Source organism: Camelus dromedarius, unplaced genomic scaffold, assembly GCF_036321535.1.
Source record: "Camelus dromedarius isolate mCamDro1 unplaced genomic scaffold, mCamDro1.pat HAP1_SCAFFOLD_200, whole genome shotgun sequence".
Classification (NCBI taxonomy): Eukaryota; Metazoa; Chordata; class Mammalia; order Artiodactyla; family Camelidae; genus Camelus; species Camelus dromedarius.
The window spans coordinates 881,570-945,547 of NW_026989858.1; the positions used below are offsets into that span (position 1 = coordinate 881,570).

Below are 63,978 nucleotides of genomic sequence, written 5' to 3' on the forward strand. Positions count from 1 at the left end.
CACTGGTCATTAAAAATCATGCCAGGGGAGATAGAATATTGTAGAAAAACATGTAATAAGCCGAATGGAAAATGGAGATCTCCGCACAGTAAACAGGGACAGAGTGCTCACTGGTTTTTATGACAGAGCTGATACACACTGACGAAAAGAATAGAAAATAAATGTTAAATTGTTAATTATTATCTCTGAGTAGCGGGACCAGGATAGACTATTTTGCCCCTTTTTTCAGACTTATTATATTAAATGCAAATTATTTTTCATCTGAAAAAAGCATTTTTAGACGTGTAGTACCACGCAGTGGGGAATAATACATGAATACTTACAGAAACAAGTAACTAGGAGACACCGCCGCAGCGCTACACAATGTAGAACGGGCGATCCTGATTAACATCGTGCAGTTACATAAGGACCCACAAAGTGAGAGCACCTGCTGTAACAGGGCGTGGCCCCCTTCTATTTGTCAGTTGTGTCTTCAGGGCTGAGGCAGTTCTGAGCACGGCCAGTGTCAGTGCTGGTGTCTGGATGGATGCTACTGGAGGTGAGGGCACCTGCAAGCGGAGAGGAAGAACAGAAACCATCCTTTGCATTTTCTGTCTTGTTTCTTTGTTACTTTAAAAGAGAGGAATAAATAAGATAAACTGTGTATCTTCCCTACAGAAATTTCAGTAATGAAACCGTTTTTAAACTCTTCACAGCTTATATTCTGCCTATAACTGTCTTTTCAACAAAGCATCATATTTATTAAATGTGAATTGACTCAGTTAATTAACTCCCTGTTGAAATATTCTAGTAAAGAACATGAAATGCCGTATGTAAAAGAACCACACCTGCAGTGACTAGCACAGCTGTCTTGACGGCAGTGCATTCAGCCCGCACCACCCTGTGGTCCTGAGCTCCTGATTCTGGTAAGAGAGCACGCTGCCGCCTCAGATGGAGAGATACTGTGAAAGAGTTTGAACTCTACAGTACTGACAAAACATAACTGACAAATCCCAGGCTCCTTTGAGGCTGTCATTTTCTGTTTCTGGCCAACCCCCGTCAATGAGCAGAACCACCCCATTCCCGAGCCATGGGACTCATGTGGGAAGCAGTTTTGGAGAAATTTCCAGGTATAAATTGTAACAAACTATACATAGATCTCTGAAAAAAGAAAAGATGCAATATTCTGATTTTGGAAGAAACTCAAAATATTCTCCTAAGCCTTAGTAGCTGGAAAGGCTGGGCATCTCCTAAGCCACTTATTTATTTCGCAGCCAGTGAGCATCTCCCACAAACCCTGTTTACCTGTGTCTGCTGGGAGCCTCAGGCACACTGTTGCTGTCGATCTTATAAGTCACAGGGCAGATGCGTGTCTCTCATGCCTGCAACCCTCACACAGGCTTGCCTCCTAGCCTCACTGTCTGAACTTGGCCCCATTTTCTCACCTGTTTATTTGGTATCTGTTCTTCTGTAAGCTGCCTGAAATGCTTTCTGGAACATGTCAGAAGATTCAGTGGGTAGATAAATGGACAGATGGACAGGTGAGAGATGGGCAGACAGACAGAGAGACTCCAAGAAAAGGGGAACAAAGAAAATTTCCTATGCAGAACCCTCTTCTAGTCAGGGAAGAAAACCACCACGGAGAAGTGTGAAGAGGCAGGTGGCTTAGGACTTTTTCCTGGATTCCATGAAAAGTCACACCAAGAGAGAGGGTAGAACTATAAATAATAAAAGAAAAAAGCATGCATGCTTGAAAAATATATCTACAATATGTACTTTCTAAAGAATAGATTCAAATCAGCATGGCCCAATAACACAATCCTTGGGTATTTACAGAAGTGAGAATCCCATCTCCAAACCACAAGGCATCCCTTCGGAGCACTAAGAGTCTACACGGGACGGTCTTAAAGCCGTAATCACAAAAGCTATGCTATCCTGCCCTTACGAGGAATGAGCAGCTGTGCTTGGGCTGCCCACGCGCCATTTACACCCCACAGCACCTCTAAGGGGGATGGACGCCTAGCAAGCCCGTCTTTGCAGGACAGCAAACAAGTCCGGGAGAAGCTAAGCTGACCTAACATTTCTCCATCTCTCAGGACTGGTCACTCCAGAGCAGGACTCGAACTCGGACCCACGTGTGTAATCACGTTACTACCGTGCTTTGCGTGCTTTTTGTGTGTATAATACATTTGTTTCTGGCATGAAAGGATATTTAATAAATGATCGGTTGTCCTGTCTATCTCATTAGCTCACAATCAATGTTTATAGTGTTGAATTGTACTCTTTTTCCCTGGAGAAAGGAATGGAACGAGCGGGTGTTAGAATGAGGTGGGGCTCCATTCTTTATCTGGTACCTCATCTCATCCAAGTCCCCAACCAGGGAGAAGGAGCAAATGTTCTCTTCATCTTTTAAAGAGAGGGCTCCACTGATGGTGACTTAACTCCAAAACCAAGTCTGGGGAAAGGGCACATTCAGCAACCAGAGCAATATCACCTGTTGGAAGGCGAAAACAGCTCACGGGAGGGCTCAGGGGGTCAGCCTGATTTAATTTCAATCGATAAAACAGTAACACACTCTAAAAATACTAGCATGCAATCGATTGGCTCTTTCTTGACATCTAGCAATTTTCCACAGCCCACATGTAAAATGATCGTGAACCAGTGAAAGGTAGTGTCTACAGACAAGAAAAATCAATGCCACAGGTAGACTGAAACCCAGGCTGGAGGAAAGGAAGAGAAAGGGCATAGTAAAGAAGTGGGGAAAGGCTGGGGAAATAAAATCATCACAAGGACTCTCAAGCATCATCCAACAATCATACAATCATTCGAGAGAGAGAGAGTTACTGAGGTCCTATTCTGTGCAAGATTGTAGAGCGGGTGAAGCAAGAGCGCAGCGACCATGGTGGCAGCAAGTGGCGGGGCTCAAATACACTTCTGATTCTGGTACCTTGCACACTTGTCCTCAGTATAAAGGCAAAAAACAAAAAGTAAAATAAAACTCTGTAAACTCAAAGCATTGTTGAAAAAAAAATTAAAGAAGACCTAAATAACTGGACAGACACACCACGCATATTCCTGGATCAGAAGCCAGAGCTCTTGGAAAGGCAGTGCTCCTCAAAGCGATCCGTATATTCAACGTGGTCTCGATCACAATCCCAGCGGGCTCCTCTGCAGAAACTGAGTAGCTGCTGCTACAATTCATATGGGAATTCAAGGGTCTCAGTAACCAAATCGTACTTGAAAAAGAAGAACAATTTAAGAGGACTTGTAATTCTCAATTTCAATCCTTACAACTGTATCTCCAGGTGAGATTAGAGGCCATTGTGAAGTTATTACTGTGTTTATCCTTATTTTCTAAATTCTCTACAATGAATATAACTGTTACAATAAAAAGAATAAAAAGTAAAGTTTCTTTTAAAATATACACACCGATTCACTCATTGGGAAAAAAATATTTTAACTATAAAGAGGTAAACAAATATCTAGTGAAAAAGGACTACTTAAAAACAAGAGTGTATTTACATTTTTCATTAATTGAAAACTGAAAAGCACAAACACATCAAGTTTCTAGGGAGATCGATGCAACAAATTAAGTTATTTTCAAAAATTCTAATTGAACAATGAAAACTCAAGAAAGGGAAAATTGTGATTGACACCCAAGTGCAAACACATGGAAAGCAAAGGCCTAGAAATCACAGTTCCTTTAACTCTGATACTAACACAATAGAAGAGGAAATTCCTCACTAAGGGGACAGTGGAATCCCATGCATAAGACAGCATACACAGTACAAACTGCACTAGAATCTGAGGTGATTTTCTTAGAAGAATTCCAAAGTTACAACATTGCTGAAAAACTATAAAAACACTGACAGACAGATTAAAACACACAGTCATATATATTATATAGAAACATATGAAGTCTACTCCCATGTTGCATAGAAATACAAACATATTTGTTCATTTATGGGCACTGAATATTTTATCCCAGGTAGAATATTTCAACTAAAACAAATAATCAATAATACACTCCTCTTGTCAAATCTACTTGATAAGTTACTCTGCTATGTAACCATAATTTGTCTAAGATAGATCTAAAATTATTGAAAAAGATCATTGTATGGTTTCTTGAACTCTTCTCAAATTTCCAAACTTAATTTTAAAATAGATCTGAGCAGTATTTCTATATTAACTTTTCCCCCGTGAAATGAACAACACAGTCTGTTGTCAAAATTCTGTCCTTAGAATGATTCACAAGCACCGTATCCTAACAAAACTGCTGGACAGCAAGGCACTATCCAGACCCTGTGACCAAACAAATGAAACACAAGGAAGACAGTGACCCTATTCTGGAGGGCTTACCGTATGTTTCAACACCGGGTATTTATTTGATTGGTTTGATTGGTTAGCAAAATAAAATCAATCAAGTACTTTCTGCTTTGAGCATTCAGTAAGTCATGACTCTGTTGTTAGTGTCATGAGAAGGAAAGACTTAAGCATGACTTGATTAGGTCAATTAGCAAAAGCCATCACTGGGGAGTGAGTAATAAAGAAGTTAACTGATAGCAATGCTTCTGCCTACAAGAGACCTAAAATAAACCTACACTGATCTCTTTAAGGAAATGAGGAGATGAAGCCCCAATGAGAAAAACAAAAACTAACAAGAAATCAAAATTAAAGACTTTTTCATTAACGGTTCCAGGAAGGAGTGGAGCATGGTGGTGAGGATCACAGGTACTTGGGACAAACATGAGGGTCTGAATTCCAACAGCACTGTGTAGCTTTGACACTGATAAGTCAGTGAAATTTTCTGAAACTCAGTCTCCTATCCATAGACTGGGGACAACAACAGCACCCGTCTCCTAGAACGGTCCTAATAATTAAGTTATTTTATATATAAAAGGTTAAATAAAATACCTCAGATATTAAATATTACCACAAAAGCACAAGGAAAAAAGAAAACAGAGATAAATTGGAGTTCATCAAAATTAAAAACTTTGCTTCAAATGACACCATACAGAAAGTGAAAAAACAACACACAGGAGAAAATTTTTTCAAATCATTTATCTGATAAGGAATTTGTATCTATATAAAAAAAAAAAGGACCTCCTACAACTCAACAATAAAAAGGCAACTCAATTAAAATATGAATAGAGGATCTGAAAAGTATTTTTCAAGGAAAATATACAAATGGCCAATAAGCACAAAGAAACGATGTTCAATATCATTAGCTGTAAGGGAAATCAAGTCAAAACCACTAGGAGAAACCGCTTCACACTCACTACAATAGGTTATAATCAAAAAAAGAGTAACAAGCACTAATGAGGACACAGAAGATGCAGAGGTCGCAGCCGTTGCTGGTGAGGATGTAACACAGCCTGGCCACTTTGGAAAAACGCCTGGCAGGTCCTTAGAGAGTTGAACATTTGGTTTCTGAATGACCAGGCAATTTTGCTTCCTGAGCACACACGTAAGAGAACTGAAAACAAATGTTCATATAAAAACTCCTACAGGAATATTCACGGCGCCATTACTCATCACAGCCAAAGAGCAGAAACAACACAAATGTCTATCACGTGATGAATGGGTAAACAGAGGGGCCCAGCCATACAGAGGAATATTATTCAGCAATAGCAAGGCATAGAGTACTGACCCAGGCCACAACTTGGACAAATATTGAAAACGTTACTCAGTGTGAAAGAAGTCAGTCACAATAGATGGTTCCACTTACATGAAGTAACTAGATTTACATGAAATTTCCAGCACAGGCAAATTCACAGAGAGAGAAAAGTGGCTTTCTGGGGCTGTGGGAGGATGGGGAAGATGGGAATGTCTGCATATGCGTAAGGGGCTTCCTGTTGGGGGGATGAAAATTTTCTAAGATTGACTGGGATGAACAATTCTGGGCATAGAGTAAAAACCGCCGTACATTTTAATGGGTGAATTGTTATTAAAACTGGTAAGAAAAAAAGCACCTCCAGCCAGTTACCTTCCCATAGTAAATGCAAATTGCTAAATTTTATTACAGGAAGAAGAAACTGCCCTCAGCATGAAAGCAGGAGTTCAGTAAATGTGAGTTAACCGAAATTGGAAAAGAGCATTTCACTTGAAACAGTTGATGAGTGTACACAAATTATTAAGACATGACAAGGAAAATCAGTTTGACATCACGAAGAAGCATTCTGCTTCAAATGCAGATCAAGGATTCGGCAAGCCCAGCTGCTACAAATGACCAGAGAAGAAACCTGGTTCTTTAAACAAGCGCCAGAGCCAACAAGGAAATAATGGTGAGGAAAGCAGGCGGCCGAAAATCTGGAACAGTATCCTACAAATACTTTCTCCACTGAAAATTCAAAAACAAAATGAAAGTGATGTGATGTTGTGTTGACCTCACGTGAATGGGCTTCCTCCGGTGCTCGACAGTTTTGTAACCCCGAATGAGAGACTCAGGAGAATCATCATGGCTCCTGGGAGTCACCAAATGACTGCCCACCAGCTCGCTGACCAACATCACATCTGCCAGGGTTGAATTGCAGAGAAGAGACCAACTTCTGAAAGGCACGGGAAATATAGACAAGGGAAGAAAAGGCTGCAGTCAGTCCTGGGACAGAGGCCTTCTGAGCAGAGGCCAGAAGGCTGCAGGTGAACATGAGTGGCCCTGGGGCAGAAAGGGACCACGGGGGAGCAGACCTCAATTCTCTTCTCTCTCTCCCTCGGGTAGGAGAGATAAAGTCTGCATCCTTCTCACCTGGAACTGTGGGTTCTGGCTGGCAGAAGTCTTACCAACATGGAATGAATTACTCAAGACTGTGGAAAAAGGAAAGAAAGGGAGAGGGATTAGGGAGCCAACTCCTAGAACCTCTCAAATGCTCCCATATTTATTGTGTATAATCAAAGGAAATAGTCTTTAACAGTTGTGTGATAGTAAGGAGGAACTTCGTGAAAGATGGGATGAGGCAGAGATTGTAGAATCCGCAATGAGTAAAAAGGCTTAGTTTACCTTTAGGGGAGACATGGGGAGAGGGGAACAAGATAAATTCTTTAGATATCTTCATTACAAAGCAGACCACCAGATCAGCCAGGTCCCTGTTTTGGGAATAATGTACTATCTAACAGCAAGCACGCCCAGCGTTTATAGCTGAGTGCCTGGGTCATTGCTGTGCAGAAATCTTCCACGCAGGTCCGCACAGGTAGAAGTGCCACAACGTGCTCAGAAATTATACCGTCAGCACCCCTGGGCTCCCATGGACTGGTTTCAAATTAACCAAACTCATGAGAGACTGATGCAAGAAAACCAGAAATTTAATTTATTAATGTAACAGGAGATGTGAAACTACAAACCAGACTGAAATATCAGAGTTCAACCATGAGTACAGATTCTCCTCAACAGCCCAATCACAGGCAGGCAGTCACATGACAATAGTGGACAGAAGCAGAGCAGGAAGGGTTTCTAGATTAACTGAATGGACTAAATTTCTGTTATACGAAAAGATCTGCTGCCCAGAAGACTTTTAACGCCAATCACAGTGCACTGTCCGTGGACTGTGGCTGAGACACGACTGTGAGCACCTGTGTAACTCTCCTTTCCCTGTCCTTTCTGAGCTAAGTGATGCACAGAGGTACAGATATCCAGGGATGCAGATACCGCTAAACACCCAAAGCCCATCCCTGGGAGCCTGGAAACCAGACAGCCAGGGTTTAAATACCAGCTCTGTCACTTACTAGCTCTGTGACTTTGGCCAACTTACTCTCTCCGTGCCTCAATTTCCACATTGTATACCTGGGATAACTATCAAACCTTCCTTACACACTTGTTGTGAAGATTGAAGGATTCATTTCTGTAAAACGCTCAGAAAAGAATGTAGCACATTTTTGGTGCTCAACAAATGTGAATTTAATAAGAAAGTGATTTACAAATCTCCCTTCTAATCATCTTCTGTGTTTCATGGCTAGTCTGAGTCCCAAAGGAAATCCTTATTTCCCCTCTTATAAACTCTTGGGGAGCACCCTTCTGTTGCATCCCACCACCTGTTTAAACTGAGGGAAGGGATGCCTCCTCCACAATCTGGTCCATGGAGAGTGTTTTTCCCTTCACACCCCTGACCCCTGGACAACGGCTAGCCCTCCTCACACTAACAGATTGAGGTGTGAGTCCGGATCTACAAGCAGGGCATATGAAACCTTTCCTTTCCCTCCAGTGTTGGCCACCATTGGGAAGCACCCGGGATGCTCAGCTCCATGGCAGGGCAGCCCTGTGCATGATGGGGCAGATCCTCTTAAGGGAAGGCTCACTGTGGCCCAGAGCTAACTGGGACTGCATGAGTCTCTAGTTCTGGGGCACAGTATCATGACACGCATTTTCCCACAGCCCTGAAGTTCATGGAGAACGTGGCTTCATCAGTAATACAGGAGACATTTATCGCCTGCCTGTTCTTCTGTGTCATCTCTCAGTTGGCTGCTGGAGAAAACATTTGTATAGGTATTGGGTCCCCTTAAGCCCCAATATATATGAAGTAACAAAAAATTCTGTGGCTTAACATTGGTTCAGGGCGACTGTGTAACTGTCCTGACCCTGCTGATGCTAAATTATGGGTATAGGAACTATGGAACCTCCTCAAATATCTTTCAGCATAAAACCAGCTTTTCTTATTTTCCTGTTTCTTAGTAACTGCCAAAGACTGTAAAATGATGGCTTCATACAAAACAGGAGCTAAACTTTATGAGCCCTTTGACATTCCCACTGTGCTAAACACTTTACATAATTTCTAATTCTCACAATTCTGCAAAGCAGATACGAGCGTCCCCATTTCACAGACGAGGGAAAAACTCAGAGCAAACTAACTCAGGCTCACGTGGCTCAGTGGCAGCACGTGCACGCAAACCCAAGACAAAAAACTACACCCCTTCTTATATGTACAAAATCACCTCCCAACAAATGATACATAGCTGCTGGGTCAATACTCAGGGAACTCAGTACACTTTTCAGCTTTAAGGTGCTCCAGAGGCCGCTCTTAGCTGCTTTATAAAATTCCGGCTCACTGTTTGCTAACACTGGAAGAAAAGACCGATTTTGCCATTGTTTGCACAGCAAGTCTGAAATGTTAACAGCGAGATGACAGAATAAGTCTAAGACATAAGCAGAATAATTTTTCCAGGTAGAAAGACATAATGGACATTGTGCTATTCTGAAGCACTAAGCAACGGAATCAAAACAAAATAACATTTGTTAAACCTTCTTTTGCAAAAGGAATATTAAGACTGTTAGAAGGTGCAACAGCACCACCTATGGCTAAAAACACCTTCCAGGTTGCTGGGAAAGATGCAAAACAAAAATTGCCTGTTGGATCAGAAAGAAGAATCAGAAAATTATATCTTATGTAGCACATACTGCACTTTGCTTCGGGGAAGGGAGGTGTATTCAGTATTTAATCTGACATTGCTAATACTCCTGAATATAAACAAAAGACACAGGCTCATGGAAACTTCTTAGTAGAGGAAAGAATCCAGTCCAGCCACTTCATTTTACAGGAGGGGAGACTGAGATCTGGGATCTGTCCTCCTGGCAATCAGCAGCAAATCACTCCTAGGCCTCATGTCTTGCACTGTAGCAAAAACCAACAGATCTGTTCTAGGCCTATATTCATAAAAGTCACGTCTGTATTTTTCCAACAGTAATTAATCTAGGTATCTTGCAAAATACTTCTCAAAGAGCCAGGAAAGCATACAAGTGTATTGAAATTCAAAAACATTTATTTGCACATTAAAACAGCATGAGATTTATTCTATTAAAAAAAGTGACATGTCAAATCAATATTTTGATATTTTAAAACCTATTAAGAGTGCAGAAAAATAAATCAAAATTTTCTTTAATCACAAAAGAGAGAACCTTATTCCCTGAAAATGATCAATGTAGATTTTTCTAAACTTAATGTTTCTGGTCAGATTCCTACGAATTTAAATGTCTGAGTGGATGGTTACACGGCAACATGTATTCTGAGTTGTAACAACACACATTCTGTGTAAATAATATTCAAGGCCGTCTGCTTAAGGTGATTTAACTAGTCCCTGTCTCACTAGAATGATAAAGATTTCATTAAAACTTCATACTGCACACACACACGCAAAAACCTGAATCCTTGTTACTTTAAGCCATATTCATATATTCATAAATATGCATATTGAATATGCATCAGAAACAAGCCACTCTCTTTAGTATTCAGAGTTGATCCTTCTAAACTATCTGTCCTTGTGACAGCATATTTTTACTAAGCAGCTCTTGGGTGCTTCATATACAAGTCGTCCACCTCTCACAGTCAAACAAGGTAAAGGGCATCACTCAAATTTCACAAATGAGGAAATGTACTTAAGCCATGAAAACAACTTACATATTCATCATCAGGAAAGAAAAGAGTAAAGATTTTACTTACAATATTCACTGACAAAACTTTCCTCCATACTAAGACTACATAGAAACAATTCAGTCTTTGTAAATTTTTCTGTCAATAAGCACCACTAGAGAAAAACAAGCAACATCATTAGAAATGGTTGGACTTTCAAAGCCCACTCCAATTTTGCACTATAATCATTTTAATGTTTTGATTTTAGTGTTTACAGAGCACTAAATTAAAAAAATATAAAGTTTTTAACTCATTGCCTGAGAAAGCAACATTTGTGAAAATGTACAATTTTAATTTATGCCACTCTGTCTAACATTCTCACTGGTGTCTCTCCTTTGAAGGCTTCATGAAGCTGAGATCGCTAAAATCGGTCATTTATGGACTCACAGGAGTTCGGGAAACCACTCAACATGGGGCTGATCAGAGGAGCCATTGAGAATGCATCCTGTGCAGCCTGGGTTCCAGCCCTGAGCCTGCCAGCGCCAGCTGCGTGAGATTTGGGACAAGCTGCCCCGTCTCTCAACCCCTCAGCTGCAGAAAAGGAGACACTGATACCTACCCTTAAACACCTGCTATGAATTAAAACATGAGGAAAGCATTTTAGCCTTAGGTAAGTGTCCACTCAGAACAATCTTGGTCATTATGATGATGAGGATTACTTTTAATAAGTTAAGGCAGACCAAAAATTAGAAATCACCATAAAGGAGAAACATTTTATGTCAATGAGCATTTCCTTTTGAATGGATTGCAGAATGTTCCATTGATTTTTTTAATAAATCAAATTTTGTCCACTAATTATAGATTTACAGGTTCATGGACAAGTCTCCAGAAAAAGAATTAGAGGTCACTAACCTCTGCATACAAAGAAAGTAAAGTTTAAAAAAAATCAGGGGGGAGATTATACCTCAATTGAGAGAGTATGTGCTCAGCATGCATGCGGCCCTCAGTTCAGACACCAGTAACTCCATTTAAAAACTTTTTTTTTAAGAAATGGAGAATTAACTCAAAAAGGTGGAGGAATGCAGAATTTTTTTAGAGAATCAACTCAGATTTAAGATGGGGAAAAAAATATCCATTTCTCACAGGAAATCTTGAGAACTATGTAAACCGGATCTGAGTTGTCTAATCTTTTAACATTATTCATGAATTCATATTACCAAGTCTTAAAACTGCCTGATAACCCACAGGGGTGATCCTGATCATAACAGCTGCCAACACGGATCGAGCTCCGGCTACGAATGGTCTGTTCTGCCATCTCTGCCCCTGAGGCCTCACCAGGCTGGGAGCACTAAATTCGGTCATTCATGAGCATCACGTGTAAGTCCTCCCTTTGTGCTTCTCACTCCCCCCTCACCAGACCCTCTGAGGGAAGCACTGTTATCATCTTCCCCAACCGAAGATAAGGCCACTGAGGCACAGAGACTAAACCTGCTCCAGGTCACATTGGCAATAAAGGACGTCTATAATTCTGCTGTTCTATTATTGACAAAGGAATCTGACATATCAATTCAAGGGAGACTGTTAAATAATCAAGTCTGTCAGGTCTTCACCTCAAAGAGCAGATACTATAGATTCCTGACGTAGGATGAGGCTGCCGCCACATACTGACTCAGCTTGAAATTAATATCCAAGATGAAGCAGCAGATACATGTAAATATTCACGACTGTCAACTCCGCTCTCGGGTCTGGGCCCTTCACTGCCTGAACGGGGGTGAAATCCCCACCCGTGTCAGGGAGGGAAGCGCAGCTCTTCCGGGACTCACCCAGGATTCACGGGCTGTTTCCCCCCCACAGGCTGTCCTCAACGATTAAAAAGCTCTCAAGAATTTTACACCATGCAAAACTAAAAGACGTTTCTGCAGATGGAGCACTTTCTCAGGCTTAAAACTTTTTTGCCTACACTCAGCAAGTGGGAAAATAACACATGAATCTGCAAAGTCTCTGACCCTCACCACTCACAGGAGTAGAATGGCCTCAGCACAAGATGACTCTTCACGGATGAGAACAAAATAAACCCGCCCCCAACCACAGGCACTCCCAGAGACAGCGCTCAGCAGTCTTCTGCACACTCACGGTTGTGCAGCCCTCACCACCATCTATTTCCAGAACACTTCATCATCCCAGAAGAACACCCCTGCCACTAGCAATCACTCCCCAACCCCCCTCCACCCAACCCCTTGCAACCATCACCTGCCCTCTGCCTCTGCATGTGCCTATTCTGGGCATTTCAGATCACTGAATTCAACAATATGTGGCCGTTTGTGTCTGGTTCCTTTCACTTAACGTGCTGTTATCAAGGCTCGTCCAGGTTGAAGTGGTATCAGCATCTCTCTTTTTTTTTTTTGAAAGTGTTAAAGTTTATTAGAAGGTGGTAAGTACTATCAAAAAGAGTAGAGAGGAGCATAAGTGATTGGGTTTCAAAGGGAAAAGGGCGGGTTGAGCAGTCAGTGTGGACTTCCCAGAGCAGGTGGCCTTTTTCATATTCCCCTTTATTTATTTTTTCTTTTTTATTCACTTTTACGTCTGAATAATGTTCCACTACATGGAGATACTACATTCTGTTCATCCATTCAGCAGCTATGTATGGACGAGCTCCAGACGAATGAGTGTAAGAGGTGACTAGGCAGGGATGGCATTTAAGCAAAGGGCAAGATGTGCTTTCAAAAAAAAAAAAAAAGCCAACAAACAGAGGCACAAAGAAATTCAGCGCGTTTCTGAGAAAGTGCATGCTTGCTTCACGATGACTGCCGTGCAGGGCTGGGGGGGGAGTGACAGGAGACACAATGAGGGAGTCACCTGAGAATATTCCCCATGCAAGCAGCTCAGCCAATTCTCCTCCCTCATCCTGTATTTTAGAGCCATTTTTGATAGGTTTTCTATTTCAAGTAACAGTACTTAGTTACACATCTGATCATCTGCATCAGATCACCTTACCTCCAAGCCACAGAAAGTCATTCACTGACTGGAGCAGCTCCAAGACATAAAGGTGATGGACCAGGGAGTTCTGCAGCATCCCGGCCTGCAGGCACAAACCCCCACATGTTCCATGGTGATGTCCGGAAAGTAAAATGCATGGAAATATCTCACTGCTTGTGCACGATATCTGCCCCCAAATTGCCCCAAAATCATGCTGGCAAAGCACTACTGAGCCCTCTCACTACAAAAAAAAAAAAAAAAAAAAAAAAGAGAGAGAGAGAGAGAGAACAGAAAAGAAAAGAATAAAGCTAAGAAGGCAAATTTAGGGTCTTCCATTGAAAACCAGCAACCATCACTGCCAGTAACTCAGCTGGAATGGTCCTGACTTCAAAAACCACTGTGCAGTTACATTGCAAACGTGATAGACATATATGTATTCCACGTAGATGATATTACAGTAGGATTTTTCTTTTCGAAATTTCCAGTTGCAACATTAACACAAGAAAGATTATGTTTCAGCTTTAAAAAAATCAATTATTTTCCACTTTCTTAATTTTGAACCTATTATTATTTTATAAAGGGTGCTATGCTGCAAATTATAAACCAACTATTTGGCTTCTGCCAACAAGACCTTTATGACTTCACTATTTCAGAGCAAGATTTAATGATGCTTTGAGAAGTGGGTCCTGGGGCGCTCACTAACAGCTCTTTAAATACTGACAAGGATGTGCTATTTAAGTAATGCAAAGGCTCAAACTCTACATTAACTCAGAAACCAAAGAAACTACACCAAAGCCTTACTTTATCATTTTTAAATTTTGCTATTCTTTTGAATATTAAATTTCTTAAAAGATAAGATTTTTTTGAGAAACACAGCCGCTGTATTAAATTTCCTCTCACCAAGAAAGCAATCTTTATCAAGAATAAATACCCCTATGGAAATCCAAAAGACGGGACGTTTCTAGCTAAGTGAACATGCAGATCTCAACACAAAACTAAATCCTATCAGATCTCACTCGAAAGAGCTCAACAATATCCTGTGCTACCCTGAAACTTAGCTCTTCTCTTCCAAATGTTGGCTGAGCTAAGATCATCACACAATGCAGGGAAGAAGAGAAAAGTACACCTGGTTGCATCCGTTTTTTTCCAGCCACAAGGTGCCGCTAGGGGGTCCCCGTTAATAAGCTCTCCCCATGAGGAAATCCGGCATTCACACTGCCCCTGCCGTCCCCAAGCAGCCCCGACGCCCCTCTCCCACTGGTGGCCCCCCAGCCTGTCAATGGTCTTCTAATGACCCTCCCAGTTGGTGGCACTCTCCCCCTCTACTCTGCTTCACACACACACACACAAACACACACACACACACACACACACACACACACACACACACACACACACAGCCAGGACAGCCTTCCCAAAGCACAAATTTGATTACATCACCCCCACTTCAAACCCTTCAGAGGCTCCCTGGTAGAGTTCTAGCCCCACCCCCGATGCTGCTCGCCCAGCCTCACCTCAGTACCCAGGTCCCCAATGACCTCAGGCGCCCCCTGACCTGCTGCTTCTTCCCACTTGCCTCCAAGCCCATTTTGACTGTTTGTCAAGGGAGCCTTCCTTCCCTCGAACCTCTACACTTTGGGTTAGGTGCCCCTGCTGTGTTCCTAGAACATTCTACGCTAAGACAACTTCTGACAATGCTAAACTCTCAAGAAGCAATACATTTTGCTTACTACTGTGAGTCCACCTCTCTCCCCTGGACACTCAGAATTGCATGTGTTATGAATAAATGAATGAAGGGGTGGGTCTCAAAGGGACGGGCAGAGCTGCTCTCGCCCACCCCGACCCCTTCTTTCTGTAGAACATCAGAAGCAAAACCAGGAGTACCTCTCCTGAGGGTCACTTTCTGCTGACACCCTTCACTGCCTCTTCTGTGTCAATTCTAGTAAAAAACCAAGCTCCTCCTAAACCCTCCATCCCTAGGCCCACTCGTGTCCTCCCAAACAGGGGCACCCTCCACCCTGGACCACACAGTGCACTCTCCCCGGGTCCCCACCCCACAAGCCTCCAGGCCTCTACCCGGGCTGCTCCTGCAACCTGAGTCACCCTCTTGATTCCTTCTCCTGGCTGACTCTTACTCTGTCCTCATAACTGAATGTAGAGCCCATTTCTTCAAGGAAGCCCTCTCTGATGATGTCCTTTAGCTCTTGGCTGGGCTCCCTCTACAGCAGGACTGCTTGGCGACCAACTGGTGTTTGTCCACCTGCTCCTCTGAGACCATGAACTCTTGGAGGCCACGTGGGAAAAAGGAGTGAGACGATAAGGGGGGTGGGAAGAGCAAAAGCAAAATCACAGCCCAAGTCCCAGATTCAAGGATTCTGTCTCAGAAGAAAAGAATAAAATGTTTAATACTTATGTCATTTGGCTATGATTTTTGTGGCTCATGGAAAGCAAGAGGTTGGTGTTCTAGTCTAAAATCCAAGTTACATGCAAAGAAATGTACATATTCATATCCAAAGGAAACCAGAGCTGCTCAACAACAGTTTGCAGTTAAAATCAAAGGAAATTTGATAAAGGCAATCTCTCTCTCTCTCTCTCTTTGTTTTTTTGTTTTTTTTTTTTTTTTGTATCATATAGTTGTAGAAGTATTTGTATAACTAAGTGATGGCTACAGCCTATGATTCTGCACTGGAGTGTTTGGGGCAGAGGAAGCCCAGATTACATGCACTGTGTAAATGCAATCACACCAACACACTGACAGGTGCCCTACTGGCTGAGCTGAAGTTCCAAAGCAGACAACCTTACGATGCAAGACAGCTCTCATTAGAAAGTAAGGAATGCAATGTTCTGTACTCAATTACTTACATTATATGGGCCATTAAGCGATAGTGCATCTTGTCTAATGAAACCCCAAAATAAATTGTTAACGTCGATTTTCTCCATCTGACCCTTATTTGCTAACTTTGGATAACAAACCCTCACTCCATACAGAAAGCTCAGACCTACGCTGCAGCAGGTTACATCCCGTGGAAGAAAGCCTATCAAGGAAGAACTGGAGAGTTTCCCTTCAGAAGCTGCTAAGTCGGGTTTTGCACCTGTACATCATTTGCAACCACGTCATCGTCAAAATAGTTAGACCTTACCTCTGTGGGGCGAAAAGCACTGCGGTGCTTCTGAACCATTAGAGAACACTGAGCTTTGGGAAAGAGTCCTGAGGCACTTAAATCGTACTTTTTGTGAAAGGCTCCAATACTGACCCAATTCACCAATCCAGGTACAACAGGGAGGTACCGGAATTAGTAGAGAGAACATGCCCTTGAAGTCTGACAAGGCCCTGCTTGAATCCTGCTACAGCATTTACTAGCCGCGAAATGGACCAATTCCTTAACCCCTCTGAGAAGGCTTCCCAAACTGCAAAAGGGGGCTGCCACCGCCCACCTGGGAGGCACGGATGTGAATGCAACACGCAAGTAGGGCTGCCGACTGCTACCTGATACGAGACCTGGCTAGTTTCCCTCCGCTGCCCTTCTCCCCCTTTAAACTTGCCCTGTTCCCACTGGTAAGGGTCAAGCCCCGTCCAGACTGCCCGATTCTTCTGTGTATCCCCGGATACATGTCTTACCCTTAGGAGGCCAGAAAAAGAACTATCTCCTCCAACGTCACTATCAATGTTCTTAAGAGTCTGGGTTTTTTTTAACTCTATTTTGCAGGGAGACTATTCCAGAACTGTCCAACCACCATTCTCCACTTTGGCTCCTTCTCACCTCAAATCTTCTGTCTGCTGGCCTTTTGTTCGTGGGAAAGAGAGTCCGCTAGGGTGGAGACTCCCTAGGCCTCTGTCCCTCCCTCACAGGTGAGTGTGACTACCTTCTCAACACTCCCCACTCCGACTCCATCTTCCGAGGAGGTTCCCCTCCTGGAACATGCAGCCTCTGCATCATCCCCAGACGCGCACGCGTGGCCACAACCCTCCATTCAGATTTCTTCCTGGGTGGCCCTGCCCACCCCCAAGACCCTTAAGGATAAATGCCATTGCTCTGAAAATCCCAAACGCCACTGAGTGACACGCCAAAGCTGCATGGTCTGGGCTTTCCTCCAACCCAGGCACAGCCCTGACCCGCCTCAGCCTCAGTCTGCACCTCTCGAGATGAGCTCATCCACCTGCACGGCTGTGAACACCAGCTAAGAATGACGACTCCCAACGTGTATCTCTAGTCCGGCTCCTTCACCTGAGCCCCGGGGCCATAGACCCAAGTGCCTCTTTGAAGTCCTAACTTGGATGACAAATGGAATCTTAAAAATGCCTCATGTCCACCATTTACTCTAGAGTTCGATTCCTGGCAGGTACCTCCCAGGCTCCCGATTTTAGTAACAGACCCAGAACCCACCTAGGTGTTTGAGTTCACATTCAATTTCCCCTGTTCCTCCCCCCGGCCCTGCCCTGGAATCAGTCTTGTCATTTCTATTGCTAAGCCAGTCTCAAGTCTGGTTCTGCAAGGACCACGGATGGAACCCCACAAGCTGACAGCAAGGTGCAGTGCATCACAGTCCTCCGAAGAGAGCTCCCTGGAGGGGGAGGCATCTCCTGCCTCTGGTCACCTCAGAAGGCACTGGATTCTCACAAAGGAGGCCCAGGAGAAGGGACTCAAGGTTCTCCTGTGGTCTGAAATTTGAAGGGCCCGAGGTTTGGGGGAGTTCCTAGTTAGCAGACACACCTGCCAGTGAGCAGATGAGGATGGGGGAACCCAGGCAAGGCTGTTCTCACTCGGACCCCTGGGCTCTCGGGAGCCACGGGAAAGGCCTGTGTTCAGGGCACAGCACAGCCTTCACAGATCCCAGCCTGCATTTGCCAACCCAGAGAGCCTAGACTCCTACTTGCGATTCTTGTGTTCTGTTCCCCCCCAGAATGTGATGGGCTCTTTCAGAACGTCTGGCCTGTCTCAAGCGAGACCAAGTCAGTGAAGGATGAAGTGTCCACAATTGGACCAGGGCATGAAAGGAGAAACAAGGTCTCATGGCCAGCATGACGGTGGTGGCCAAACACTTCCCCCGGGTGAGATGAACCAGGGTGTGGGTGAGAATGCAAGGTCACTTCACAGCTGAATAGGGTGTTGGAGACTCACTACCGCAAACTAACGACACGGCCGTCAGTGGTGGACGTCATCTGCAACAGACACGGAGTCAGCTACTTACTGCCATCATGGGTTAATAGTAAAGGCTGGTGCAGGGAGGACTGCATGGCTGCTGAGGCAAACCACAGACCCGGCTCTGAAAGCCCACTGGCTGGAGCAGAGAGGAAGCTACAGTCCCCTTTAGCGGTCCCTGTGTCCACCAGATCCAAGTGAGCCAGCTACTTAGGAGAAGGCCATGTTGTTCTGATACTCAGAAAAACCAGCCTCGTAAAGGGAAAATAAGAGTGGCATGGAGTTTAGACCCGCTCCTGCCTCTCTATGAAGGCAAAGTAAAGTAAATGGCACGGGGATGGTGAATGCAAAAACAAAAAACAAAAAACATAAAACCGGTGACTGCTTCCTCCAACAGCATCCCCTGCAGCTGCTCATCTCCGAGCCTGCCACTTTCTCACCAGTGACCACCGGCCAGGAAGCTCCGTCACGCACGTCACACAGCGACAGCCCGGATCCTCGTGCCAAGCACGTTTGTGTGAAAGCCAGAATCAAGGAAGATGCTGCAGATTTTGACTTTCCAAGTTTAAGTACTCCATGAAAAAAATCCCTCAGCAGCCGCCTAAATCAATTCGCATCTCACTTCTTCAAAACAATCAAACAAATTTAATAAGGGCGCATTTGTCACCAAACATAAGGAGGACCAAACTGGTTCCTCAAAGCAAGGATTTTAACAGGTATCAAACACCAGTGGGTGATGTGCTAACAAAGCAAAAATTCCAAAAAACTAGAAAATAAAAAGATGACTAGGATAATATATGGATCAAGGCAACTGTTAAGGTTTTTGCTTTTTAAAGCGATGGGGACAGCACGGAGGACAATCTGGCTATTTCCAATGCAGGGTGTGCACAGTCCACATTTCAGACGCAACAACATGCTCACAGGGCGGTACAAGATAGAAAGGGAAATAGAAAAAGGAAAAGAGGAACAGCGAAAATTAGAAACACATGAGAACAAAAATAACTGTCAGCAATTACAAGAATTTAGGTGAGTTTGGTGAGGACAGGGACGAGGGGACGGTGAGACCCACCCTCACCTATTGTTCCAGGGAAGGCAGGGGCCTGAGGCGAGCGGCGCTGCCGGGGGACCCCAACGTGGTCAGCGCCCCAAACCTAAACTTCACCTAGATGCGAGTAAACAGCTTTTGAGCTACAAAATGTGGTCGCATTTCAAGCTGGACAATTTTACTCACTCCCACCAAGAGTAACAGGAGAGAATTAGGCTCTGTTCCTGCACCAAAGCATTGTTTAAAAAATTAATGACTGTGTAATAGTAAAAGCAACAATGGAGTAAAAGTGACTGGAGGAGAACTTACTTGACCCGAGCTCACAGGCCGCGTTACTTCACTGACGTTCAGATGGTGGCTGAGCCCTTACGGTACCAAAACAGACAGACCCACCAGGAGGGAGGTTTAATGCGCTGCTGTATTTTGATGCCGGGAGCCATGCCTGGTACACAAGGTTCTGGGTAAACAATGGTGACGGTGTCAACCACTATGGGCTAAGCACACAACCAGCTACTCCGCCAAATCCCAAGGACAGAATTCAAAAGGCAAAAACAAGCTGGCATTCTCTGTTGGGTCTGCAGACTCAGAGCCAAGCAGTTGCTGAGCAAACATGTCACCAGTGCCTCCTGTGACAAAAGAAGAGGCACTGGTCAGGGGGCTGGGGCAGGGCTCCAGGCTTCCACTGCTCACCCACCATTTTGTCCAGGGGGAGATGTTGGTCCCTGCTTATGTTGCACCGATGTACCGACATTGACTGACGCCTGGGGACTCAGCAGGAGGTGACAGGTGACGGGAATGGAGCCAGCTTGGGAGTGGCACGGTGCTGGCATCTGTGTCCTCAGCTTTGCCCAGGCCACTACATTTGCCAGCTCATCTACAAGAAGCAGAAAGGGAGAAAGCCGTGTAGATCACGGGGCCCTGTGAGGACAAGTACAGGTCATGGCCACGACATGCCTCGCCCCTTCCTTAAGATATAGAGGTATGTCCGGGGAGGAAGTGAAAATTCATCCAGAGCCCGCCAGGCACCACAAGCAGGTGGGACTCGGGTCCCCTGTGCCTGTCACTCACAGGACTGGTCTGGACTTTCTTTTTATCAATTCTCTGGCATCTTCTCCTCCAACTTACCAACAACCAGAAAGTAGAATCTGATTTTAGACTCACAGAGAATCGCAGAAAACCTCCTCCACATCAGGCCCGGCAGCACGTGCCAGGCCCTCCGACCGACACCCGTGGGACCGCCATGAGCCCTCTCCAGACTCAAGGCCCGAGGCCGTAGGTCGGGGGGGCACAGATTCCCACACTCTCCCCAGCAAAGGGGGACCACCTCTCGGCAAAAGCATCTCACCTTCTTCTGCCCGAGGGACATCTCGATAGATACACAGGGAAACAGAGCAGAATGTGGGGGGTTAGGCAGCCCAGAAGAGCTCGTCTGCACTTCCAAGGCAAAGTGGGTCCGTTGACCTAATCACAGGGACAAAGTGAGGACGAATCTTTCCCTGCTGTGCCCCATGCTCCGTGACACGCCTTTCCCTGCGTAAGGAGCTCATTTGGAAGCCCCTGGCAGTGTTTCTGTAGTCCTAAATTGGCATGGTGGTTGTCAGGCAGGGAGAGAGGGCCTGAGCCGTGCAGGTGCTGGACCTGGGAGGCAGGAGACCCTGTCTCCACCCCCAGCTCAACCAGCACCTCATTCTGCGTCTCAGGATTCAGCATGACATCTATAAGCAAAGGGATGAGACTGTCCCAGGACATGCTGTCCAACAGGAATGAAATGACAGCCATGTAAAGAAAATTTACCAGTTGCCACATTTAAAAATGTAACCTCCCCAAAAAAACCCTAGAAACTGATTTTAAGAACATATCTTACTTATTCTACAGTATGTAAAATACTATCATTTTGACATGTAATCAATAAAGAAAGAAACAAGATAGTTTACATTCTTTTTACTAGACAAGTCTCAGCGTCTGATGTGCATTTGACCTACAGCACATCTCAGCTCAGAGCAGCCTCCTCCCCAGCTCTCCTAGCATCAGTGGCTTTGGCTACTCTATTGGACAGCAACTCCAGGGGTCACACCAGGGGAATTGGCTGAAAAGCGGGAGTAAGTGTCCATAATAACCCTAAAAGAATCTCTCTGATACAAAGGCGGATTCACTTTTAAACGTCTGAAAACCGGCGGGTTTCACCTCCCTCACGCCTTGGCTACAAGACAGCCCTCCTCCTTGCTGATCCCTTTCTGGATGTAGGGAAGCAACCCTTCACACAGCCAGGGTGTCCGGGCATCCAGGTAGAATTTCCTGCTCTCTGTGTCCAATCCCACAAAGTCCTCCTTCTCAAACAGGATGTAGAGAAGGAGGATCTTATCCCCAGTCTTGTCGGATGCACAGTCCAGCCACTTGGAATTGAGCATGATGAAGAGAGACTCAGTGAAGTCCTCGATCCTCTTCTCCACCACCCTGCAGTCCTCGTAAATTGAAGGCCACTTCGGTGCGCGGCTGCTCGGCCACCTCCCCATGCAGCACAAAGACAAAGAGCCGAGAGTCATAGAGCGTGGTGCCATACAGCTCCTCTGCACGTGGAGCTTCTCGAAGGTCTTGTCCAAGAGGCAGTCGGTAATGGTGACAAGGCCCACGACCTTGCGGTGGGTCTGGAAGTCGCTCCACCCATTCTCGGGCGCATAGTGGTGACTGTAGTGGATACAGAGTGCCCACTGCGAGCCGCAAGGGATGATCTGCCTCACCAAGGAGATTCGCTTATAGATGCAAAAGAAATTCTCCTCTGCGATGATCCCCACGGATTGGACCACCACGGGGAGAGTCTGGTGGTCCTAAGCACACTGCATGTAGTCAGGGATGTTCATGTTGCAGGCCCTGACGAGAGGGAAGAGGAGACCGAGGTACATACTGTGCTGCGGGCTGCGGGCCTCACTGGGTTGCGGTGACGTGGTGTGTACCAGTCAGAAGGCAGGGGAAGCCCAAGCAAAGCCGTGGGTACAGTTTGTCCTCAGCGTCTGCACATGGCTACCGCAGCTCGGATCACATTAGGCAGCTTTTGGTCTAGGCTTCCGCCCTCTGCAGAAAAGGGTCATTTCTTGTTTTCTGTTTCCAAGCACCTAGCCAGGCCCTGATGCAAAGTCAATGCTCAAAACTGCTGAATAAAGGAATGAATAAAGGAACTGCTTCCACACCCCTCAGCAGGATATAATGCAAAGAAACACAGTAGGATCAAAAGACCTGGATTTCAACTCCAATTTATTTGAACTCCTAAGATGCAGAATACTTGATAAGAAAACTTGCTTTGGGGAGGAGAGTACAGTTCAGTGGTAGAGCACATGCTTAGCATGTATGAGGTCCTGGGTTGAATCCTCAGTACCTCATTTTAAAAAAAAATGAAACAAATAAATTCACCTATTTACCCCCCTCAAAAAATAATTTTGAATTCCAAATTCAAGAAAAAATAAACACCTTGCAATTGACACAACTTTGTAAACATGAGTATACTTCAATTAAAAAAAAATCCTTGCCTTACAAGAATATATCTGGATTATGGAACTTTACAAATGTAAAATGCCTAGGTTACCACCTGCATAAAAAGAAGGAAATGTACAAATTTACTATCCCTCATTTATGAGCTATATTCCCTTTGGGGGGTTTATAACCTCTCAGAGCTAATTTTCTCAGATTAAAAAAAGAAGGAAACATTACCGGATTCTCCATAGTGCTGAAGAATCAGATAAAACTATGATAGCATCTGACCCACAGAGTTTACTCAATAAATGCTTGTTGAATGAATGAATAAACAAGCAAAGTGAATGCTGCTCCCTGCCACAGAGCATCATGTTGGTACTGCCTGGAATTTCCAAGCCCACGTTTCACCCGACTCTACACTAACCATGGGTGACCTGGGCAGGCCTGTGTGCTCCTCTTAACCCCAGTTTAATCATGAATAGAAATGAGGGCAATAACACAAACCTCAAAGGGTTAGTGAGTCATTACTGAATTGTATCCCAACTTTGCAAGATGGAACCTTTAAAGAAATTTGGGCAAAAAGTCCGTAGGCCCTCTCCATATTATCTCTTACAACTACATGGGAATCTACATTATATCTCAAAATTAAAAAGTCTAATTTATTAAAGAGGCTATTGAGGTTAAACGAGCTCACTGTCTCAAATAAGGAACACACAGTACAAATAGGTCAATGCCCAGCCCATGAGATACACTCAGTAAACATTCCCACTGAGCCCACTGGTCCCTCCAACTTCAGAGCACGATGATGTGTCCTCATGGCCAGAGGCCCCTGCACCTGAAACTAACAAAGCTAATGGTCCCCACTTTCAAGAACCCCTGCCACCACCGTAGGACTAATTTTGTACTTGTAATTTTTTTCTTTATATTAAATAGGAAAACGTAATTGCATAGCCTTCAGGCCACCAAAACCTGTCTACAGAGATCATGATGGCAGCCCTTCTTCGTGAAACAAGAAAATGAAAAGCCATTTCCACAAGATCTCTGTGTAAATCTACTAGGGAACTTCATCCTGGACTGAGAGGAAGAGGACTGGGGAGGAGGGGGCAATCTGCGGCACACAGACCCATGGGCCACCTGTCCCACGATGGACTTTAGACCCAACACTCACCCTCAAGGAACTTCAAAATAGACACTGACAGAGTGCTGTGGACAAGATTTTTTTTTTTTTTAAAGAAATCCCTTATTCCCTCGCAGGTTTTGTTTCTACCGAGAAACAAATGTCTTATGTGTATAATGTTCCACAAAACACTTAAATTATTATCACCCCAACTTGACGCATTAAGAAACTGAGGGAGAGAGGTTTATCACATTGTGCAAGATTAGAGAGAGTTAAAAAAAAAAAAATTAGAGAGTGGCCACGTCGGACACCGTATTTAAACCCAAGCCCCTGTTCCAGTGCTCACACTAGAAAGTGGGATATACTGCCCCTTTCCTGCCCTCTCCCTGCAATAAATCTCTGAAGACTCTTTTCTGTGCCACCTGGAATCACAATCACTTCAATTTTCCACAAAGAGCTATGTCACAATTTGGATGTGTCAAAATCTATATGTTGAATGGGAGGAGAGATTTGTATTTTCTGTTTCTCAAAGGAAACATGGCTTAAAAGAAACTGAAAAGCACTTTTCTAGTCTAAGTCTTCATTGTGCAGAGAAGGAAACGGAGGCTCAGAAGAGATGAGGAAAGGGCCTTATTAACATATATTGCCTCAGCGCAGCACCAAGCCAGCCATGGGCACTTCTGGGGGAGGATCTGGAAGGCCCAGGAGAATGAGTCTTAGAAAACGGAAAGAGAAGAAGCATACAAAGCCCCGTCTCTACACCATCATACCATGAAGTTCCACCAAATTACCCAGTATGGGTGCAGCCAACATTAATGTGCGATAAACAGGTTATAGAAACCTGGAAGTCTCAACCATAGTGGAAATTCCAACATTTACTTTGTTTTTTTTTCTCAGTTCAAGCATCAGCTCAGTGGGCACTCTGTACCAGGCACTACACGAGGCCTGGGGTTCTCCCAAATACACAACTCTTATATCACGTGAGCAAACCACACACAGGCCCACCAGAAGGAAAATGCCCACAGATAAGGTGGAATTACTGAAACTGAAAGCAGCCAACCAGCATATATTACTAGCAAAAACGGTGCTGCTAGAAATAGACTCATGGACATAGAAAGCAAACTGTGGTTAGCAGGCAGGAAAAGGGGGATTAACAGATACACGTTAATAAATATAAAATAAATGACAAGGACCTACTATATAGCACAGGGAACTATATTCAATTTCTTGTAATGAGTTGTACTAAAAACAAACTAAAAGATATATAGATACATATGCATATGTTTATAATTGAATCTCTGCTGTACATCTGAAACTAACATTCTAAATTGACTACACTTCAATAAAAATAATTTTAAAAAATAAGTAAAAATAAAAGCAACGCCATTTAGAAAAAATAAAAGAATACTCTGATCCCCTTAGCTGTAGGTGCTGGAGAATTCAGGTTACAAACACCAAGTCCACTGGATCACTCCAGCACTGGCTGTCACTCTTTCTGACCATCAGAGAGTCACTTGGCTTCATTGAGTTTATTTTCTCTTCTGTGAAAGGCTTCAGTTTGCAACTAACGATGTATAGAATCTCATCATTCACAAACCCAACAATTAATGAGGACTTCCCATGGGCCAGGCTCTGGAAATATGAAAATATAGGGTCCGAGATATATTCATGGGTAGAAGAAATTTATGCCATAAAGACATTAATTCTTCTTGCTTTGATAGACTGATTCAATACAATTCTGTTTAGATTTCCTACCAGATTTTTTATGGGTAACAAGATAATTTATGGTCAGGAACAACCAAGAATCTTCTTTAGAACCAGCACTGGGAAGGGGTGGATAGGTCAATCATTTCCACTGGTCTTTCTGAAGTGATGAAAACGTTCTGGAATATTAATGGTTGCACCACTGTGAATATGCTAAAGCTGCTGAATTCTAGCATTTAAGTGGGTGGACTTCATGGTGTGTGAACAATATCACAATAAAGAAGTTAAATGAAAAAATATTTCTTGACATTTATTTTTCCCTCTATACAACTAGTCTGCCCCACAATTTAAGAAGAACCAAAAAACCAAAACAAACCGAATTTTGCCAGGAGCTCTTTAGGACTGCAATGTCCCTGAGTCTCCAACGCCTCTGGTGGTGCTGTTCCTGTTAACACACCCTAGCTGGGCTGGGCTAGTTAGGGACTGTAACTATCTTTTTAAGATCGACGGTCACACATTTCACCCTGGGAGAGGGAAAGATGGAGGATGTCACAGCCTCATGCCTTCAGCTCATTTTTAACTGAACCAAGCCTTGCTTTCAACACTGTAATCCCTATCACTATAAAAACAGTGACATCATCAAGCACTGCCATCATAACACGTGAAAGTGTTCAAGGTACTTACCTGGGGCAGAAACACTGAGGGAGGAGACGGAAACTCGCTCAGGACTGACGCTCCCTTTTCCCGACTCCACCCGGAGAAGCTGGGGTTCACAGCCGGAGGCTCTCAGCCCGGGGAGGAGCGCCCACAACACTGAGCTGGCCCCCAGGGAGAGGGGAAGGGAGACGAGTGCAGCCCCGGGGTCGCGGGGCAGGGAAAGCCGGGGGGGGACGCGGGCAGTAGCCCCGCTCGGAGGCCAGCCCCAGTCCCAGCTGCCCCGTCCGGGTCCGCAGACCCCGCCCGCCCGGGACACAGCCCGCCCAGGGGCGGGGACGGGCCGGCGGCCGAGGAGAGGCAGCCCGGGAGGAGAGGACTCGCGGGCGGGAGAGGGAAAAGGGACTCCAGCCGCGGACTCAGGGGAGCCCGGCTGGGGCGAGAGGCGGCAGGTGCACACCTGGCCCTGGACAGCTGTGGCCGGGGCGCCGGGGCAGGAGAAAAAGTCCTACCAGGCGAAAGAGCTGAGCAGAATTTGGGGCCGATCCCCTGCTCGGAGCTGGAGCTTCCAACCCTCGTTCCAGCTGGCACCGACTGCGCATGCGCAGGAGGGCCAGTGATCCTCTCTGGGTTCTGCGAGAGAAGGTGGGGAAGCGAGGGACGGAGAAGATGGGAGGAGGAGGGGAGAAGGGGAAAAGTGGAGGGAGAGACATGGACAGGAGGAGCAGAGAGAAGGCAGGGATCTGGAGGTTGGAGGAGAGTAGCAGAGATGGAGAGAAATAGTTTTAACTCTGGGGGCATCCTGAAGGAGGCAGCAGTCCTGCCTCTGCACACTTCTCTAACCCTTCAAGGCCCGCAGCTCATATTTTACCTCCCTGGTCCAGCCCTCCACCCAAGGCCTCTGCAGGACCCCTACGGGGATCACACCCGTTGCCCCAAATTGGAGCTGGGTTTCCTTTTGCTCTGGGAACCAAGCACCCGCAGGTGTTGTCGCTCAGAACTACCTTGGAAAGAGTACCTATTCCCCTTTTACACGCTGGGACACAGGCAGGCAATATCTCTGCCTTACCTCCACTCTCCCAGGTGTTGTGCTGGCGGGGAGCGGGAGGTACGAGGTCAGATCCCAGAAGGAGCATACTGCCTGAGTGTTGGTGCATAGTCCCCATCCTTCCTGGGTAAACCACACCCCACCCTCGGGGAACCATCAAGGGCACACAGTATGTCCCTGGGTGTGGGAAAGCTGCCCTCAATTCCAGTGCCCAGCTTGCTAGGAAGATAGGAGTGTTACTGAGTCCAAATTCATTCTCCTTAGTGCAGAACAGGCCAGTAAGTTGGGAGACCAGGTGTTGGGGCATGGAATAGCAACTTTCTGTAGACCTAGATGGCAAACTAATGTCCTGGAAAACCATCTCCCCAAGTCAGAATTCAGGCTTCTTTCCTACGAGCTTGGTTTTTGCAATCTTCTTGATGTAGGAATTCTTTGTTGTTAGAATCCTTTGTTCTTGCAGCTATCTGCCTGGGTCAGATCCCTGTAAACCTCCAACAAAACAAACGTTATTTTCTATTATGTAAATTGTTATCTTTATATGAATGGAAAAGTGTTAAATATCCTTAAAGTCAGAGCCTTCAAAATAGGCTCTCCTGTATATTTTAGGCTCTAGGCAACATTGTTTTACAAGCAAGATGAATCCTAGGAGACAGAGCACAGGGTTAAAGTCAAAGGAACAGATCTAATATGGAGTCAGATTTGTTCTTTTCTACTACCAGGGCAGAAGACACTTGAGGATTTAAATCCCTTTAAGTTAAAAATAAGTAATACTTTAAAGGAATTTACATACATAGGTCGGAATGTGCATAGCATATCTGGAAAACACACAAAGGATTGTAAACAGTGGCATCTCCAGGGAGGGCTGAAAGAAGAGAGGATGAGGGAAAACTTCTTTCACTTGTGTAATTTTGTGCTCTGTTTGAATTTATTTAACCACATGCATGTATTTCTTTTTCAGTTAAAAAAATGTGTAATGGAGCAAAGTATTAGCAAGCTCAGCAAATACAGCAGCCATGGAATCACTGAGCCATCAATTTTGATTTAAGCCAGGAAGCATTTATTGACTCTCTCCTATGTGCCCAGTGCTGTTTTAAGACTTCTTTTTTTTTTTATAAAATAATAAAGTGCTATTCCTCAGCCCTGCCCATGGCTGGTGGAAAACCAACTGAGTTTTTATTGAGTTTTTTTCCAAGAAGTAGAGATCAGTTATAAACAGAACACATCTTCAGGGCAAAACAGGCGGAGTGGTTTACCAGCAGGCCAGATAGCTTTGAAGGTTTTTCAACAGAGGCACACAGAGGCTGAGAGAGAAAGCCTCCAGGACCCTACGAAAAGCTGCCCAAACTGCCTTATCTATGGCAATACTGAAATAGGAAAGAAAAAATCTGACTCCATATTAGATCTGTTCCTTTGACTTTAACCCTGTGCCCTGTTTCCTAGGCTTAGTCTTGTTGGTTCTGCACCTTTTGTAAAACAATGTTGCCTAGAGCCTGAAATATACAGGAGAACCTATTCTCAAGGCTCTGACTTTGAAGGATATTTACATTTTTCTATTCACATAAAGATAACAAGTTACAGAATAGAAAATAACATTTGTTTGTTGGAGGTTTACACAGATGTGACCCAGGTGAAGAGCTGCAAGAACAAAGGATTCTAACAACAAAGAATTCATACACCAAGTTTGCAACAACCAAGCATTCCCACTTCCCATTTTTAATATAAGAAGAGCCTGAAATCTGACTTGGGGTGATGGTTCCCCAGGACATTATTCTACCATTTCTCAGCTGGCTTTCCAAATTAAAGTCGCTATTTCTTGCCCCAAAACCTGGTCTCCTGATTTATTGGCCTGTAATGCAAGAGCAGAACAAGCCTGGACTCGGAAACACAGACATTGAAAGTACCCATTTGGTATATTAAATGACCTGTTTCTACTCATCTTCCTGACGTTTTATTCTCTTGACCACTCCTGCTATGTTTATGAAAAACCTGTCATGTGGACACATTTCCACCTCTAGCCACTACACTTCCAGGTAAGAACTGATGCCAAGAAGGCAATGGAAGTTGCTAGAAGGTATTACCTGGACAAAATAGAGCAGAAGTGGGTTCTGGCTGATGTTCAGGAGCAGGCTGGAACACCTGACAAGATGTTATAAGTACGGATAGACAGCTGGGCACCAAAGGAGAAGCTTCTAAACTTCCATGAGGGACTTGTTGGATAGGAAGGAAAAGTCCCAGACTATAGCTAGGATCCCACCACGAGCTTCCTGGGCGAGTCTGGGCAAGTAATTTAAAATCTCTAGGCCCGTGCTGTCCAACATGGGAGCCACCAGCAGCATGCAGGAGTATGAAGTTATTCTGTAGCCAGACAGAATTATAAAAAGACATTTTATTGCAAAGGCCCAGCAGGTATAATATTTAAAAACGTTATTGGTTATCTTGACCTAACGAGTTATTTTTGTATGTGTAGGTTTCTGTGGTTTGTAAGGCCTGTGACTAATGATTCCGTTACAGTGAATTATTTTGAAATTATAAGTTACTAGACACAGTATCCTCATATCACAGTTGAAAAAACTGATCCACATAAGCAAGGTGATCTGACTTATTAGTTATGAGCAGGGGCTCTTGGGCAAGCCTGCCTGAGTACAAATTCTCACTCTGCCTCCAGGGGGTTCTGTGTGAATCTTGGACAAATTATTGTTGTTTTTGTTGTCGTTGTTATTATTTGTGCCTCTTTTTCCTTACCTTTTAAGTAGCGAGGATTTTGTGGACTCTATCTCCTACTGTGTTGGCAGGATTAAATGAGTAAACGTCTGTGCTGCCCACTTCCCTGGGTTTCAGCATTCTCCAGGCAATCAGTGCCAAACTCAGAGGCATTCTCCACTGTCTTCGTCAGTCTGGGATGCTGTAACAAATTACCGCGTGTCGGGTGGCTTAAACAACCAGCATATTCCTTATGGTTTGGAGGCTGAGACTTTCAAGGTCAATGTATCCTTGAGAGGATTGCCAGCTCGAAGATGGCTGTCTTCCCAATATCTTCATATCCCAGAGAGCAGAGAGAAGCAAGCACTCTGGGGGCTTGTATAAGAACACTAATCCCATTCATGAGAGCTCTACTCTCATGACCTCATTTTATCCTACAAATCACCTCCCAAAGGCCCCGCCTCGCAATACCATCACCCTGGGAGATGGGGTTTCGACATACGGATTTTGAGGGGATGCAAACATTCAGTCCACACATCGGCTAAGTCTCCCCAACATGCAGTCATCAAACCTGTAGCTAATTTCAAAGTAATATTTATATCTCTCTGCCCATTTCCATTCCTACATCCTTTATCACTGAAGCCCTGTTACATTTTATTCCTTATTTTTCTTGTAGAGATTTAATTGATTCCTCTAACTCCAATGCTCCCCTCGCTCCAGCCTGCTTAACAGCCCTGCCAGGTAAGTCTTCCTTAAAACACCTTCCCATTTCACCTGGTTGTTTTTTAGGTGTAAATGTCAGAATCCTCTCCACACCCCATCCTATACCTTTAATCTGTTACACTACGGCTCACTATGTTATTTTCCTTTTACCAATGTAAGAAATTTCCATAAGCTTAAGAGCTTAAACCAGCACAGATTTATCAGCTTATGGCTGTGGAGGTCAGAGATCCAACACACTTCTCACTGTGCTAAATTCAAGGTAGCAGCAGGTTTCCTTCCTTCTAGAGGGTCTAGAAGAGAATGTTTCCTTGTTGTTGTTGTTTTTTTTTTCCAGTTTCCAGAGGTAACCCACCTTCCTTAGCTTGTGCCCCACGACTTCCTCCATTTACATGGTCAGCAGCCTTTCTGAAAATTGCTCTATGACTACACCTCCCTCTGAATTTAAACTCAGCTGGGAAATGTCCTCCATTTTAAGGACCCCTGTGAATACATTCGGCCCACCTGGACAATCCAGGCTACTCACCCTATTGTCTCATCTCAGGATACCCTTGTCCCATCCAATTCAGGCATTATGGATGTGGCTGCGACACTCACCTGTGTAACATTTCCTCTCATGAGCATTTTATGGTTCAAGGCACTTATTAATGACTTTTTGTTTTTCTTCCTTAGCCTTTCTGCATTCAGTATGTCTGGTGGATTATATGAATCCTTTTTATTTGTTCCCCTGCACTAATCTTTAATAATGTATCATGGGTTTAAAACGCTAACTGATAGACAATTTAGAAGACAGAAATCCTCTAAGATTTTTGTCCTAAAATATCTGTCATGCATTTTGCCATGTACAGTAACATGTCACAGGTGGCTACCCTGTGGCCGGGTAGGGACATGATTCTGCCATCACACTCCCCTCATTCTCACCAATGTGCTGATCACCTAACCAAGGCTCTATGCTCCCCGCTTCACTCACTTCCTCCTCCTTTCCATTGACTACCCTGTTCCCATCACTTCCTTCATTCAGCACATCATTGTTTCATGACCACATTCTTCTCTAAATGGAAAGGGTATCTTGAATCTAATGTCTGACAACTCTTCTTACTGTATATGCACACACTGACCTGCACAGAACCCCGTCCAGCTCTTTATTTTCCTAGAATCTCCCAGAGGAATCAGTTCCATGATGATGGTGATGATGATGATGATATTGACAATGATGACAGGGACCTCTCAAGGATTCTGATAAAGAGGGAATCAATAAAGGGAGGGAATCATTGCAAAATTGCCCCAGAGACAGGCTTAAAAGTAAATAACTGCTATAGTGTTTAATGAAATTGCCTAATATTTAACTATTTTTAAAAATTTATATCGCTGAATTTAAAATTTTAACGGGAATTCTCATTCACCAGTAACCAAGATTCAACTCTAGGACCAAAGTCTAAGGATTTTGATCTTCTAACAAATTGTCCACTAGCCTTTTAAACACGTGATCCTTTTAAAAAGCTTAGTGCTGGGCTGAAAATAAGCAGGATTCATATAATCTCACCAGACACAGTGAATGTGGAAAGACTAAGGAAGAAAAACAAAAAGCCCTTCATAACGTCTTGAACTTCACGTTGCTCACAGGAGAAAATGTTTGCCAAGTTGAGTGTCACATCAACATGACGCCTGAGTGTGATGGGGAAGCTGATCTTCCTCATCAGACATTTATCCTGATTTGTTAGATGCCAACACAGTTTCCTCATTTGATTTGCTTCTAACAAGTATGGAAGAATTTACGTTCTACCAAAAGCAGTCTAAACATTTTCCCCTGCTGTCAGGTCTCTGGACTGAATGTCTCCACAAGAAGGACATGAATATGCTTCATAGGGAATTCTTCCTGAGAAGCAACAGGATTTTCGAGGGCAGAACTGCAGGCCCCCCATGGAGGGCTGGAGGAGGGCTACAGGGGGCACTGGAAAAACAGCAGGAGTGAGTTCAGATACTACCACTCAGGTCGCCAAAGACAGCATTGCTATCTCTGAGGATATGACATTCTCCCAAAAGTTCCATGAGTGAAGGTACCTGTGAACACTAAGCAGGTTGTTAAGAAAGAGCAGCACATAATTTGCGTCACAACTCAATTACAGTATGTTTTGATATTTGGAAAATCATTAGCCCATTGTCCTTTGAAACTGCAGCAGTAGCAATAGAAATAAAAAAGGCTGAGCCGTCTTGGAGACAACAATCAATAAACAATTCTAAATCTGCAGGATTCCTTGACGATATGCAAGCAATGAGCTAGATGTGTCTTGCAGATACCTCTTACTGCAGGGCGCTCTCCTGCAAAGCATAGAACTAGTTTCCTCAGCAGACACAGGGAACCAAGTCAAGATTCCAAATCTTGAGAGATTTACTCTATGGCAGGAAAGATCACACAAGTACATCCAGCCAAATATGAATAAATGTAATCAAATATTATCAAATGTGATTGGAGCACAGATGAAACAGAAATTCCTTTCACCTGGGATCTAGAGAGACTTCTTCAGAAAATGTGGCTTTGGAGATGGCCAAAGATATGGGTGGAATTTTGGCAGAACAGGATGTAAGGAATTTTAAAACTGATTCTAAAATTCATATAAAAATACAAAGGATCCCAAATATCCAAAACAATTTTGAACAAGATAAACAAAGTTGGAAGACTTGCACTATCTGATTTTCAGCTTTTTTTTTTTTTTTTAAAACTACAGTAATCAGAAAGTATGGTGTTGGTGTAAAACAGGAAAATAGAATAATGGAGCAGAATAGAATGTTCAGAACTAAACCAACACTTATATAGACAATTGATTCTCAAAAAGGATGCAGTGGAGAAAGGATCTTTTCAACAAGTGGTGCTGGAAGAATTAGAGAGTGATATGCAAAAAAAAAAAAAATGAACTTTGATCCACACCTCACAAAATATATAAAAATTAACTCACAATGGATCATAGATCTTAATAGGAAATCTAAAACTACAAAACAGCTAGGAGAAAAAGCATAAGCTTAAGCTTTATGAACTTGGGTTTGGCAAATATTTCTTTGCTATGACACCAAAAGTATAATCTATTTTAAAAAGAAACTGATAGAGTGAACTTTATCAAAATGAAGACTCTTCAAAGCTGTTCTAAACACTGCTAAGCAAATGAAAAGACAAGCCATAGACAGAAGCTATTTGCAGATCATATATCTGATAAAGGTCTCTCTTTGTATCTGATCCAGAATAAAGAGGTCCCAAAACTCAATAATAATGCAAACACCTGAATGAATGAATGAGGCCAGAAAACACACTTCAGTAAAGATATCCAGGTGGATAATAAGCATATGAAAAGATGCTGATTAAAGGTGCCATTATTCATTAGAGAAATGCTTTTAAAAACCACAGTGAGATACTAGTACACATACATACAAGAATGAATACGATTAGAAAGACCGACCTTACAAAGTGCTGGTAAGGAAGTAGAGCAACCAGAGCTGATACACACCACAAGGAATTTACAATAGTACAACCATTTTGGAACAGTATTTAACAGTTTCTTTAAAAAAGGTAAATACCTATCTACCATATAACCCAGATATTCCTCATCTGGTGCTTTAGAAAAGAAAAGCATATGTCCATATAAAGACTTGTAACCAAATATTCACTGCAATTTTATTTATAATAGCTCAAGTTGTAAATAACCCATGCATCCATCAAGAAGTAAATGGAGAAACAAATGATGGTCTATCCAAACACTGCTCACAACAAACTCTTCAGTAAAAACCCAGCACTAAAAAATACTCTGCTATAAGAAAAATAAGCTATTAATACAGCAACTCAGATGACTCTCAAAATAATTACACTGAATGAAAGAAGTCAGACAACATAGAGTAGATACTGCATTAATCCATTCATACAAGGATCTTGAAAATGCAGACCAATATGTTGTGATGGAAAGCAGATCAATGGTTTCCAGGGGAAGAGATGGGGAGGGAGGGAGGGACAACAAATGGCAGGAGAGAAGCTTTGTGGGTGATGGGTATGTTCACTCTCTTGAATGTGGTCATGGTTTCTTGGGGATATACTTATGTCAAAACGTATTAGCTGTACACTTTATACGTGTGAAAATTACTTTGCCAAGTATACCTCAAAGCTGTTTTAAGAAAAAAGGCACTTCATTCCTGATCCACCTCAGCGCCTGATTGGAGCGACATGATCAGTCCCTCACCCTGTTTGCCTAACAGGAAGGTAGAAAACCTCTCACGGAAAATAACATGTGGATTTTTCATTTGCAATGTCTGCCATGTAATAAAGAATTTCAAGACATGCAACATGTCAAGACTATATAACGGATAATATGAGAATAAGAAACATTAGACAAAGGATGCTAACCCCCAGGTGATGTAGGCATCAGAGTTACCAATAAAGGCTATAAAATACTTTTAATATATTCAAGAAAATAAGGAAATTATGGGAGAATAGACAACAGGGTAAAGACTTTCACCAGAGAAATATACTAGAATGTATTTTTAAGAGAAATCAAACAGATACTCTAGAACTGAAGCTTTCAGCTCTGGAAACAGGTAAACAGAGCTAATTAGGATCCCTTTTAAGTAAAACTTTCAGTAATGCCGGGTAAAATACAACAACAAATGTAACACAGAGCTAACTATGGAAAGAGAAGTTCCCAGGTGACAATACAAAGAGGACACTTAAAGCCCAGAGTGGTAATCTTGTGAGCTGATGCCACCACACCCTGGAGGGAAGGGGTTTTAATCTGCACATAAATAGAGATACAATGTCCATTTAGGAAAAAGGGTCCATACCAGATGTAGAAGACTCTTCCTTTATATCTATATAGTCAGAGACAGAAATGTAAAGTGGCAGCAGAGGTCACAGTGACACAGGGCCCTGGGCCAAGGAGTGTGAACACCTCTGCAAGCTGGGAAAGGTAGGAAGACGAATCCCTTCCTAGAGCCTCGGTGTGGAACGTAGCCTTGGCCACACGTTGGCTTTAGCCCACTGACAATGACTTTGCACTTCTGCACAATAGAACAGTGAGATGATGAATGTGTATTGCTTTAAGCCACTGAGTCTGTGGTCCTTTGTTACAACAGCAAAAGGAAAGAAACTCAGGAACCAACATGAACATGAACCCCATGCTGCCTGCTGTGCTGGCAGGAAGTTCTTTGTCTCTGAATCTGGGGGAGTCTCCTGTCTTCTGGCAGCATCCACAAACTACCTCATGCTAACTTGACAGCTTGCAGAGGGTTAAATCTTAACCCTGCACAGTTCTTGATATTTAGTTAATAAAAATGATGGTGTCATCATGGGTATTTTTCCATCTTTTAAATACCCTTCAGTCTTCTAATAAAGCTACCTCTAATTGAGAGACAGTGTAAATAGTTTTCAATCTTCATAATAAATAACTGTGGTTTTATTTGGTTACTTAAATTATGAATAATAATATTCACATTAGTAAAATTTTTTAAAATCAACATTGTTTAATGAAAATATCATTTCTTTTTGCATGAACATGTATTAACTACAATAAATGTTCCATGCTTTTTTCTGCGATTTACTGTTAGAGCCTTAAAGAATAATATTTTCCTCAAAAGGTATTATGGCAAAGGGATTTCTTTTGGTGGAACAGTTCCTACATCAAATCTGGTGCATGGCTCAGGCCACTGGGAACCTAGAGATGATAGATATTAGGAGGCATTATAAACACAAAATGATTTTTAAAGGAATTAAACAACTGGATGTGTGAAAACAAAGAATCTGAGAATATTCTAGTGAAATAAATGTATTTTTCAGCTTAAGCAAGACACTGGGTGAATAAATCTAAAATGAAAAAACCACCCAGAGGTCAGCAGTGAGTCATGCATGCAGTGTGACTGATCAAAACCAAGTTGTTTCCAAACCAGTGTGCAGGCTTGATGCCTTCATGAATCAAGTCTGTGTGGCACCAGGCCATCTCGAATACATGTTGATGAGGTATTTATAAGCCCTTCACCATCCCAGGACAAAGCCCACACATGAGCCACAAGACCATCACCTACACATCTGCAAAAGACACAGCATGGTGAATAGCACTTTTCTTGTTCAGTAGCCGGTGGCAGGGCACTGTGAGCAGACAGAGATACAGGGACACAGAGACACAGAGGCACTTCCCCTCACTCAGCTGATAACCTTCCGTGCATTCCTGGGGACAGGATTGTCATAAAATGCACCATGGATTGATCCTCCTCCTAGGAAAGGAACGGTAGGTCTGTCCTCAGGTTGGAGCAAGGGTGGCCGGAGGATCTCAGAGGAGCTCTTTCAGCACAAGCAATAGAAATGTCTGCCACCGTGACCACGAGAGACAGGTCTCCTGCCATCCCGGTAGGCACTTGGGCTCCTGACAAAAGCTGGGCTCAGTAAAGGCTTGAGTAGAAGGCACAGACCTGAGGGATGCCCCAGCAAGAGACAGGAGGTAGGGCCTGGTTTATACTGCTCTGGGTGTATCCCAGCCTCATCCGAATACGAAATCAGAAATTTGCAAAACAGCAGAGCTGGGATGGATCATCTACTCCAGACTCCTCACCTTACAGTTTAAATGGTGGCAGCCCTGGGAGGCAAAGCAACGTGCTAAAGGCAGAGCGTGGAAGTGGCAGCGCCAGATGAAACGCACCATGGCAACCCCCGTTCAAGGCCGCTGACACTGAGGACGGGGCCAAGGTTTCCAACGAGGAGAATGAGACAGTGTAAATACTTTGTTCCCCCCAAAACCCCAAATGGCACAAAAACTAAGGCACAAAAACTCACCTTAACTAGCTCTCTTCTGAGGGGGCTCTCTTCTGTCTCCGTCTTTCTGTCTGTCTCCATTTCTCTCTCTCAGACACAAACACATACAATTTTGTGAAAGGGGACTTCCTGCCATACAAAGACAGACTTCACATCTTCAGAGAAACACTTGACAAAGCACATTTCCAATTCAAGTCTTTGTGTGAGGTCTGGGCAACTGGCTTATTTTCTAGAACAATAGGTGGTTCCAAAATCAGGAGATCATCTTCCCCAAAGGAAGAGTTCTGGTCCGTGTTGATGAAGCTGGGGGTGTCACATTTCATGAGCCCGTTCGGCTCCTCCTCTGGCCACCTGCTGCATCTGATGGCTTCCTGGAGCCGAACATCACTGTCAAGGGCTATGGTTGGGATACCAGCTTTGGCCTTGTCCAAGCGGTCCACTTCATTGACGTAGCAGTGAAAGAGGGACCTAGATTCGTCATTGTGCTGCCAGAGAACCCCTTGGGCACCAGCGGTCTTCCAAAGTCCGACACAAAGCTGTTCAGTCTGAATCTCTTCTCGGGAGACTCTGCATTGCAATAAAGAAAACCAAAATAAAAGATCGCTCACACTCTAGCTCGGTGACCTGAAGACTTATAGTTTTTGATATCTGCTGAGAGCAAATCCCTGCACAGAGCATGCTGACAAGCACTGGAAGTGAGAGACATCACTTTCGAACACATACAATTACACCCAAGGCAAAAGTCTAGTGAGGGCCCTTGGACCATCCTGAAAAGACATCCCTCCCTGAGAATCCTCAATACTGGTGCATCGCACACCAGTGTTTCTCAGTGGGACACTCAGATCATCTTCATCAGAATTACTTAAAGTGCTTCTTAAAGTGCAGAATTCTGGGGTGCACACCCTCAGTGTCTCCAGAAGTAGGGACCGGCAGTCTGTATTTTCATAGCCACCAAGATCACTAAACATGCTCAAGTTTAGCACCGCGGTCTACATCGGGTCACCTGAGCATCGACAATGCTGTCTCACGGGGTGGGGGGGTGCCATGTGTGTCAGTGTGCTGTCCTTCCCACGTGTATCCCCTGATTCTCAGAACTGACAGTGCAGTCCCATTGGGCAAGAAATACCACCATTTCACAATGCATACTCAGGGCGCCTGACTGACAGATACAATCAGTGCTAGGAAAGGGGACAAAACTCAGGTTCCTCATCGCTTGTTTCACTTACTGTGGGACAAATGATCAATTCAAGGGTAATAAATCAGTGTATGAGTGAATAACATGACTCTCGTTAGTCCCACGAGTGCCTGGAAGAGCGAGCCTGGGCACACTGAGAATCATAACAGCCCATCTACTTAATTGTCATCCTCCCCAGATTTATGTAAAGGTTACTTCCACCCAGGCAGTGACCCCCGAAGGGCAAGAATCATGTCTGAACACACTCTCAAATCCAGAACAGAACCTGACAACACTTAGGCTCTGGGGTCTGTGTTTAGCGAGTGTGGAATCTCAGTGATGCCAGCTCTTAGACCCTGCCTTCCCATCCCACCCCTCACGATATGGCCCTTATGACCAGCTCTCCCGGGGCTGGGGCCATGGAACCCATTTACAGGACTGGAAGAATCTGATCATGTAAACCATCCCCCAGATTATCACCAAGAGTCACCTGCATTTCAGGGATCAGTAATCCCAGAAGCTTTGCAGTTCAGGCAGGTGAGGGATTTTTATATCAGCTCTGTCTTCTACTGTGACTGCCTGGGTGACATCAGACAAGGAATTCTCAAAAGCCTGAGCTTTTCCTTTCAGGAATAATCTAAATAACAAATCTCGTTGACCACTCAACCAGTGTGATGTGAAGATCAATGATTTACACAGGAGTACAACATTCACTAGGTCATGGATTTAGAATCAGAGAAAAATCATTTGAGAAAGATTGACAGAATGTAGCTTTAATGCAAATTTAAGTATTCTTACCTTTCAGTAAATCATCTTCTTCCCCAACTTATCACTTCACCCAAGTTTAAAAGATGTTTGAGAACAGGGATGAGTGTGCCAGCAATCTGGGACGCAATAACCTAAAATGTCACCTAGGAAAAAGAGGGGAGTAACACATTTTTAAAAAGCATGGTGAGGATGGCGGGGCCATCCCCCAACTCCAGACTAAGAAGCTCTAAGTAATAGATTTCCTGCCTGACTGGGGCATCAGCTGATGTGAAAACCCACCCAGAAACCTCACTGTCCAGCAGCTCCTCCGTAACACAGGCTACACTTTCTCAGAATTAAGAATTGGGGCCAGTAACCACTTTGCTGAAGAATAAAGACAAAGAAGAAGAAGAGAGTTCTGCCCCTCCCCAGGGGAGAGCCCAGACCTTGGGCTGCATGCACTGAGCCCACCTCCCAGGAGAAGGATAAACTGAAGAAGGGCGTCCTGTGAAACTGGGACAGCAAATGTTGAGATGGGAACAAATTGACCGGCTGGCCAGGGACAGCCCCCTCCGTCGCTGCCTTGGCGGCTGCCTCCGCCCCCTCAGCACATCCTGCCCACTTCCGGTGGTTAAGCTGTCAGGGAAACAGTGCTTTGCGACCTGGGGCAACAGAGGCTGCCCCCAGGACAAGCTGCGGGGGATATGGGATCTAAACCACCAGCTCCCAAGCGGCAAGCTCCATACCCCCGCCAACAACCCGCCGCCCCCGCAGCCTACAGCACCCCCGGGGCAATATGTCCTGGAGAAGGGTGACCCGGGAATGAGGGGCAGCAGAGGCCACCCCCACGTCAGGCCTCCAGAGAGATGGGAGCTTATCCTCCAGCCCGCCAGGGGCAGACCCCCCTCCTCTCCAACCCCTGATGTCACCGCGCCCACCTCCCAGGAGCAACCTGACCGGGTGTGGGGTTTCAGGCTAATCTTGGGCGGGAGAGGCCGTCCCCAGGCCAGGTCAGGGGAGAGGAGAAGAAGTGGCCCCATTAGGCGGGGCAGCCGGCCGTCGCAGCTGCCTCTGCCCCTCGACAGCATCGCGCCCGCCTCCCAGGAGCAAGCTGACCTGGAGACGGGCATCCGGCTTCTTGGGCAGCAGAGTACGCCCCCAGGTTTGGCCGTGGGGAAGAGGAGAGCAAATTGACAGGCTCCGCGCTGCAGGTCCTCTACCCCTGCCGTCGCCTCCCCCACACTTTAAAGGCACTTCCCAGGGCGCCCCTCCCCCAGCAGGCTAAATGGGACAGGTGTGTCTGGTGATCTGAGGCAGGAGAGGCCACTCCCACACCAGGCCATCGGGGAGACGGGAGCCAATCCACCAGCTCCCCAAGGCAGCCCCCTACCCCCACAGCAGCCACCGCTCCTGCCCCCTGACCTCACGGTGGCCGCCTCTAGGGAGCAGGCTGACCTGGAGATGGACGTCCGGCGAACTAGGGACAACAGGGACCGCCCCCAGGGCAAACCATGGGGAGAAATGGGAGCAAATGGACCGGCTCCATGGGAAAACCTGCCGCTGCTGCCACCACCCCCAACGTAACACGCCCGCCTCCTGGGGCCAGGCCGACTAGGATACACGTGTCTCTTAACCCAGGGCAAGAGACACCGCCACCAGGACAAGCCGCGGGGAAGATGGGAGCAAATGTGCCCGCTCCCCCGCTGCAGGCCCCCGACCCCCGCCACCCGTGCACCCTGACTACCCTGCCTCCCGCCCCCAGCAGGCAAAGTGGGAAAGGGTTGTCCCGGGACCTGGCGCAGCAGAGGCCGCCTGCAGGCCACGCGGCACAGACATGGGAGCTAATCCTCAAGCTCCCCCGGGGCAGCCTCCCTATCCCCGCAGCCACCACCTTCCCAGCCCCCTGACTGCACCGCACCCATCTCCCAGGAGCAAGCTCACCTGGAGTCGGACCTCAGGCAAATCTCTGGCGGCAGAGGTCGCCCCCAGGCCAGGCCGCGGGGGAGAGAAGAAATGGAGCAGCTCCCTGGAACGGACCCCAACCCCCAGCCGCCGCCGCCGCCGCCGCCTCCCAGGACCAAGCTCACCTGGAGACCGGCGTCCCGCCTCTACGGCAGCAGAAGCCGCCCCTGGCTCCGCCGCGGGGGAGAGCGGAGCGAATTGACCGGCTTCTGTGCGGCAGCCCCCATATCCCCGTGGGCCCTGCACCTTAACGACAACGCCTCCACTCCCCACTCAGCTTGCTGAGTGGGACAGGTGTGTGCAGCGACCTGGGGCAGCAGAGGCCGCTCCCAGGCCCGGCAGCCTGGAGAAGGCAGCTATTCCATCAGTTCGCCAGGGGCAGCCCCGCTCCGCCCACTTGCCGCTGCCACCGCCCCCTGACCTAACCGCCCCACCACCCAGGAGCAAGCTTACCTGGAGTCCAACATCTGGCGAATCTCCGGCGGCCATCGCCCCCCCAGGCCAGGCTGCAGGGAAGAGAAGAAATCGACCGGCTTGCCCGGGCAGCCTCCCACCCACCGCCGCCGCCGCCGCCGCCGCCGCCGCCGCCGCCGCCGCCGCCGCCCCCTCCGCCACCCCAGACCATTGCACTAATCTCCCGGGGTCAGGCTGACTGCGAGGATGTGCACTTGCCTTCTGACCCTGGCCACGTGCCTGAGCACCTTCCTGCACCCCTACACTCCCTGTACCTCTGCACCCCTGCCACTCTCTGCCCTTCCTCACTGCCTGCACCCCCGCATCCCCTGAACTGCCTGCACCCTCCACAGCCCCTGCACCCCTGCCACCACTTACACCTTTGCACTGCGTACACTCCTGCACCCCTGCTTGTCCCACACACCACCTCTTGGGCCTGTGGCAGAGTCTCTGCTGTTAGACCAATGCACAGGAACTCACATCTTTGCCAGTATATGAGGCATCAGTGGACGTCTGGGGTTGGCTGCAGGAAGGTACATGTTCCCGGTCTCTAGCCTGGGCCACTAGGGTGATCTCTGTGAGGTCACCCAGGACGGGCTCAGAGATGCTGTTCTCTGGGAAGAGAGGAGTTGAAACCGGTCTTGAGGGCAGAGCTGTGCTCACCAGGTCGACCACGCTTCATGTTTTACACAGGGTTTCGGAGAAGTGAAATTGATCCGGCCAAGTAAGACCGGCCTGCTCTGCGCCCACCTCAGTCCTGGGCTCTGAGGCAGACCGACTGGCTCCCACCGTCAAGACACCTGAATGGGCACCTGAATGGTCCCTTGGAGGCATCCTATCACTTCTCAGGAAGAAGTCTGGCTGCTTCCACCCCATGGCCCTCCCTCCCACGGTGCTGGCCTCAGGAAGGTTCCTTATTTGGGGAAGAAGGCAGCCCACCCCCTACCCCACCCCTCACCTTTCTCTAACCCAGGCTGGTGCTTTCTCTGCCCTTCAGAGTCTGGAATGCCATTCCTCTTCAGGTATGTCCCTTCTGAGATGGACTTGCTTCCACTCAATTCTAGGTGAGGATGCACCATGGAATGCACTGGGTAAGAGAACCAAAATAAATAGTTTTTTCTGTGAGGTTTTCTGTTTATCTACTGGGATGGGCTGTGTGTAGTTTGCTACAGCCATTGGTGTGAGAGGCTAAAGCTGCCTGTGTGTCCTTGTTTTCATCTGCCCGCTATCTTTGGGTTTTCCCTAGACACTCCTGAGACATTAACTTCTTTTAATTTTATTCCTGTTATTACACAGAGGCCCTACTGACATGGAGGTTAGGTGTTGGGGTAGCGGAACAGAGCAGGGCATCTATACTCCTGTGATTAGTTCTCATTGAGCCTGTGCCCTGCGCTGTGACCTCCACAAGTGTGTCTCATTCCCCTCACCCCAATTTGGGTGAGACAGAAGGGATTTCCCTTCCCCCAGGCTGGTTAGGCTCTGGTAAAATAATTTCTCATTTAAAAAAAAAAACACAACCCCCCACAATGGAAGAGAATGTTCTGGGTGTATTTCATTAGAGTTATTTTATCCTTTCCTGGCAGGAAGCATGAGGAGTTTTCCTATGATTTTCACTCTGAGAACAGGGTACTGTCCTCGAAGTAAAATGCATGAAAAAGAGCAGGGGGCCCCTCTGACTGGCCCCCTGAAGTTGTCACACTCAGACTTCCCCACGCTGAGTTTCCAGCTGGCCTCAGGGACCTGTTAAATCGGCCTGCCCCCGAGTTTCTTACAAAAGCGGGTTCTGCCCTGGGAGCTGTGACTCTCCAAGCCTGCCCGGCTGCCTCTCTGGGTTGGGAGCAGCTTTCCCCCTCAGTTTTCTTGTGGATCTAAGAAGAGCAGTGGGTTTTCAGCTCCCTCAGCTCTGGTGTTGTTTTCAGGACAGAAGGAGCAATTTCTGAGCTCCACACGAGCTGGACCAGAGGCTGGAAGCCTCCCCTCTTCTGCCTCCATGCAGACAATCAGTGGCTGTGGTTCTAGCCGAGTTTCTGAAGATGTGGATTTAAACACACACATCCCAGCCCCCACAGGAGCACACAGTCCCATAAATCCCTACAACTTCCACTGGTAACTACGGAACTGATGAGGACACGCGTTTCGGTGCTGCAGAGACCTGAATGCACGACTTTCTCCGTGGCCTATTAATGTGGTTGTTATGGGCCTTGTCTGAAGTGGCTTGCATACCGCACCTGGTACATGGGAAATATAAAATAAGTACTAGAACCTCCACTTTTTCTCCCTCTTGGGCCTTCCAACCTAAAAAGTAATACGTGAACTCAGACGGCCTAGTCACCACAATGAGGTCAGACCAGCCCGGCTCTCCTGAGTGATGGGCACTGACTTGCGCATTAACTCGGAACAGTAGGGGAACCGTCTTCCTCTAACTGGGCCTCTCCCCACACCAGGCACGCCCTCAGCTGAGAAGGGGCCAACTCCCCCATTGAGGTGTGTGCTGGTGGCTTCAGTGTGACCTGGCCCTGCCGGGACATGAACATGCAGTGAGGTGGAGTGTCAGGAGGAGGGGGGTCCCTGCTGGGGCAGCAGGGGGCCCGGTAGCACCCTGCGCAGCCTGGTGCCTGGGGCTCCCCAACATCTCCTACGGCCCCAGGGTCGGCTCTGGTCTGGGCCACTCCATGCACCCTCCCAGTATCTTTTCATTAAGTCCCTTTTTGGTTTTTATCAGCCAGAGGTGGCTTCTGTTGCTTGTTCAGTGAAACAGTGCATCAGGAAACCAGACTATTTCTAAGATCAGTAAAATATGAACTATGGTCAGCTCGCCGGGCAGACCGTGCAGCACAAATTCCCGCACAGGGCAGTGCAAATGCCTTACGTGAAGGGTCCTCATCATCTGTCTTCAGAGATACAGAAGCTTGTGTTTCAGGTAAAACCTCAGGGAGGGATTGAGGAATCCAAAGCTGGTTGGTTTCAAAGACTAACCAGTCGGACCAGACACCTGAGCTGTGGTCAGAAGCCTGGCTCAATGTCACGCAGACTCAGCGCCCTAAGTGTCCGGTGGGGCCGGTGCTGTTTCCTTTACAGGCTCTCGTTGGGGAGTCACTGTAGCCCCTTACACTCAGCAGGGAATCCAGCCCTCTTAGCCCCCACCCTGAGTGTTCCATGACACAAATCTCGGGAGTGTTTAATTTTCATCTTTGTTTAGGAGGATGAAGGTGGGGCAAGAGGAGAGATAAATTCACACTTAGTGACACCAAGTCACAGCCAGTACCTCCTCCTCGGAGAGCTATGTGCTCCCACAGTGGTGGCTGGGGGGCTGGGCAGAGACCCTCCTCTGGTCACAGAGGGACTCACTCCTCTGACTGCAACTGATGGGTTGGACAACCAATCCAGAGGGGACAGAGCATCTTTCCCAGGAATTTGGAACTGACACACAGAAATTAATTTCACTCATCTGGGGATTGGGAGGAGGGTGGGAATCAAATGAAACCAGAGCAGGAGAGAAAGTTACAAGTGAATGAGAGAGAGACAGAGAGACTGAAATTGTGAGAGTAAATAGTGTGAAGGAAGGATAACAATCAGGGCACAGAGGAATTCCAGCTCCTGGCAGTCTAGTGTGTCCCAGCCCATCAACAAACCTGCGGGATGGTTAACATCATTCCAGTTTTGCAGATTAGGAAACAGGCTGAAAGAGACGGGGGTTGGCTTTGGGTGCACAGTTAATTTAATTGCCACTGGACCCCTCACTTCCCACTGCCTGAAGGCACTATGATCCTCACAGGGACCCTGCAGTGCTGACAGCCTAGCACCCTGATCAAAGGGAACCTGCGGGAGTGGGAACCTCTCTGAGTTTGGAGAGTTCCCTGCACCGAGATTCCATGCATCAGCCGGCTCCCGCTCACCACAGGTTAACGTCTCCCCAGCTGTGTAGTCCCCCGACCCGCTTCCCTCCCTGCCAGGCACCCCCGTTCTTACCACCGAGTGTACTGCAGGAATTCAGGCACAGGGATGCCCAAAGCAACACGAGCCCACCGGCTGTACAAACAGCAGACTCCCAGCCCCACCTGGGCTCCATGGGGATAGTAGGTGTCCTCACCTTTGATGTACCTAAGGCAATCTGTTTCTTCAGCTGGAGGCTATAGAGAAAAATAAAAGGTCCAAAACATTGTTCAGTGAGGAATTCCTCCAAGGACCTGACTTCAGAGTCTACAAACAGTTGTGCTGGCCGCTCTTACCCCCGGAATTTGGGTGAGGTGGTTTATTGATCAGCAAAATCGCCGGTGGCCCAGCTCCTGGGCTTGGCTGCCCAGAGGGGGCTGGGGGAATGGGTAAGGCCAGGGCACTCAGGAAGAGCACAGAGGACCTGACATCTCGCCTCCGCAGTTGTAAACCCTTCCCCAAATCTCAAGGCATCGGACAGAGTGCAGCCACCACAATAATGAGATGTTCCCATCTCTTCACTCACTCCTGTTGGTTCACTTACGTGCTGAGCATCTACTGGGTCACAGGACATGACACACAGGATGGCCGATGGGACAGGCTTGGTACTTCCCCCTGGATCCTGTTCAATCTGATGGAAGAATGATCACTCATAAACGGTTTCTCAAAAGGATACATAGACAGGAGACAAACTGCAGAGTGAATCAAATTTTAAAATATAAATGAAGATCCCCCAATCTCCCCGCCTAAGATTAACAGCATAAAGAAAATAGATCTTGCCTTTGATCACCAAGGAAGTGGTCACACTCTCTCAGGAGGAAAGGAGAGTTAATCTTTGAGCTGGACACAGAAGTGCTCCATCGAATTGGACCAGGACCTCTGCATTCATTCAGCAAATCTGTATAAGCTCCTACTACTTATGGGAATCTAGAAACTATACCCATTCCCAAGGCCCTTGGGCTTTATTAGTCAACAAAATAGACACGACTCCCCATCACTGGGGGCTCAGAGTTTTAGCAGAGAAAACAGGCAACATGATGGGGGTAGCAAGAGCTTGGGGAAAAATAAGAGTGATATGAGCAAACTCAGGTGATGGTGGTGGGGTGGGAGGCAGGCAGGAGGGAATAAGGCAATCCTGGCAGATCTCAAGGAGTAATGAACTTGAAGCAGAATAGATCCGGAGGAAGAAGGAAGAGCCGGAGCCAGAGGCCCCCAGAGTGATGTGGAGAGTGTGGGCAGAGAGGCAGAGCAGGCCGGGTCCTCGAAGGCTTTGGGACGACTTTGGCTCCTAATGGAATGGTGACCCTTTTAGTGAGTTTTGATGGGATGGGTGATGTCCAATTTATGCTTTTGTTTTGGGTTTTCTTGGGAGGAGGTTAATTTATTTATTTTAGTGAAGGTGCTGAGGTTTGAACCCAGGATCTCATGCATGCTAAGCATGCACTGTATCACTGAGCTACACCCACCCCCTCAAATGTATGCTTTTATAGGCTCCCTCTGACTCTGTGTGGATGAGATTGTAGAAAAGCAAAGATGGAAGAAGTAGGCTAATTGGTGTCCAACAAGGGGTTGAAGGAGGCTCCTAGGAGGGTGGGGAACAGGGAGTACGTGGTTAATGAATTCAGAGTAGCTAGAAATTTCTAACAAGCAGGATTTGCTGTCTGTGTGTGTAAGAGAAAGAGAGAGAAAGAACATGGTTCCAACATCTGGACCTGGAAAATGGGATGGATGTCCTCTCCATCCACAGGGGATGGGACAAGATGGGGCTGAGCAGGTGGAAAGGGGCTGGAATCAGCTCAGTTCTTCAATGTCATGATTAAGGAGTCTATTAGATATTGCCACAGAAATGCCTAATAGGTAGAGGAGTCTGGTTTTATTTTCTTTCTTTTTAACATTAAAAAATATAATTTAAATGTATTAATTTTATTATGTGAATGGATTTGGAATTTTATTTCATGCCAAGGTATATGTTATAATAGCCAAATGGAAAATATATCAGAAAAGGGGAGAAATGAGGGCTTTCACAAAAACTGACTGTCCGTAACGTAGGTAAAATTTCAACGAAACAGTCTTCAGTGCAAAAACCTCATCTTGGTGTTACATAAAATTAAATGAAAAAGGACTATGTTGATGTATCATTATTTCATGTTACATAATAGCCCCAAATAAACACACTGTTTAACTATGAGGCTTGTAGAAATACTATTCACTTTATTGACATAAATACAGAAATGCAGAAAGGTTCTAAGTTAGAATAAGCATTTTAGTGGAAATAATAGAGATCTGAGCATTTCACATGATATGTATGGACTGATTCAAAATTTGGAAAAGTAATTTACACAGTAGAACATATGTATGAATGTGAAAGCAAGATGAATGAAAGAAAAAGAATATGAGTATCAGGGAGAGAGTTCCAAATGGAAAAGGCCAATCAGGGAGTTTTGGACAAATCGAGAAATTGATGGCATGTCAATTTCCAAGTCTGGTTGCTTCCACCAAAAGTATAGCAGTGAGATAGAGGAGAGACCCAGGACCCAACTCCGAGGCACATTCGCAGTAAATATTTGGAAAAAAGAGGAGACGTTGGCAAAAGACCAGCCAGTGGATCGAAAGCAGAGCGATGGGCTGGAGGCCAAGTGAAGCAGGAACACGGGGGAGGAGAAATGGAAGAGCCGGGTCAAATGCTGCCAAAGGGCCATGCATGATGAAGACTAAAAACTGACCACTATATTTAGCAACGTGGGGTCACTGATGGCCTTGACAGAGCAGTTTCCATAGAGCGAGGGATCAGGGGAAAAGCCAGAGTGGGTGCAAAAGGGAATGGCTCAAGAGAATATGCAGACAGTGAGTTTAAACGACTCATTAAAGATTTGCTGCAAAGACATGGGGTGGCAATTGGTGGGGGTCAATTAGAGTCAAGGAGTGCTGTTTGTTTCTTTTAAGAGGATGGACTTTTATATACTGATAGGAGCCAACTAGCAGGAGAACAAAATAGATGAGGTAGTGACAGAGAGGATGGATGTGGGAGTGACAGCCCGGAGAAGATTGTATGGATGGGCCCCCTGGTGACTTTTGGATGACCTGGCTTTCGATGTCACCTGTAATAAGAGGTGGAGCAGCGAGAGTGTAGTCACAGACATCAGAAGGCGAGCGGATGTGCTGGGAGTTGCTGGTGAAAGTTCTCTTCTGTTGGCTTCAGTTTGCTTGGTCAAAGTAGAAAAGTAAACTTACCAGCTGAGGGACGAGAAGGAAGAGTTACTGGAGTCATGAGCAGAAGATACAAAAGAGACTTCAGGGACAATGGGACAGTGAAAAGAGCAGAGGGAGACGGGGGGAGTGTGCTCCCAGAAAGTTACGTTTTATCTTTGAGGTCCCCAAGTGTTGGATGTGTGATTGCCCTTCCTGCTGTCTACGAAATAAAAATTGAGTATGGTTCAGGGAAAATGCTATTTCATTCTAAGAGGCTGCCTGTTTCTCAGGAACGGTCATCTTAAACTGCAAACACTACAAAAATGTTGAAAAGAAGAAATTGTGTACCCAATGACCCACTATTTTCTATAAATTTGGTTGCTATTTATTTCCCCTATCAATACCACAGAACCGATGCTGCCTAGGATGGAGATACATCGATGCTTAAATGGAAATGAAATCTGTATCTTTCTCCTAAACTCCATGGCTTCCTTAACATCCCATTCCCCTTGGAATTTAGGGGTGTCCGGTATAAGAAATAAGAAACAGTTTGAGAAAATCCCGGCTCAGAATTACACAGCACAACCTCAGCTCAGAAGTATACAGCCATAAAAATGTTTAGAAGCAAAACTCCATAACTACTCTTAAAGAATTTTGCAAACCTGGGCCTGCCCAGATGTTTCCAAACTGGAAAGGTACTCCAATCAGTTGACCGGTACGGGAACCAGAGGCTGGTCAGCCTTTTCTGTAAAAGCCAGAGAGTAAATATTTTCAGTTTTGCAGATCATTTTGTTGTAACCATGCAGGTCTGCAATAAGAAAGCGAAGAGCACTGGGAGACACGAAACAAATGGGCATGCCCACACCCTCCCTTCCACTCAGGGCAGCTTCTCTGTGGTGGGGAGCTTGGCCACAATGACTTGTTTCTTTGTTTCCATTGGTTTCTTTGTTTCCACCTTACTGCTCAATCTCAGAACTTCAAGTGAGCCTGGTCCTTCAGCATCCATGCAGCAAGAAGGCTGAGCGGGGGTGGGGATCCCACCTGACAGAGAAGAGAGATGGCTTGTCACCATGACATGAGACAATCACACCTTCCGGGGTGAAAGGGAACAAAGATAAGGGAGGGGCACAGCAGTGGGACCCCTGGGTCACCTGCCAGGCTTGCTCTCCCTCCATGGCCACCCTGGGGGCCTGGGTGGTGTTGGAACTCAGCTACAGTGATTAGGCTGAGGGGACTCAGGATAAAGGACCCTCCGTCTCCACACCGGGTTCCAAACGCAGCCTCTCTAAGTCTACCCTCTGAATTTCTGGAACTCAGCTGGAAGAATACATGATCAGGCCAGACCCAGAGCCCAAGCCAAACACGACAAGGGTCACGTGGGGTTGTAACCCCGTGCTCAGCGGTCGGGGTCTCCTTGCAAATCTGCAGAAATCCCTGTTCTGCCTCATTACTGGGAGAAACCCCACATCTCTTCCTGCTCTGTCTGTTCTTCTCTTGAGGCTATTGTCCTGGAGGGATGCAGAGTCCTTGAACCTGGCCCTCCAAACGTACATAAGCAGCCTGTTCAATAAAACAAATTATGCACTTCTTCACATTTGCCAGTTTTTTGATTCCAGAAAGGCTGCGGGACTCTTTCTCACTGTCTCCTGTGCCCCCACCACTTGGTGGCCCTCTCCTCATGGAAACACGATTTCCCACAACTGCACCCTGCCTCCCAGCTTGTCAGAGGGGAGTGACCCACAAAGACACAGGTGTTTGTGAGGATCCTGTCCCCCAGCAGAAAGCCTACTCCTGGAGCCACGGACAGGGATCTGGCCTCCTGAGCCGCTCAGCTCTAATTGAAAGCCTAAACTTGGGACCCCGAACATTGCTGACTGAGTTTCTGAGACACCTGGGCTGGAAGGGCCTGATTTTTCTTTCCAAGAATGGATGTAGCGCAGCCTCCATTTTCAGGGCTGACATTCATGACGTATCTAGTTCCCCCAAATGCACCCCAGGAAGGAAAGGCCCTTCCATCCCACTGGTTAGAAACCCAGCCCAGGGGAGTTCCGAAGCACTGCATTGCTGTCAGGTCCAGCACCCCTGCAGAGTGGCCCCTGGCCCTGAATGAGCCCCTTCCCTGGGCCTTCCCTGCCTCGACATGACCACAACCCAGGTGGTGCTGGGGAAGGCAGGGAGTGCAGTGAGGGGAGGGGGTAAGCAGAGCCCCTTGCTCTGGAGTGAGGAGACCACAGAGAAAGGCACACACCACCCCGACCCTATACCCCAAACTCTTAGCCCCGCCAACACAGGGGCCGCTCTGCGCCCTCTCACCGTGGCTCTCCTGTGAGACTGCACCCAACCCGACATCTGGCACCCAAGCCCTACCTCCCCTCTTATGACAGATCCCGTCTTCTTGGAAACTGCCTAGCAGCGCGTATTCAAGGCCGGCAGCGGGCCTGGCGGATCTGCACTTCAGGTGCCCTACCTGGCCAGCCGTGCGTGCCTGGGCTCAGTCCTCTATCTTGCCCACCGGTAGCCTGGGTCCACGTCCGGTGCAAGCGGAGGCCACGGAGCCCAGGCTGATCCCCACACACGGACAGGTGAGGGTGCCCCCGCCTCGCTGCCCCGCTGTCCCGCCCACTGGTGGCAGCAACGCCCAACCTCCGGCCGGCGCCACATGCAGGTCAGGACTTCCGCGCGGCCCTGCCCTCCCCGGCCCCGCCCAGCTGTCCCATAAGCCTCCCCCCACCCCCGTCCTGGCTGCGCCCTGGCTCCCATTGGCTCCGCAAGTTATGCCCTCGCACAACTAGACTCGGGAGGACGCACGACGCAAGCGCTAGGGGAGGGCCGCGCGGAGTTGCCATGGTTACAGGCGCCACGCTCTGCGCGGGCCGGCGTGCGCTTCTGGGGCGGGTAGCGGGCTCCGGAAGTGTGCAGCTGCCCGGGACCATGGCGGTGCTTGCTGCTGGGGATGGCGGCTTGCTCGGCCGGGCGACTAGTTCTGGCCTGGTCAGTCGGCGGCCGACATCCTGTCTGGGGCGGCGTCCCACAGACGGTAAACGTACGTCCGCGCCGTCGGTGGGGCCGGCGGACATGAACCGGGGTGGGATCGGGGTTGGGGCGGTGGCCGGGGAGGGCTGTGCTGCCGGGGAGCGTGTTGGGGCGGGGCGGGGCAGGGCTTGGGCACAGCCTCAAGCTTTCCTCCCCCTCAGGCCCTGGGGCTGGGGCCGCGAGTCTGGGTCGCCCTTGGTGGCCGCGGCCTCCCAGAACCCCCCGGGAAGGGCAGGCAGAGGACCCATCTTAGATGAAGCGGGGCCTTACCCGGGTTTTGAAGAGCCCCAGAATCAGATGTTGGAATGGGGTGGCTTATCAGTCTTGTTTATCTGCAGGGAAATTTCAGTTCCATCCAGATGTTGGTTCCTTCAGTCAACCTCAGGAATAAGACACAAGGGTCAGTGCCGATAAGCAGTTATCTAAGGCTTGACTCAAAATAAACTATGCGGGGTGTAGGGATGGTAGATGGGACCCTCCCTCTTGAAGTTAGCAGTCTTCTGGGATTAGAGGCCCCAGTTGAGGATTACATCCTCATCTGCAGTAATGGAGTTTGTGAGAAACACACAGAGAAGGGAGGGGTGTGGTGGCGGTAACTCATTACAGAATCCAGGACCCTTGCCTGGCTCTTGTGTAGAAGAGTCTCGCCTTGGATAGGGCAACAGTTATCAAAGTGTATCCAAGGCCCCTGAGGTGCAAGACCATTTTCATAGAAACGCCGGGATGTCACCTGCCTTTTGCACACTCTTGCTCTCCCGAGTTCCTGCGGGGTTTTCCAGGGAAAACCTGGCCTGCGATATCACAAAACAGGGAATGCAGAGGCAGATAGGAGAATTCAGCTCTCACCAGTCCAAAAGAGATTTGCAGAAATTAAAATCACTGCTATTCTTCTCACTAATGATTTTTCTTTTGAAAAATAGAATTATATTTTGTTTAAGAGTATTAATGGTAACATACAGTAGATTGTTAATATTTTTAAGTGAATTCATACACTTTTTCTAACTTCTTGTTTAACTTCTAACACAGGAAATATTGATAGATTAAACTCACATAAATAGCAGCCTTTTGGAGTTCTCAGTAATTGTTAAGAGTGTATAGGGTTCTGTAGAACAAGAAGTTTGAGAGCCCCTGGAGAACGGGTGCTCAGATGCTAGTCGGGTGCTTAGTGGTGTTAGACGGATGCCAAGATGTCTTCCGCAACTGCTCCCGGACTTGAAGTAATTGGCCACATGGAGATGGGTGGGCAGTGCCTCCACTTTACAAACCAGAAGCTGCTGAATGTGTCTGGAGTCTAGGCCATGGGCTGTGCAGGGATTCCCGTTGTATCTGTTCTATCTAAGCCTGGATTCCTGTGCAGAGGCCTGGCCCTGAAGACCCGCTCTCCTTTGCTCCCTGCCAGGTACCTTCTGTGTGACTTCAACCCTCCAGAGGGCTTCAACCTCCGTAGGAACGTCTGCATCCACATTGCCTTCCTCCTGAAGACCCTGCTGAAGATGGAAGAGCCGGTACTGGTGCAATTCCCTTGGGGCCACCTCTACCACTGGCAGAGCCCCGATCCCTGGTCCGACTCCTTTGACCTCCCAAGTCTCAACAGAAACATCCCTGACATTGAGTACGAGCAGTTCATTGCAGGTGAGGTGGTGGTCATTTAACTGGGGCCAGGTGGTCTTTGTTCTGGTTCCAATCTGAACATCGGGCCATCTTACTTTGGGCTTGTCGGTCTGCTTAGGGGCCCTGCTCATGTTTCCCACACTGCAGGTGAATTTGGTTTTTCCATAGTTTTTTCGGGAAGTCAATTTGAAGTGTATGAGCTCTATGTCCCCTCCCCTCTGAAAACCCTGGCCTCCTGGTGAGATGGAGCGGTGACAAGGAGGCCACTGCCACAGAGGCCCTTGTCCCAGAAAGAGTCGCTCGCTGTGCAGTCAGGGCTGTTCTTACCTGTAGGAAAACACGATGTGTGTGTAACATGGGCCACGTGCTGGAGAAGATATGTAACTGCCCATCCAGTATAATTTGGTCCTGCTCAAGCTACCCATTTTAAATTTTGTAAGAGGGAAGGGTTCAAGATTTTCTTTGAATAAAGGTATTTAGAGCTTATCAATTTTTTTTAAATTGAAATGTGATTGATTTACAATGTTTTGTTAGTTTCAGTTATACAGCTGTTTTGTTAGTTTCAGGTATGCAGCATAGTGATTCAGTTGTACATATACATAGTCTATTCTTTTTCAGGTTCTTTTCCATTATAGGTTGCAAGATACTGAATATTCTTCCCTGTGTTCTACAGTGAATCCTTGTCGTTTGTCTGTTTTACATATAGTAATTTGTATCTGTTAATCCCAAACACCTAAGTTTGTTTTATAAGTCTGTGAGTCTGTTTTTTGTTTTATAGATAAGTCCATTTGTATCATGTTTTTAAAAATTCCACATATAAATGATATCATATGATACTTGTCTTTGTCTAACTTATTTCACTTAGTGAGATAATCTCCATTTCCATCCATGTTGCTGTAAATGGCCTTATTTCCTTCTTTGTTATGACTGAGTAATATTCTGTTATATCTAAATACCACATCTTTATCCAGTCATCTGTCAGTGAATGTTTAGGTTGCTTCTATGTCTTGGCCATTGTAAACAGTGCTCCTGTGAAAATTGGGGTGCAGGTATCTTTTGGAATGAAGGTTCCCTCTGGACGCAGCGCTCGACTGTGGATTGCTGGATTAGGTGATAAGTGTTTTTTTTTTTTTTTTTTTTGTCTTTTGAGGAATCTCCATACTGTTTTCCACAGTGGCTGCACCAAACTACATTCCCACCCACAATGTAGGAGGGTTTCCTTTTCTCCACAGCCTCTCCGGCATTTATGGTTTGTGGACTTTTGAATGATGGCCATTCTGACTGGTGTGAGATGATAACATTGTAGTTTTGAGTTGCATTTCTCTGATAATTGAACGATATTAAGCATTTTTTATATGCCTATTGGCCATCTGTGTGTCTTCATTGGAGAATTGCTTGTTTAGTTGTTCTGCCCATTTTTGGATTTGGTTGTTTATTTTTTTCTTATTAAGTTGTATGAACTATTTATATAGTCTAGAAATTAAGCCATGGTCAGTCTCATCTTTTGCAAATATTTTCTCCCATTCCATAGGTTGTATTTTAGTTTTACTTATGGTTTCTATTGCTGTGCAAAAGTTTATAAGTTTAATTAGGTCTCATTTATTTATTTTGGCTTTTATTTCTGTTGCTTGGGTTGCTTAGATTGCCCTACGAAAACATTGCTGAGATGTATGTCAAATAATGTTTTGCCTATGTTTTCTTGTGAGAAGTTTATAGTGTCGTGTCTAATATTTAAGTCTTTAAGCCATCTTGAGTTTGTTTCTTTTTGTTTTTTTTGCGACTCTATTGTATGCTTTTGATTTGTGCTTACCTTATTCTTCAAATATATCAGCCCATTACTATATCTATTTCCTTTAGACTGATAATCACGTAGGCTCCAACACATCCTAAGAATAACGAAGAAAAAAAAGAAAGAAAAAAATCTACATATTCTTGCTCCCCTCTCCCATTCCCAACTTTTTTTATTTTGATGTCCTTTTTCATTTTTACATCTTTATGTTTATTCTCTTGCAACTCGTTATTGCATTTCCAACTATGGTTTTCCTGTTTCTATAGCATCCTGCTTCCTTTCTGTTTAGAATGGAACCTTTTAATGTCTCTGTTAGGTTCAATATTGCTGAGTTATCTCACCTCCCCCTCCCCCCTTCCCCCCAGGCCTCTGAATCCTCAGTCCAGGGAAGCTAAACCATTGTAGCCTTCATCGGTTCTGGGAAAGCAATCTTCAGAGTGGGAAAAGACATTGAAAAATAATATTCTGTGAGTTGCATTCTACCCTTGCCCAGAGATGAGAAACATCTGAAGGTGGAGGAAAACAGTTGGAGGTGGGGAACACAAAGTCTTTTCTCTTTTTGCTACTGAAGAAATGATTGCTTTTGTAATTAGTGATGATGCCCTTTAAATTGGTGAGATCGAGATTCCACAGCTTCAGCGCCTGTGAATAACCAGCTGGGAGAAAGCCCTCTAGGGCCCCTGCAGTGGGAAAGGCAGCCCCTCTGAGCACCTGTTGTTCTGTATTCTTCCTGCCTCCACACGGGTTCCCTAGGCACCGTGCAGGACGATGCAGTTACCCAAGGTGGAGGACGGGGAGACCCCTGCTGTGTGGCGAGCCACAGAAGCCCACACTTGAAGGACAAAATGTAGAGTAGTGGGGCGGTCATAGGAACAGGGGATGGTTGAGACCCAGGATGGTGTCCTGGAGTCCAGCAGCCAAGGCTGGTGGGGCAGATGGGGCCCTGGGGCATGGGCAGTCCTTGAGGGATCTGAAGCAAAGATAGGAACCAAGAGACTGGATTCGTGTGGGGGTACGGCACCCCTTGGAGGCTGTGGGGCAGCTCAGTGGGCCCAGGGGGAGCGGGCACTTCCCCAAAGCTGGGTTGACAGGTCACAACCAACTCACTGGGGACCGAGAGGCACTGAGTCATTTTTAACTTTTTGTCCCTCTTCCTGGAAAAGAAACTGCTGCCTGTTAAATAGCCTGTGTCGTTAGTGAGAATTAAAGACATGAAGCAAGATTGCCTCAAAAGTCATCCATTGTGTAGTTGTTAATAAGGGTCAAATGAAAACTTGAATAGATGAAATGAAGCATTCATCAGAGGATTTGAAACTCCTTTAAAATAAAAATTCTTGCTGCCTTTGTTCTTCATTTCAGGGTTCACTTGGTGATAATAATCATAACCAAAGCAACAGCAAACCCTTACAGTACTCTGTCCTGCTGTTCCAGGAACGCTGTCTTCATGACAACCCAATGAGTTGGCACCACTATGAGTTCCACTTTAAAGGTAAGGACATTCATTAATCACACGGCTAATAAATGGCAGAGCTGGGACTTGAACCCGAGCTCTCTGGCCCCAGAGCCCCCTCTCAGCCCCTTCACTGCAGCTCATCACTTGGCATGCCCGACACAGGCCAGCATTTACGAGCAGCGTGACCTTGGCCAAGGCTGCTTCACTGCTTGGTCTCTGATTCCTCATCTGTAGAATGGGGGTGTGGGCAGTGAACTCTGTGAGCTCAGTGGTCACTTCCTCCAGCTCTGCAATTCTACTGCTTTGAGTTAGTATAGTAAGTATCCGAGCCCCTACATGGCCCACACATGGGCTGGCGCTTTGCTAGGCCCTGGGTTACGGAGCAAAGTAAGATCCGCCTGCTCCTCCGAGGAGCCTGTGTCCCTCCACGGCAAACAGCTGCGAGGCCCAGGCTCCCTGGCTGGCGGTCGGGGGCTGGGCAGGAAAGTCTGATAAGAGAAGATGGAGGCAGAGCCCCTCCGGGAACAGTGGTGGCCACACAGCTCTCAGGAGCGAGAGCCTCTGTCCAGGCTGCTGAGAGGGGGATCCTCATGAGGCCAGTAGTCCCCCCAACCTAAGCCCTCAGGACAAAGATCCAGCCATCCCTGCAGTGTCACCATAGAGCCAGTCCATCCTCATCACTGTGCCTCTGTGCTCCTTTGTCCTCGGGCCTCTCTTCCCCCTACACCCAGAAGACTCTTCTCCCTCTCTTCTCTGAGTGCCCCCTCACTTCACCCGTGGTCCCTGCTTCCTGGGCCACCATCACTGGAGTTGACGCTTTGCACCTTCACAAACCCCGTTTGATCAGGAGCCTGGGTTGGCCTCCTTGTGCTCACTTTCCACCTTCAGATGATTGCTCCTCCCCTCGTGGGAGCACATGGAAAACCCAGATCCTTTCCTAGCAGTGCCTGCCACCCTGGCCTCCCTGCTCATCTGCCTCAGTCAGGAGCACCTGGACCACCAGCTCTGTATTGCCTCGCCTCCTACCATCAAGACGTCAAAGTTCATTCTCCTTCCACCACCCAGTATGGTCATTGTAGGGTCTTCTTCTCCGTCAGCCTGAGCCAGCCACCCCCCATTCACCCTACCCCCGGGCTCATACCCGGGCGTGTCTCCACCCCAGGTCCAGCCTCTCTCCTTTAAGTGCCCACCTCTAGCCGTCCAGCTTCTTCTCCACCAGCCTCCCTGGCCCTCCTTCACCCTCACTGGGGCATCATGCGCTGACTCCTCTGCTTTCCTGCCTGTCCACGTTCCTCTTACTTCCACTTCCCCACCTTCCAGCTCTGCATCCACAGTCAGCACTCTCTTTATGACAGACAAAACCCCCTTGAGCCTTGACCTTTTCAGTTCCTCACCAGGCCGACTTCCATCTCGGTTCACCCAGCTCTACTTGTTCTGAGCCTGCAGGCAGCAGGCTCTCCCAGCACAGATTTCCAAGACTACAAATCAATGCCCACCATGTTGCCGCTGCCAGGCAATCCTCCAGGATTTCTATAGTGAGCACATTTCCCCACTTATCACTCAGTTATGTCAACATTCTCTGCTCTCTGCACACCTCTAACCTTCCCTCTTTCTCTTCCCTGACTCCCAGCAGATGGTCATGCCTCCTGCTTCAGAGAGAATGACATGTCACTGGAAAGGAACTCGCTCACCTACAGCAAATCTGCTCACCTCACCTTTTATCTGTCCCTTTCCCACCTGGACTCTAGCTGTAGTTGTTCTTAATTCAGTGAGTTTAGTTGACATATATACACACAGTTAAAAGCATAGCACACTATCGGCTACCTTCTAGGGGTTACTTTTTCAATTTAACATGGAGTGTGTGATTCATCCACTTCATTGCATGTACCTGCAGTTCATTTGTTTTAACTGATCTTAAATGTTGTGTGTGTGAAAGTAACACAAGGCAAGGGTAAGCCAGGATTCAGGATGCTGGTTACTTCCTGTGAGAAGAGGCCAAGAGCAGGATAGGTAAAGAGGACACAGTATGTCACTGTCAATATTCCTGTTATGATGCTGGGTGATAGGTTCATAACTGTGTCTTATAATATTAATTTTAATACATAAATACTTCTGACAGGCAAATAAGATGAGAATGTGTCATGAACCAAGACATACAATGGGTAATATTACATCATTATTGATATGTAATCTTGTTATATTATATATTAATCATTATCTTACATTATTTGTTATGGGTTATATATTATATAGATGCATGAATAATATATTATGTATATAAACACCTACATATGTATTATATACTATCTGCTAATAAATAAACAGAAGATAATATGCTAGTATATCTTCTATTATGTATTATTTAATAAATAATAACATACTCTATCCTGTTATATGACATGGAACATAATCTTTAATAAAATAAGAAATCTGTCAATATATATTGGTAATTAATAAAATTAAAAAAAAACAGCGCGCAGCTTTTAACGCCGACACCGCTCCAGCTGTCACTGTGATTTCTCTTCCCTTTCATGGCCGAGGTCCTCACAGTGCTATCCGTTCCCCCTTTCATCTCCTTATCCTGAACCTTCCTCCTCCTCCCATCCCATGCTGCCTTCTGCCCCGTGGCCCCTCTAGTCTCCAGCGGCTTCTGGGGCACTGATCTGCGGGCACGGTCTCAGGCCCCAGCTCACCTGCCTGTCCGCCGCCTCTGCCACCGCTGGTGGGGGCGGGGCGGGGGTCAGAGTGCACCCCTTGTCCTGGAAGAGAACACAGCCCAGACTGTGACCAGCAGCAGGTGTGGCCGGGAACTGCAGGACTTGGGGGAGAGCCAGACTGTCTGCATCCAGACCTGGGGCACTTGGAGTGTGAAGAAGCCCCGTCCTCACTGCCCCTGAAGTGAGGAAAACACCCTCAGGTGAGTTAAAGTGCTTATGACCTAGGTCTGTTGGCTGGAAAGGACAAACGGGCCCCTAAGGGGAGGGTAGTTGACGTTCCAGGCCCCACCAAAGCCCTAAGGGCTGGCGGGGAACCAGGCTGGACGCTCCACTGGACCCAGTGCCCCCTCGGGGGTGGGGCCTTCGGGAACAAGCAGAAAGCCCTCTGTCTCTGGGGGGGGAACGGGGCAGTGTGGGAGCATCCCTGCAGCGAGTCAAGTGAAGTCAGGGCCTGTGGGATCCATTTGTATGGCCACATCGAGCCTCAGCAGAAGCCACAGCAGGAGTGGATTCCTGTCTCTCCAGCTGTCATCCTCGTGTCTGAGTGCCAGGCTTCAGACCCGATCCCCTGGGGCGCTAGGACAGTTATAGACAGAGGCGGCTCAGGGAGGCCTCAGGAGGGCGGTACTGGCCTTGCTGCCAACACCATTACATGAAGATCAAACAATCCATCGATGGGAAGAAAATAAGAACCATGGTCACCTCTGGACCCCAAGCTTAGACGTGGTGCATGGGGGACATTTATCGACAATTCAGCGAGGTTCTGGCCAGAGCTAGAGGCCAGGGCAGCAAGCCGGGAGTGACCCTGAGGAGCATCATTGTGCAGAGGCTGGACTGGGTGTCTGCAGGCTCCTCCCAGGAGAAGCCTCAGAGTTTGGGAGGTGGCTAACATGGTTCCTTCATGTCACCAGCAAGTGGTGCCACCTGTGGAAAATCAGCTGTGATCCTGAGATGGGTCAGCCCTGGGTGATGTGATAAAGGCTCCTACAAGAGGGGGCGCCAGATGGACAGTGAACCAACCAACAGGCTGATGAGATTCCCACCTGTGTTTATCGTGCTTTCGTAGCCAAGAATGAGGAGAGAGTTGAATGGCTCACCATGAATATTTTAACAACTTTAGAGAGTTCCATGTCTCACTGCATTTAAGTGTCACCTGGAAGAATTCAAGCAGTGTCTAGACCCAGGGGAGGCAAACGGCCTCTCGGTTCCTCTTCAACCTGGCAAACCCAGCAGCCCTCTATGGCCAGACCTTGGCAAGTGCCTTCCCTTGTTATAACAAAACCCTTCCCCCGCACGCCTGTGGTAAGCTTTTGTTTTTTTTAATTAATGGGAATGAAGGTACCTTACAGCCTCCACAGACTTTTCCTTAGGGCTTCTCTCCTTAGACCCGGGCCCCCCGCTGCCCTGGGTCCTGCACTGCAGAAGGTTCCCCTGGCCCTGACACTTCCTCTGGCCACGCCCTCCATCGGGTGGAGTCAGCAAGGCCAAGGGGGCATGGTCATTGGCTCCATCCCATGCTCTAGAAACCCAGGACGCCGAATGCCCTGTCTCAGCAGCCCCTGACCCATTTCTAGTGCCTGCACCGGCTCTCCCCGGAGTTCAGATTCCCAGGACTCACAGAGAGGCCAAAGGGCAGCTGTTTGCATGGAGGTTATAGGCAGAGCCCGGACGTGAAATCTGAGTGTCCCCCTGTGCACATCCAAGGCCACTTATGGCAAGGGATGGACCCAGCATTGGGAAGAAAAGGGTCAGGCTAGTGATCAGAGTCTGGGAATCAGCTCTCCCCACACGCTCACTTTCTTTGCAGGACTCCCCTGAGTCTGGTTGTTCTAATTTTGAACCTGGCCTTCCCCCTTATAATGAATATATATTTGTAAAGGCAGGACTTTAGAACCTACTGCACTTAAAATGTTTAGATATATAGAATGTGAGCTCCCAGGTATGCTCTGGCCCTGCACTTCCAAGGGTCCAGGGCATTTATGTTGGCTCTACTGAGACTGTAAGTGGCAAAGACCATCTCCAGAGAGGAGGGGCTCCTGCTTCACGGTCCGAAGTCAGGATCTTCTGAGCGGATAAAACAATGGACACTGAGACCCTCAATTGTAAATTGATTTAGAATAACGCCAAAGGTGTGTATGACGTGTGTGTGCGCACGCACGCACCTGGGGAATTGTGTGGTACATGACTGTGAGTGTGTGTGTGGCTGTGCGCGCACGCGCCTGGGGATGTGTGTGGTTGTGTGTATGCTATGTGTGTGTGTGGTACATGAGTCCATGTACGTGTGTGTGTAGGGAATGTATGTGGGCCAGAGTCAGTGCGTCTGCACGTGTGTTTGTGTGTATGTACATGCATTAGTTTTAACAGTAGAAGCTGTCCTTTAGAATTATGAAGTAGTAAAATTTGTATGATGTCTTTTGCTGTATAATTCAAAATTAAAAAAATCTTCAGTCACTAGAAATTTATTCCCCCCCGATTCTGACTTTATTTTTCCATATTGATATGTCTTCATTTTACTGATGAAGAAACTTAGCTTAGAGATGTTAACTGACTCAACCAAGGACATGGAGCTCGCGCACCCAGGGCCAGGACGCAGTCCAAGCCACGCTGCTCCAGAGGCCTGGAGCCCTACTCAAGATCACGCGTTGCCTCTTGGCGGGGGAACAGATTCTGATGGGCTGTGGCCATCGTGCAGGCTGCCCAAACTGGGGACACGGGAAGCCGGGCAGAGAGTACCAGACAGCAGAGAAGAGTGAAACCCTGCTCAGAAATTAGATAGGTTCCTAGTTCTTGGATGAGTAAGGAGGCTCACTGCTCATCCTTGATCCCTTTGCTGGTGGCCAAAAGGGACCAAGGTCCACGAGAGCACTTCTGGGAGCCGCCTGCCAAAACCTGCAAAAGGACTGCTTAGGACTGGCTCTGCAGTAGGAACAGAGGAAGGAAATGTCACCTCTTGGTGGACATTATTGGTGATGGCAGTAGGAGGCCTAGCAGCCTCGGTATAGTGGTGGCAGGACAGGGTCCTAGTGGAGGATCGTTTTCACCTCTCTTAAAAATCATTGCTTCATATATTGTATCCATTTTTTGGTTTATATTAGGGTGGTAAATATGGTCTCTGTTACTCCATATTAGCTGGATTGATTAATTTTTTTATTGTTAATTTTCTCTTCAATGATTTGGAAGCTATATTGCCTTTTAATGAAAATTCTCTCTAAATTTTTATAAATCATCTCTAAGTTCATAACTTTATATGTAATTGGACCAGTATTCCTATAACACTATCAAAACTGAAATAACCTATTAGATCCTGTTCCTCAATAATGATAAATTTAGCATATTTTACCTCTCTGCTGTTCCAGATTGTGTGTGTGTGCGTGTGTGTGTGTGTGTGTGTGTGTGTGTGTGTATGTGTCCTCCAGTTACTATGTTTAGACAGTTGCTTCCAGTTTGTTATATTAACAATGAAATATAGCTATAAACTTCCTGGATTTCATTGCTCACTACCACTATTTAATACCATGTCTTTCCCACTTTTGAGTTATTTACTTATCGGGATTTTCAAATCAACTGGACACATGATTGGCTAAGTTTTTTCGAGAAGTGGACTTGGAACACTTTCATGTCTATATGAAGCTTTATGTTCTCCTCCTCAACAACTCTCAGGGTGTTGTTGATGGCTCAAGCCTTGTTTTAAAATATGGCATTGTTTTTCATCACCAAAAAAACAAAAAAGTTTTCTTGATTTAAATTGCTGTCTTTTTATGACTGGCTAGTCTTTTCTGGTGGATAGAGATTTACTTAACCTTCCCCCTTCTTTTCGCCATAACTCGGATTCATTGAGATGCACGTTTTTACCATTTCTCAGATGGGCTTCCGCTTTGACTTCCACTTTAAACCATCACCCCACTCTTTTTCTCCATGCTTATTGCTGAAAAAGTGAGCTCTATCGGATTAAAGGTGGTTCCCGTCAGACATGTGTGGCTCCCTGTCCAAAGGTCCAAATGAAGAGAAAAGGAAAGATTCCTGTTTCTGGTGGTTACATTTTGTCAGCTTAGAGATCTAGTTATCCGTGTGGCTGCGGTGGAATCTGCAATATCTTGGCTCAGAGTTTCCTTTTTCTGGCTTACTAGGGGAGCCGCAATAGCTGGGGTCACGGCGCTGTGGCCGTTGTCAGGATCCCGGGACTGAGGCAGCCCCTCTCCCACCTTGTTATTTTGATCTTGCAAACTGGGTCCCAGCTATGCGAACCCTGCACCTGG

General features: G+C 46.5%; 2 protein-coding genes across 28 annotated transcripts; one reads left to right on the forward strand and one right to left on the reverse strand.

Annotated features, from left to right (window-relative positions):
• Positions 1-34,766: 34,766 nt before the first annotated feature.
• On the reverse strand, positions 34,767-51,838 carry LOC135320996 (uncharacterized). Of its 20 annotated transcripts, none has more exons than XM_064484224.1 (13): positions 51,587-51,837; positions 49,782-50,160; positions 49,029-49,164; positions 46,475-46,561; positions 45,967-46,127; positions 45,630-45,676; positions 42,956-43,084; positions 42,478-42,611; positions 41,998-42,050; positions 39,883-40,218; positions 39,634-39,746; positions 37,683-38,226; positions 34,767-36,570 (listed from the first exon to the last, which is right to left on the reverse strand). In XM_064484224.1, exons 3-10 carry the CDS (start codon positions 49,068-49,070, stop codon positions 39,939-39,941), a joined length of 933 nt encoding a protein of 310 aa, XP_064340294.1. In that variant the 5' UTR covers positions 49,071-49,164; positions 49,782-50,160; positions 51,587-51,837; the 3' UTR covers positions 34,767-36,570; positions 37,683-38,226; positions 39,634-39,746; positions 39,883-39,938. The 20 variants fall into 20 exon arrangements, with proteins under 20 accessions (XP_064340294.1, XP_064340291.1, XP_064340293.1 ...); XM_064484221.1 differs by having other exon boundaries at positions 34,767-37,126; XM_064484223.1 differs by having other exon boundaries at positions 34,767-37,146.
• Positions 51,839-51,959: 121 nt separating this feature from the next.
• Positions 51,960-59,444, forward strand: LOC135321000 (GDP-fucose protein O-fucosyltransferase 2-like). 8 transcript variants are annotated; one of them, XR_010380352.1, is made up of 5 exons: positions 51,960-52,156; positions 53,552-53,784; positions 55,918-56,084; positions 56,912-57,041; positions 57,950-59,444. XR_010380352.1 is itself a non-coding variant. In XM_064484270.1 (5 exons), exons 1-3 carry the CDS (start codon positions 52,458-52,460, stop codon positions 55,923-55,925), a joined length of 336 nt encoding a protein of 111 aa, XP_064340340.1. In that variant the 5' UTR covers positions 52,315-52,457; the 3' UTR covers positions 55,926-56,084; positions 56,912-57,041; positions 57,950-59,444. The 8 variants fall into 8 exon arrangements, 6 of the variants coding, with proteins under 6 accessions (XP_064340340.1, XP_064340338.1, XP_064340335.1 ...); XR_010380351.1 differs by having other exon boundaries at positions 51,963-52,162; XM_064484270.1 differs by lacking the exon at positions 51,960-52,156 and adding an exon at positions 52,315-52,552.
• Positions 59,445-63,978: the final 4,534 nt, after the last annotated feature.

Bases quoted from the DNA above. Each gene is read 5' to 3' on its own strand.
- LOC135320996 (XM_064484224.1), bottom strand. From the start codon at position 49,070: ATGTCTGTGACTACACTCTCGCTGCTCCACCTCTTATTACAG. The intron at 46,562-49,028 runs GTGACATCGAAA...TTCTTCCATCAG, and splicing joins TGCTCCACCTCTTATTACAG to ATTGAACAGGATCCAGGGGG. The intron at 42,612-42,955 runs GTGAGGGGTGGG...CTCTCTTCCCAG, and splicing joins CCAGCCTGGGTTAGAGAAAG to AGAACAGCATCTCTGAGCCC.
- LOC135321000 (XM_064484265.1), top strand. From the start codon at position 52,458: ATGGGGTGGCTTATCAGTCTTGTTTATCTGCAGGGAAATTTCAGTTCC. The intron at 52,553-53,551 runs GTCAGTGCCGAT...GCTCCCTGCCAG, and splicing joins CTCAGGAATAAGACACAAGG to GTACCTTCTGTGTGACTTCA.